This window comes from Anomalospiza imberbis, chromosome 3, assembly GCF_031753505.1.
Source record: "Anomalospiza imberbis isolate Cuckoo-Finch-1a 21T00152 chromosome 3, ASM3175350v1, whole genome shotgun sequence".
Classification (NCBI taxonomy): domain Eukaryota; kingdom Metazoa; phylum Chordata; class Aves; order Passeriformes; family Viduidae; genus Anomalospiza; species Anomalospiza imberbis.
Genome location: NC_089683.1, coordinates 111,950,171 through 112,017,828, shown reverse-complemented (window position 1 = coordinate 112,017,828; position 67,658 = coordinate 111,950,171). Strand labels below are relative to the sequence as shown.

General features: G+C 43.9%; 4 protein-coding genes, 3 long non-coding RNA genes and 3 other non-coding genes across 12 annotated transcripts; 6 read left to right on the top strand and 4 right to left on the bottom strand.

Annotated features, from left to right (window-relative positions):
* The first annotated feature begins 13,899 nt into the window (after positions 1-13,899).
* On the top strand, positions 13,900-20,859 carry SPDYA (speedy/RINGO cell cycle regulator family member A). Of its 2 annotated transcripts, XM_068186526.1 has the most exons (6): positions 13,900-14,532; positions 15,555-15,613; positions 15,868-15,953; positions 17,559-17,730; positions 18,622-18,913; positions 20,304-20,859. In XM_068186526.1, the coding sequence occupies exons 1-6, from the start codon at positions 14,304-14,306 to the stop codon at positions 20,390-20,392; spliced, it is 927 nt and encodes a 308-aa protein (XP_068042627.1). In that variant the 5' UTR covers positions 13,900-14,303; the 3' UTR covers positions 20,393-20,859. The 2 variants fall into 2 exon arrangements, with proteins under 2 accessions (XP_068042627.1, XP_068042626.1); XM_068186525.1 differs by lacking the exon at positions 13,900-14,532 and having other exon boundaries at positions 15,181-15,613.
* TRMT61B (tRNA methyltransferase 61B) lies at positions 20,582-26,904 on the bottom strand. 2 transcript variants are annotated; one of them, XM_068186524.1, is made up of 7 exons: positions 26,298-26,904; positions 26,107-26,209; positions 23,503-23,693; positions 22,212-22,303; positions 21,568-21,803; positions 20,879-20,959; positions 20,582-20,695 (listed from the first exon to the last, which is right to left on the bottom strand). In XM_068186524.1, the coding sequence occupies exons 1-7, from the start codon at positions 26,868-26,870 to the stop codon at positions 20,652-20,654; spliced, it is 1,320 nt and encodes a 439-aa protein (XP_068042625.1). In that variant the 5' UTR covers positions 26,871-26,904; the 3' UTR covers positions 20,582-20,651. The 2 variants fall into 2 exon arrangements, with proteins under 2 accessions (XP_068042625.1, XP_068042623.1); XM_068186522.1 differs by lacking the exons at positions 20,582-20,695; positions 20,879-20,959 and having other exon boundaries at positions 20,984-21,803.
* On the bottom strand, positions 22,693-23,496 carry LOC137471888 (uncharacterized). The gene is made up of 2 exons (XR_010997914.1): positions 22,907-23,496; positions 22,693-22,780 (listed from the first exon to the last, which is right to left on the bottom strand). It is a non-coding gene; the product is annotated as an uncharacterized lncRNA (long non-coding RNA).
* Positions 26,905-27,025: 121 nt separating the features above from the next.
* WDR43 (WD repeat domain 43) lies at positions 27,026-50,604 on the top strand. The gene is made up of 18 exons (XM_068186521.1): positions 27,026-27,260; positions 31,611-31,745; positions 34,124-34,245; positions 38,118-38,238; positions 39,386-39,525; positions 40,003-40,105; positions 41,160-41,224; positions 41,608-41,779; positions 42,281-42,367; positions 44,144-44,275; positions 44,732-44,869; positions 45,680-45,766; positions 47,002-47,033; positions 47,845-47,908; positions 48,799-48,912; positions 49,346-49,415; positions 50,022-50,077; positions 50,171-50,604. Exons 1-18 carry the CDS (start codon positions 27,066-27,068, stop codon positions 50,282-50,284), a joined length of 1,947 nt encoding a protein of 648 aa, XP_068042622.1. The 5' UTR covers positions 27,026-27,065; the 3' UTR covers positions 50,285-50,604.
* Positions 34,641-34,718, top strand: LOC137472036 (small nucleolar RNA SNORD53/SNORD92). Its single transcript, XR_010997991.1, has one exon. It is a non-coding gene; the product is annotated as a small nucleolar RNA SNORD53/SNORD92 (small nucleolar RNA).
* LOC137472037 (small nucleolar RNA SNORD53/SNORD92) lies at positions 39,627-39,710 on the top strand. The gene has a single exon (XR_010997992.1). It is a non-coding gene; the product is annotated as a small nucleolar RNA SNORD53/SNORD92 (small nucleolar RNA).
* On the top strand, positions 43,162-43,240 carry LOC137472035 (small nucleolar RNA SNORD53/SNORD92). The gene has a single exon (XR_010997990.1). It is a non-coding gene; the product is annotated as a small nucleolar RNA SNORD53/SNORD92 (small nucleolar RNA).
* A 9,697-nt stretch (positions 50,605-60,301) lies between the features above and the next one.
* On the bottom strand, positions 60,302-60,925 carry LOC137471883 (uncharacterized). Its single transcript, XR_010997912.1, has 2 exons — positions 60,701-60,925; positions 60,302-60,415 (listed from the first exon to the last, which is right to left on the bottom strand). It is a non-coding gene; the product is annotated as an uncharacterized lncRNA (long non-coding RNA).
* Positions 60,926-61,694: 769 nt separating this feature from the next.
* On the bottom strand, positions 61,695-63,764 carry LOC137471882 (serine/threonine-protein kinase pim-1-like). Its single transcript, XM_068186520.1, has 5 exons — positions 63,152-63,764; positions 63,016-63,066; positions 62,417-62,786; positions 62,031-62,207; positions 61,695-61,897 (listed from the first exon to the last, which is right to left on the bottom strand). The coding sequence occupies exons 1-5, from the start codon at positions 63,683-63,685 to the stop codon at positions 61,758-61,760; spliced, it is 1,272 nt and encodes a 423-aa protein (XP_068042621.1). The 5' UTR covers positions 63,686-63,764; the 3' UTR covers positions 61,695-61,757.
* Positions 63,765-63,917: 153 nt separating this feature from the next.
* On the top strand, positions 63,918-66,066 carry LOC137471884 (uncharacterized). Its single transcript, XR_010997913.1, has 2 exons — positions 63,918-64,119; positions 64,220-66,066. It is a non-coding gene; the product is annotated as an uncharacterized lncRNA (long non-coding RNA).
* The last annotated feature ends 1,592 nt before the right edge of the window (positions 66,067-67,658 follow it).

Sequence of the window (67,658 nt, the reverse complement as noted above, 5' to 3'; positions counted from 1 at the left end):
GCGGCGGGCTGGGGCCGTCGCGGGGAGCCGGGGGACAGCGGCCCCCGCCGTCGAGGGGAAAGTGTTACTCATCGCCAGGAGCTCCCGGGCGTGTTTGCCCCGTGACACACGGGCAGGGCAGCGGAGCCCGCGGCCCTCCCGGCTCGGGGCTTCCCGTGCCCGCCGCCGACCTTCGGAGCGCCGCCGCGGTCCCGAGGTCTCTGCCCTGGCCTGGTGGCCCCGGGCTCTTCCCTCGGGATAGGCAGGAGGTGTTTCCACTCCCCTCTCGGCGAGCTGCGAGCCAGCAGGGAATACTCGCGCTTTATAGTGAGCTTCGTTCGCATCCCGGGGTGCCGTGTGAGCTACTCCGTGCTTGACATAAATTCTGATAATTCCTCAGTTAATTAAAAAACAGAACGCTTATTTATATAGAGTGAACGCTTCCGTAAGGATCTTCACTGATTATGCGGTTTTATTTTCGGTTTTGCTTCCTTTCTAGAACACATAGCTGATGTCTCTACCTCAAGTTTGCTCTGAAGATTCGCTCCTGGTACTGCAGTATCCTCATTTCTTCGCTCAGGAAAAAGTAGTCCTGAGTGGAAAAAGCGTCTCTGAGCAGCGCAGCTTTGTGGGAACCCACAAAATGGGAGGTAGTGCCAGAGCCCTGCCATGCTGCCGAGGAGGAAATACGGGAAAGCCGGCTGCTGGCTTTAAAAGGGCTTTCCAAAGTGAAAAAGCAATGCCAAAATGGAAGACAAAAGATAGGTATGGTACATTGGAAATGCTTTATGAACCTTGAATTAAAAAACATGCATAGATCTTTCTAAAAGATACATCAGCACCCTAGAAAAACAAGTTATTTGAGTACAGGATAAAACCACAACGACACTCTGCCCAAAGCTTCCTCTTACCAGTTCACTGTACAAAAAAAAAAAAGTTTCTGCTTTTGCATGTGCAGACATCAGTAAGTGAAACTGTTTGAAAACTTTGTGTGATTGAAGTGAAACTGCCGGTGAGCTATCTTAGTGTTTTTGTCTCTGTGCGCTGCTGTGTTTGTGTTGTACCTGGTTTTGTATGTTGTTTTTGTCTCCAGTGCCCTGCTGCTGTCTCAGACAGGTCCAAGTTAAAGGAGTGCTCTTTGGATTTGCAACTGTTACAGCCCAAATCAGAGTTTTGCAGCATTTATCTTTATTATTTTTGTGGTTTTGTGTGGTTCCTGATTGATAAGTATATTCTTCTGATACACTTGTCAGAGACTCAAAAGGGAAGCTTGGCCTAGCAATATGAAAACTTGGGAAGACTAAAGTCTCAGATATGGACTTCTTGTCTAGCTTTCATCGTTATGGCATTTTCCAGAAAGATAAGTAGGATAATCTCAGAAATGCCTGCCTTACTATAAACCCCTTATTCCATGCTAAAGCACTGGGTTTTTTTTCAAGATGAGAAGCGCTCTCTTGTCATTATCAAAATGCCAAGCTGACCTACATAAGCCTTGATAATAAGAACCAATAAATTTTATTATAGTCCTTTGCCTTTATTTTATTTATTTATTTAGTACTTAAATGTTGAAGAACAGAACAGACTGGGTAGAGCTAGTCCTCTTTCTTCTCCTGATCCTTGTTCTTTGTAGGTAAACCTCTGTGCCTAGTTTTACAAATCCGAGCAGTCTTGAAATCTTGGCGTGACCACTACTGAAAGTTGTCCTGCTTCTTTCTACAAGCACTTTCAAATACCACATAGGCATCTTTATTGTTAGAAAATAGCTATGACCTTTAGTATCTGGGGGCTGAATGGTCTTAGGGTATTTGTGTGGACTAGAGCCTCTTACAGGGTGTTTGGGCACTGTTGTGTTGTGACATGTAGCAAAATGTGAGTTAGCACCTGTAGAAAGTACTACAATAACTCTGCTACAAACACAGGGGCATTGCGCAGCTCTTTGTAGTGCAGCATTTAATTTGGCTCCAGTTTGCAGGGGCTAATAAGGACCTTGCTACCTGTGGTCTCGCCAGATTCCCAAATGTGAAGAAATTATTGTTTAAACATTGCTCAGTATATTTGAAGGAGAGTTGCTCTACATGAGTTCATTCACCAGCAAGGCAATGGAAATGAGGGACCATTCCCCGCAGAGTTCATCTTACCCTCTTTCCACGTTATTTTGAGGGCAGCTTCTCCGTAGAATCAAAGCCACTGGAGCAGATGTGAGGCTAAACAGGTACAAGGGCCTGGGTGTTGAAGTTTATTACACAGCTCCTTGGTGTATGGGGGGCTGGGAGGCAGTGTAATTTTTGTACCTTTTGTGGTGCTTGTACCTCTTTGTGCTGAAATACGTGACCATATTCAATGGCTGTTCTCTATCAACTTTCCTCAGCACACAGCTGTAAAGGTAAGGCCTTGCATATTGGTTATAAACCAATAATTGTATCAACTGTTGGAGATGCCTCCTCTTATCAAATAGCCGACTGCTGATTATGCAGTGCAGTGTAGGCTCCTTGTGGTTTGCTCTTACTAAAGCATAATTACAGCTCAGACAAATTATAATTTAAATGCTACAAGCGCGTTACTGGCTCTTCTATATAGCAAAAAGAAAAAATGTTTTGGTCACTAAACTCTACATACCCAAAGTATGTAAACTTATATTAGGAAAACTCATGTGATCTGTGTTTTTCTACTTTTGCTCTGTAATTTACATCGGATCCCGATCTGTTTGGGGAATAAAGTATTTGTTCACTAAAATACTCAAGAGGCATTGACTCCAGGGGGAGATTTTCTGTTGACTGGAGTGAATTGTGAATCAGATCCAAGGAAATAAATCCAGCTCTTTCTGAAGCCAGTAAGAATTAGTGTGATACTGGGCTATGAGGTGAGGTCATTTCCAGGTCTTCACTAGAAATTAGGTAAGTGGGCTTCGTGAAACTCCCCAGGCACAGAAAAGCCACAGAATCTCCTTTCAGGGAAAGTCGAAAGGATGTGTGAGTCACTCGTGAAGTATCAGGAAACGATGCAAGGTGGGGCTGTGACATGCACTGTGATCAGCAGATCAGAGAAATGAGTGGAGAGAGCATGATCAATGCCACTGGGATGTTTGGCAATCTCGGTCTAACTGAGATTCTTCAGAGGCTGCACTGTGATCAGCAGATCAGAGAAATGAGTGGAGAGAGCATGATCAATGCCACTGGGGTGTTTGGCAATCTCGGTCTAACTGAGATTCTTCAGAGGCTGCAAACCTGATTGGTTTTGGGTGTACCCTCCTAAAGATAACCTGAGTCTCATCCCTAGAAAATAGGTCATGTATGACACCGAATTTGAAGCATAGTCTTGTTTAGTCTTTTTCTAACAAAATTAATGGCTTTTGGAAATTCATGACTTTTAACTGGTTAAGGCTGACAAAGATAGAAACAACCAGAAGCAGTGATGCTCAAAAGTGCCAACAGGTATTTTGGATGGCAGACATTGCTACATACATCATTATATTATAGACTTGCTCAGGAACTTTTTATTAGGACAAGCTTCAGAATGTTTGCATTCAACTTTTTCTTTTTTTTTTGTCAGACTTCATCTTCATAGACTGAAACCTTGAAAGAACTGTAAGAAAAGGACAATATTGAGAAATTATGTACAGTACCTTGTCCATTGTGTGTTTGTGAAGATTCCATGTTGTCACAAATCGACACATGCTGCTGCTCTAAGGACTGTAATAAAACTGGTGCTTCTATTGCTATTTTCTTTTTCCTGCCTGTTTGAAAACCACTAGTGAACAGGTAAGTCTTGTTACACTGATTTGAATAATGAGAACATTTGGAGTCCTGGAGAACTTAAATGTCTTGTCCATATGGAGGTGGTCAAGTATGGAGCCAATAAGAAAATAAATGAGCAGTCATGCCTTTCTGCTAGACTGTCTAACTACTTCCAAACACTGTAAAAAAACAAAAAAAAAAAAACAACCAGAAGAAAAGTTATTTTACACGTTTGGGTCTTTTTGGTCTGTTTCTGGATCATGACTGTTTTTAATAATATCACAGTGTTTGTGAATTTGATGAAACTGTCATGCACACTGAAGATGGAAAGTAGTTCAGAGGCAGTAGCAACCCTCACAAAGCTGTCCTCAGCTTCAGAAGCCCACAGCTTGGGTCTCTACCAGGCTGGAGACCTTTGAAAGTAAGAGTAGCTACTGAAAGGTACGGGGCTGTTGGTTCAGAGGTTCATAAAACTAGACAGGGTGTAGCCACAGGAGAGAAATGCTCATGCAATTAATGTATGTTCTATTTGTGTCTTTGAGGATTATAGAAACCAACCTGTCTGATGCGTTGTGGCATCCTCACCTCTCTGCCAGGGCTTAGATTTAACCCCATAGGGTGGGGCCAATAACAGGTTTGTCACCCTCCTCTTTACGTACCTGAAAATGCATCTCCATGGCTCTAGTACTGACAGCATTTTTAGAACACCTATTGTCAGCATTCAAAGCGACTTAAAATAAGCAGCATTAGATGTAAAAACTGGAATAACTCCTCATCCAGACTACTGCACAGCAGCGAGGCAAACCTTCTAATTTCATACTGTGCCCAATCCCTCAAGTTTGTAGTGTTTGGAAAGGGCTCAGGGGAAAACATGAGATCACAAGTTGTGGTAAAAAGTTCTATTTACATTAAATTTTTTTCAGTTTCAGCATCTACGTTACTTTATTTTTTCGCCCCCTTTTAGCCATTCTTTGTGAAAGAAGATACAGACAAAACTTTGTCAAACACTTGCTGAAAACTGTTTGAGAGAGTCCCAAGCAGTTTTTACCACGCTGTGTTGTGTGACAACGTTTGTGGGCTGTAGGCAGAACTGAAGTAGATGTTTACAGAGACAGTTGGCCTCTCCCTCAGTGTGGTGTTATCAGAAGGCACATTGACTACTTCTGTCATAAAATCTGCCATTGAATTTGCTTGTGCTGGACTTGTGCAGGTTGCCATGGGGCTAGTGAGGGTGTGGATTTACAGTTTGTAACCCCTAGTTTGTACAGGTAACCCCCAGACACGGCTGTACCTGGCAGTGAGCAGAAGCCATGTATTCCTCAGTGACAACAGGGTCACAGCATGCAGTTTCCAGGGAGCAGTTAACATGCTGTAAATCCCCACCCACTCTTGCCTCACTCTAATTTGTGTGCACAGTCATACCCCAAGCAAAGGCGAATAAATACACCCATGAGCTGGGCAGAAAATCTCATGCTGCAAACACCGACACAGCAGAATGCAGAGAGTGGGGTTCAAAGAGCTGGGCATGCCATTAGTGTTTTGCTTTTTTTTGTCCCTCGCTGAAATAAATTGCTTTTGTGTTGTGATTGCTTTCACAGATCATGAGTGTCCCCTATTTTTTCCAGTTAGCAAAAGCTGCTACCAAAGTTCATCTGTTTCTCTGTGCACTTTAATTTACAGCCCTTGTACTAGTCATTTTATTGCTTCAAGCTCGGAGTGAGAGAACTTTTACAACCTGTGATTACTGAACTTGGTGAAACAAGAAAGCTTTTTGACCTGTTGGGGAGTAATTACAGACCCCATTGGGAGGGGCATTCAATGTTTAACAAACTGTGGCAATTCTAATTTAACTGTGTGGAGCCTGGACCATTGGATGGGAGTTATAAGAAGCAGGTCCTGGACTTTTTCCAGGTCACATTTTACCTTGTCTGGTTTTAGTCTCTAAAGGGCTGTCCTTGAAGTTCTGCCTTCCCACTACTGAACTTGATGCTGCTCCTTTCCTAGCAGTACAGACCATAGGAGCCAAGTTGTTTTCATATGAAAACAATTTCCTCTTGCTTCAAAAACTGTAGATACGCTACTTTTGATTAATCCTTTCATGGGATGAGTCTTTTGAATGCCATGCCATGCAAATACGGCTCTTGACAACAGAAAAATGGTCCCGTCTTAATTACCACTATTGTTTCATATTATAGGGGCTGTGATTCATGGACAAAGATTCAATTGTGTTCAACAGTATAAAAACAGAGAATAAATAGATGCTGTGTTTGAAAGAGTTTGTGAGCTGTGTGACCAGTAAACTTTGAAACTGGAAAACAAGATGAGAAAGATTTCATGAAATTTACACATTTTGCCCAGTAATAGAATCATAAGCCAGCTAGCTAAAAGTTTGAAGGGTCCCACCTATTCTTTAGTCACTCAAACAGCTATTATTTAGGAAACTTGCCTTCAGGAAAAGAATTAGGATGCTATTTTGAAAGCACCAATGTTTTTCTACTTTTGATGTCCGTAGATAATAACATAAGCTATATTTCCTGGATAATAGGTTCCTTGGATGTTTTGTAGTTTAGTGTATTAATGTGTACATAAACATTACATCAGTGAGGCAAAGCATTTGTGTTCTTTGCTGGATAGAAGGAAACACTTTTTAGCTAACGCCATTTTATAAAAACGATTTCTTAAGTCAAATTCCTGAAACTTTCTCTGTTCAGCTACATTTTCACCTGGGAGATTTTCGAAGTCTGGTGTTTGTTAGTTGTTTCTGAGCGGAAAGAGGAGTAAGGGAGAAGGTGGAAAGTTCCCATTTTCCAGTGTGAACGTAGGCAATCCAGTCCCTCTGCGCATGCACAGCACACGGGCAGCGCCCTGGGCACAGTTGCACACACCTGCTCCTTGCTCCTGCACCTGTCTGCTGCTCTTGGCATCTGGAACAAATGGCTCCAGGGCCATGGAGGTAGAGAAGAGTCCTGCTTATTAAGGCTCTTTGCACAATTCAGCATGAAGAAACGGCATGGGCACAGCTGGGTAACAAATATAGCCATGGTTATTAAATACTTGCAAATCCAAAATGCAATCTTCAGTGGCTAAAAAAGACTTAGAATATGGTGGATGATGTCAGAAGATTCAGAAAACACTTAAAGGAAAACACTGCAGGTCATCTCCTTTCCCTTTAATGTAAAATATGCATGGCTAGTTTTGAGTTACTGACGTTGAGAGATCATTCATCTTTTGTGACATGATGGTGAAGGCCTAATGTAGTCTATTTCGTCTATTTAGCTTTACAGAGAAATGGGAACTCTTCAGATAAGACTACTTTGTTTCATTTACAACCAGCATACAGGTGCCAATCCTTAAAAATAAATCTTAAAGGCTTCCCCTGTCTGCTTTGACTTACTTAACTTCATACAGGATGTATCAGTCTATTTACAGTAGGAATGAACATGTTCAAACTTATGTCCCTGGAGATTTATGGAGATTTGTTGCTGCAGAGTGCTTGGCTGTTTTGAAATATGCAGGAGCAGCATGTTTAAACATGCACTGCGTTTGCTGGCAGCCTCCACTTTCCTTTACCACTTGCTCTATTAGCCTAGTCACTACATTTCTTGTTCACTGCATAATTTCCAAATCATTTTTTCCTTAGAGCTCCCGAATTTGTCAGTACCTGAGAATAACTACAGCTGTTTTGAGACTTAAATATTAGAAAACATTCCTCATGCTCAGATGTTCTTTTCAAGTAAATAAAGCTGGAAACAATTTTCCTGCCCATTCATCCTTCAGTGACATACACTTAAGTGGCACTGAACATTTTTAATTTTAATCATACTGCAATGTTTGTCAAAAGCAAGGATTTAACTGCAAGGCACCTTTCCAGTATCCTTGCTCACTAATCCAGTAGCAAACTGGTAAACTGTGTTCAGTCTGTTATGCTTAGTCCTAGTGCAGGCACCTTGATGTCCTAATTTGTTTCTCACAACTCATCTAAATCCTTTCTCTCTCTTCCCACATATAAAACAGGTTTCTGGTGACAGATGTGGGTTTAGGTGGTTCTTCTGTTCCTCTACTTTAATCCTGTGACTTGCTACACCCTTTACTCTGAAAGAATTAACCTCATGTCCAAAGTTTGCTTTTTAGATGTGTGTTTCAGTTTCACAACGGGTCTTTAGGAATGGAGCTCTCAGTCCATGAGCATTTCCCTTAGAATGTATTTGAACAAGAGGCCCAGCAGGATCATCAGTCATCTCTACAGGGAAGAGAGGTTTCTTTTCCTATTCACACTCTGCAGGCAGTAGGAAAAGTCTCTAACTGAAAAATACATATTTTATTGGGGATAACGATTTGTATTTACAAGAATCAATGGTAGTTTTTCATGACTTTGTTTGAAAAGAAATACCAGGTGTTCTACCTGTGGTACTTTATCTTTCTTAGTCAAAAAAAAAAAAAAAAAGTTCACTGGAAAGGATATCTGAGGTCAGAAGCATCTCAAAAATATCAAAATCTGAAAAAAAGGTATGTAAATATATCCTAAATGTAATTTAGAAAAATACTATCCCTGTGTCTTTCCTCAGTGATGCTTCCTAATCTATCTGTAAACAACTCGTTCACTGAAAAATTTTGGCCTTTTTTAATTTAAAGGAATCAAAATGCTCTGCAGCTGCTCTTTTGGACCAAATTCTGGATAGCTATATATCTCATATAATGGAGTTCCAGTGTATGTATGGACTTTTTTTTTCCCCGAGAAATAAGATTTTGTAAGAATCCCAGGTCTTTCAAGCCCAGGTCTTAATAATTTTATTAATATCAATCTTATATAAAACAATACAATAGACACATATATTTAGATTTAAATTATTTATAAATACATATATACACACAGCATATATAATACTATTTTACATTATATACAATTTATGTTATATATAAATTATATATAATATAAATAAATATCTATAATGTTTATTTATATTATATGCAATTTATATATTTTATATACATTATATATAATATAAATAAATATCTATAATGTTTATTTATATTATATATAATTTATATGTTATATATAAATTATATATAATAGAAATAACTATCTATAATATTTATATATTAAAAATGTAATTTCAAACTGTGATTGCATTTAGAGATGAAGAGTGGTTAAACTGATTTAATGACCACCTGCAGGAAGGGTCAGGAAAGAGGAACAGCATGAAAGCCCGTGTACTACGCTGGACAGACGCTGCACTGTCTCGGTTCACATCGCTGGTGGTGAAACAGCGCTCCCTGATGTCCAACAAGCCACTCGGAAGTCCAAAAGCTCCATTCCTGGAGCTTATGGACTTATTCCTGGATGATATTCCTGGATGAACTGTTCCACAACTGTGGCAGCACATTTCTCTCTCTCTCTCAGGGTTTTCCATAGAGGAGCACAGAGAGAAAGAAAGAGAAAACAATTTCTATTTCTGCTCCTTGTTTTTCCCATGTGGAATGTGTTTGGAGAATTGTTTACCTGGGCTGGTTGCTTGATTGGATTCTGGTGAGGATTGTTTGAGCTGATGGCCAATCCAACCCACCTGTGGCTGGACTCTCCAGAACAGGGTCACGAGTTGTTAGTAGTTAGATATGGTAGTGAGAAAAGCAGGTTTGTAGTTTTAGTATCTTCCTTTATATAGTATATTAATGTATTATAGCAGAGTTATAATAAAGAAATCATTCAGCCTGCTGAGCTGGAGTTGGACATCCTCATTTCTTCCCATTGGGTTCACCTGCATTTCACTACACACAACCTTCTGAAAATTGTAGTTAATAAGAAGCGAAGTTGGGAGCCAGTTAATTCCATTATCTCATGCAGAGGACTTAGAGTCAGGTGAAGTTCTGTTTCCTTATTCTCACTGGGTTCCGGGATCAGCCTTTCCATGTTGATGTTTTGATGTTTTTCCGTAACGCTTCCAAGCTGAATCCTTGAGTCATCCCCATCTCAGTCCTACCTCAGGCTGCAGAGTCCTGCAAGGAAAGAGAGGCAGAGTTCCAGACGTTCCCACAACTCCTTCTCATGAGCTCAGTTTCCTCAAGAGTCGGATCCAATGTTGTGCAACGGGTCTGAATCCGAGCAGAGACCCGAGTCCCGGCAGACTGGGGACAATACACCGATGGAAGAGTCACAATACCTGTTCAGTAACTTGATTGTGGCCGATTTTGAGTGAAAAAAAAAAAGTTTTTAAATATTTTGTTGCAGAACCACCAGGCCAAAAATTATTTCAGAGGTGCGAGACCTACAGGAAGCTCTGTGGGGTATAGATTGACATTGTAAGTCACTTTTTATTGGTGTAAAGAATAAGGAAGTACGCACATCACAGTTATCATTGCAGCTTATCATGTTCTGCAATAGGGAATAAAAGAGAAGATTTTTTTTCCCGGTCTTAAAGATTAGGATGGTTATGTGGAAGTTCCTGTAACCTGCCCTTCCTCTGTTTTTCACAGTTATCAAATGAACAGTAGCTAATTGATGAGTACTTTGAATTCCTTGATGAAAAGCAATATTAAAAAAAAAAAAAAAAAAGAAAGTAGGTGAATATGCATCCAAGAAGAGAGAATCTCAAAGAAGCAGACTTTTGCCCTGCTGATGTATTTGGTATTGCCTCCCCCCTGCTGCCAAGTTTCCTGATTTCAGCCTGTTCCATACAATGTTGTTAGTTGGTACATTTACAACTCCACATGTTTATTATCTCTCTCCCTGATCAGAAACTTGGCATGATCTTTCCCTGAGTGTGCTTGCTAACTCGGAGCATGTAAATAATTGAGCAAATTATTAATAGAAGATGAGGAAGGTGCCAAGAGGCCTCTCTTCTCATTACCATAGCAAATGAGGCCAGTTGCACTTTAACTGGCCGGCGCAGGGGGAAACAACGCAAATGGAAATATGTCTTGCCATCTTCCTGGGATAAAGCTTCAGCTCTTCTAAGAAAAGGCAACAGCGACATTTCACACGAAATCCTATTCAGCAATCTTATTAGCAAAGGGGTCTGTTTCATTCTTGTTGTTACATTTCAACAGACCGCCTTAGACCAATTGCATACTACAGCCTGCATGAATTGCCTCTCTAGAAAGGTAGCAGCAGGGTTCCCTGCACCTCGGTGTCTAACGATCTCAAGAGTCAGTATCCCTTCTCCTTCGTGTCCTACGGCTCCTGGGGAGACGTTTATCAAACTGGCGAGATGCTTTAATCCTAGAATCACAGAATGATTCGGCTTTGAAGGGACCTTAAAGACCACCCCGTTCCAACCCCCGAGCGTAGGCAGGGTGGGACACCTCCCACTGGGGCAGGTTACTCAGAACCCCATCCAGCCTGGCCTTGAACACTTCCAGGGATGGGGCAGGGGAAAGGAAAGGAAGTGTTATAAACGCCAATCACTTGTTTCAAAAATTTAGAAAGTTTAATAAAAATAAAATAGTTATAAAAACTAATACAAGTGTAGTAATAAAGGTCACACAATTAGAGTTAGGACAATTAATGAGACAATAGCAGCAAAGAGTTACAGCCCGGGCTGGGTACCCCTCTCTGGACAAAAGTGAGCCAGGAAAAGGACCCCGTTAAAAGAAATTTTACACCTTAAAAAGGGTAATCTGTTGCATATACAAAACACTTTATGAATATGCATATATTTTATTTAAAACAAGAAATCCATCTGGTACGTGTCAAAAATTTTCTATAATCCCCAGGTGCCTTCCAGTCTAAGTCCAGCTTGAAGAAGTTCGTTTCTGTTGATAAGGAAAACCATAAACTCCTCTCCTCTGGAAAATTTATGGGTTTCTGTAATTATTATCTCTGTGCAAAGAATTTTTTTATTATCTTCTCCTTTTCTTGAGCTAATTAAAAGAATACACACATAATTTCTATTTTAACTGCTAAAGCTTACAAAACGACATTTACTATATTATGAAAACGTTAATGCAACATAACTTTCCAACCTAGCGTAACACATATAGTAAATATCTGCGTAGAGCCATATAACATGCATTTCTCACAGAAGGAAAGGTTAGGTTAGGTTAGGTTAGGTTAGGTTAGGTTACGTTAGGTTAGGTTACGTTAGGTTACGTTAGGTTAGGTTACGTTAGGTTAGGTTAGGTTAGGTTGGTTAGGTTAGGTTAGGTTAGGTTAGGTTACGTTAGGTTAGGTTAGGTTACGTTACGTTAGGTTAGGTTAGGTTACGTTAGGTTAGGTTAGGTTGGTTAGGTTAGGTTAGGTTAGGTTAGGTTACGTTAGGTTAGGTTAGGTTACGTTACGTTAGGTTAGGTTGGTTAGGTTACGTTAGGTTAGGTTAGGTTAGGTTACGTTAGGTTAGGTTAGGTTACGTTAGGTTAGGTTAGGTTGGTTAGGTTAGGTTACGTTAGGTTAGGTTAGGTTAGGTTAGGCTACGTTAGGTTAGGTTAGGTTAGGTTAGGTTACGTTAGGTTAGGTTAGGTTGGTTAGGTTAGGTTACGTTAGGTTAGGTTAGGTTACGTTAGGTTAGGTTAGGTTAGGTTGGTTAGGTTACGTTAGGTTAGGTTACGTTAGGTTAGGTTAGGTTAGGTTACGTTAGGTTAGGTTAGGTTAGGTTACGTTACGTTACGTTAGGTTAGGTTACGTTAGGTTAGGTTGGTTAGGTTAGGTTAGGTTAGGTTAGGTTGGTTAGGTTAGGTTACGTTAGGTTAGGTTAGGTTACGTTAGGTTAGGTTACGTTAGGTTAGGTTAGGTTAGGTTACGTTAGGTTAGGTTACGTTAGGTTAGGTTACGTTAGGTTAGGTTAGGTTACGTTACGTTAGGTTAGGTTACGTTAGGTTAGGTTAGGTTACGTTAGGTTAGGTTAGGTTAGGTTACGTTAGGTTAGGTTACGTTAGGTTAGGTTAGGTTACGTTAGGTTAGGTTACGTTAGGTTAGGTTAGGTTAGGTTACGTTAGGTTAGGTTAGGTTAGGTTAGGTTACGTTAGGTTAGGTTACGTTAGGTTAGGTTACGTTAGGTTAGGTTAGGTTACGTTAGGTTAGGTTACGTTAGGTTAGGTTAGGTTAGGTTACGTTAGGTTAGGTTACGTTAGGTTAGGTTAGGTTAGGTTACGTTAGGTTACGTTAGGTTAGGTTAGGTTGGTTAGGTTAGGTTACGTTAGGTTAGGTTACGTTAGGTTAGGTTAGGTTACGTTACGTTAGGTTAGGTTAGGTTACGTTAGGTTAGGTTAGGTTACGTTAGGTTAGGTTGGTTAGGTTAGGTTAGGTTAGGTTAGGTTAGGTTAGGTTAGGTTGGTTAGGTTAGATTAGGTTAGGTTAGGTTACGTTACGTTAGGTTAGGTTAGGTTACGTTAGGTTAGGTTGGTTAGGTTAGGTTAGGTTGGTTAGGTTAGGTTAGGTTAGGTTAGGTTTGCTTTGCTTTGCTTTGCTTTGCTTTGCTTTGCTTTGCTTTGCTTTGCTTTGCTTTGCAGCCCTGCCGCGGGCCCTGGCGGCGAGGCGAGCAAGCGGCGGCCCCGCCGTGCCCCGCTCCCATTGGCTGCCGCGCCCCGGGCGCCAACGGGAGGGGCGGGAGGAGAGAGCGCCCCGCCGCCCGATTGGCTGGGGCGGTGCGCCGCGCACGCTGATTGGCTGCGAGAGGTGCCACTCACGGTGCGGAGGCGTGAGGGGAGGCGGCTGAGGGCGGCGGGCAGGGGCAGGGGCGGGCGCGGCTTCGAGCTTCGGGCTTTAGGCATCGGGCTTCGGGCTTCGGGCTTCGGGCTTTAGGCTTCGGGCTTCGGGCTTCGGGCTTTAGGCTTCGGGCTTCGGGCTCTAGGCTTTGGGCTTCGGGCTTTAGGCTTCGGGCTTTGGGCTTCGGCGCAGGAGCTGAAAGCGCAGCCTCCCCTCAGGGCCCCTCGGTGCTCATGCGGCAGCCACCCAAGCGCTGGGGAGCCGGGTAGGCTGCGGTGAGCCGGCCCCCAGCAGCCCCCTGCCGGGAGACCTCCTGAAGGCGTAAATACATTTAATCCCGCCAAAAAGTACCCTTCCTCCCACTCTCTGTTTGGTATCCCCTTCAATTTTTGCGGTGACAAACACCACAGGTATTTTTCCTTGGCCGTGCCTTCAGGGTATGTCCAGCTTGAGGGACAAGATTAATTCCCAATGGCAATTAGGAGCTCAAGGCTTGATTTTAATGTTACATGGCTCAATCACAGTTCTGCTGCGTTAGTCCTATCCATATTCTTTTAAAAAAAAGACACAATCACAAATTGGAGGGGAAGAACGCAGTTTTTTTGGTAGATCTAAGTAAGTGTGTGGAGCTACAAGGATCTGACAAACAGCAGCTTTTCCTGGAAAGGCTCTTTTCCCATTTTCCAAATTGGACTGGAAAAAGCAAAATTGAAGTCTCCTACTACTGGGAAAAAAGAAAGCTTTATAAAATTAGAACTAAATCAAAGAACTCTACATGGCTTAGGGCACAAGACTCAGATTATCAGTACTGATAAAATTAATTTTCCATCATCTGGCATACAAGTTCTACTGAAACGTATCATGTGAACAAAAGAAATGTACTAGTGCTGAAACTGACTAATTCTGTAGTTAATTTCTTCTTATTTTTTTACCAGGAACCTTTGCTTGACGAAATGAAACACAGTCTTGTGTGTCAGACACCTCCCACTGTCACAGTTCATGTAAAATCGAGTGCATCCAGATCACATCAGCAAAAAAAACTTACTAGACTAAAGCGACCTGCTTTTAAAGGCCACCAAGAAAATTGTGAAAAAGGGGGTCCTAGTCAGAAATATAAATGTCCAAAGGGACCATGTCTAGTTATTCAGCGTCAGGAAATGACAGCTTTCTTTAAATTATTTGGTAGGTTAATAATGTGAGATGTGAATGAGTTGACTGAACAGAATGTTTTCTAAGCTCAGTAATGTTGAGAGTGCTTTTTGTATCAAAACTAATGGCAATTCTTTCTCAAAACGATTTGTTGTTACATTTTGGTATATAAATATTTAATGCTTAAGTTGAAAATACAAGGGCTACCTAACTGATGAAAAGTATCTTTTTTAAATTGCAAATGAAACCAAGGTGGTTTGCTACTTTTTATTATAATTTTCATTACTATTTTCTCTTATATTTCAACAAATACATGTAAAACTATGTGCATCTTCTTTTACACAAGGCTTAAAAAAAGGGACTCCTTGTCTCTTAAATGTGTTCTGTACTGTGGGAATAAACTTCTGGGGGAAGAAGCGGAATGGGAAGTTGATCAAAGGAGTTGGAGCATCTCTTCTTTATTTGTGTCTCTTTCATATAAAGTTTTGTGTTTATTTAATTTAGCAAAGACATTAAGTAATAGTGGAAGATTACAGCTGGTTTTTATTTGACCCTTAAATACAGAAGTGAATGAGAGAGAGGTCGTGGTAATTAAATTACGGTACATGGTCATGGACAGTGAGGCAGTGACCAAAATTAAGCAAGTGTTGCCCTATAAAGGCTGCCAGGTAATCGGGTGCAGGAGCTCAGCAGTCGGTAGTTCCTCTGAAATAATGGTGTGCTATCACCTGGAAGCATGCAATGCAGGAAGAAATTATGCAAATAGAAAAAAATACTGGTTATTTTTCACTTTCACCTGCTGTGACTCAGAATGGATGAAATGCAGTCACCAGATTTTCCACCTTGCCTTTCTGGTAGAGTTTGTTTTCTTTTGTCATGTAAGCTTTTTTCACACCTGAACCTCTCCTGCTGCCCTCAGTTTCTTTGTTCCCTACTGGCTGGTCTAGCTTTTCTTTCGTTTGCTTTAATGAAAGACCATCTGTTATTTATTTATAAATACCTTCTGACAGAAACAGTTTTGGTGTTTGAAATGCTACAGCTTTCTCTTGTTACAGATGATGATCTAATCCAAGACTTCCTTTGGATGGACTGTTGCTGTGAAATTGCAGACAAGGTAAGTGTATTTCCTCCTTAGTTAACAGAACAAACACTGAGTGAGAAATCTGCCCTTAATTCCCTTATACTTTAATGCAAATACAGAACATCATCTTTTTCTAATGGTTTCACATGGAAGTTTCAAGAAACTTAATTCATGCTTTCCTCATTGTTAAAAATGATGAAAATATCTTGGTGCAAGATGTGGGAATCAATTTAGGAAATACTGTATCTAAGTAACACTTTGATACTTCATTTTACATTTTAAAACAGTATCTCTTGGCAATGACTTTCGTTTATTTCAAGAGAGCTAACTTCACACCAAGTGAGCATACCAGAATCAATTTCTTTGTGGCTCTGTAAGTACTTTAAAATTGTCGGGTTTTATTAGGATAAACTTTGCATTATTTCTTTATGGCACTGACAGAATATGTGATGAGACTTCCTTGAGGCAGTATATAAACAACCTGATCTAGGGGGTGGCCTCCCTAGGGGATGGCAGGGGGGCTGGAGCTGGGTGCCCTTTAAAGTCCCTTCCAACCCAAACCATTCTGTGGTTCCATGATAATCCACATTCTGTACGTAAACAGTGCAAAGTCACCATTCTTCCTGTGATGGAACAAGCTCGAGCAGCAGCCAGGGGTTGCTTGCATTGGTGTAGTGACACACACAGTGGCATTCTGCCTACCAAACTGAATCTGGGAGCTTTTTAAAGCATTACAAGAAATACATGCAGGACAATACACAGCAACATGTGCTTGTATAAACCATATTTCATATCTTTGCCAGCCTTTAAGGCATTTGTATCAAAACATTTCACCAAGACAGGCATCTCAGGAGTAACTTGTTATTAAAGTTTCTGTCAATGCGATTTAAATCAACTGTAAAAACATTGCTAGAGAATTTCTGAGAACTTTTTTGAACAGTTGTAAAATGTCTATCCTTTGAAACAGTGGTGGAATCAGTAATCCATATCTGCCAGGCCTACATAACCCTCTGTATTTGGCTACACCTGCAGAGGGTTCTGCTTTTTTTTTTCTTTTTTACAGTGTTATGGTCCTCAGGTCATCTTCTCCAATAACATCACTTCTCAGATGCTCTGATTTGCACACTAGTGCAAAGGTGGCTGTTCCTTCCACTGTCACTGGTACTGTGTGTGACATCCACAGAGCATGGACGAGGGAGCCCTCTGACTCCACTGAAGGGGGAAAAGCCAGGCCAGAACAATGGAAGGATTAGAAAGGGGACAAAGAGTCTGGTGAGACTAGGACTAGAGAGAATACTGGGGTCAGGAGCAAGTCAGAAGACTGGGGAGGAGACTAAAAGTCCTAGTTTTTTCAAGTGTGATTTACAGGAGTTTAGTACCAGGTGGATCCAGAGGAAGTAAACATTTTCCTGTTGTCTGAGAAGACAATCCAAAATTAAAACTAGATAGTGAACAAAGGGAAGAACAGAGACATTAAAAAAAGTAATTTAAGTTTTTCATTTATAACTTAAGGTAGACCTGTATTTAGTTGTTTGCTCCTAATTTAATATGAGCAACGTAATTTTCCAAGAATAGCTAAAATCCATAAAGTAAAAACCAAAAAGTTTAAGATTTCACACGATAGTTTTAAGCCTTATTTAAAGAATCAATCATAAACTGTTCATTTTATTCAAGGGTTTCTTGCCAGCTTGGAGAAAGATGTCAGGATGTGTTAATTCTTGCTTATCTATTAATTTAGGAAACTCTAGGGTAAAACAATTTTTATAAAAGCTTGGGTTTTTTACCCAAAGGATGCATATGGAACTAATTAAGAAAATATTGTATTTCAGAGAGAAGGCTGTATTTTGCTAGTGTCTTTTCCTCACAATACTAGAAAAAAGAACCACTGCAATGTCTCTTATTTTATGTTAGAAATCATCTAATATAGTGGTTTAAGATTTAATAATCTTTACAAACATAAACATATATATATTTGAAGGTATCTGGCAAACACAGTTGAAGAAGACAATGAAGAAGCAAAGTATGACATTTTCCCATGGGCTTTGGGCAAAGCCTGGAGAAAGCTCTTCCCCGATTTCTTAAAGTTAAGAGATCAGCTTTGGAGTAGAATTGACTACAGGGCTATTGTAAGCAGACGCTGCTGTGAAGAGGTAGGGAGGGAGATTTCATATTGTAGATGCTGAAATCACAAGTAACACCAGCTCTGTACAGTTTCTTCCTAAAGTAAACACACAATCCGTGGGAAAGAGAAGATGCTGCTAAAATGTAATGGTCCATTTATCCTCCATGGTATTTTTTTCCTTCTCTATTTAAAATACATTGTTTGATTTTAAGTAAACTAGAATATTATATATTGCACCGCTGTTAAAAGTGAAGCTTCTATTGGCTAGAATCTGCTTCACGCAAACATTTTTTATTTAAAATCTACCTTAATTAGTTTCACTTCATCCACTTTAGAAATAATTTTGTGTGCTTTACAATTTATAAAGAAAAAAATGTATTCCTCACTTTTCAGGTGGAGTGTGTATCTGGAAAAGCCCTTGTCATGTTCCAAGTACATGTTTACTTTCAGGTGGTGGAAAAGCAAATACCATTTACTCTAGAGGCCCATTTCTGGGGATGGGATTAGATGCTATGGGAAAAGCACAAGGAACAAGGCGAGTGCAGGATGCTTTTCCTTGCATACCCTCCCAGCTTGCCACTGTTGTTATTTCAGTGATGACGAACACTGTCAGCTGGTGTTTGGTAGCTGGCCAAAGAGACCCTCTTGTGTCCAACCTCCCGAGCACGAGCTGCTGGCTGTGATGACTCACGTGAACATACAGGGCTGGAAGCTGGGATGTTTCCACACCTGACTGGTATCAGGATTACTTACTCCTGCCTCAAGGAGCAAACTTTCCAGTGGGTCAGTGAGACAGATAAGAGGTGATGCCCATTTCAGCTACATTAATTCCCTGCCATACACTAAGCGCATCTCCTGCTTTCCGCCGTATGTTTCCCCATTATTTCCGCTCTTCCTGATGCCACGGCTGTTCCCACAGGTGATGGCTATCGCTCCAACACATTACATCTGGCAGCGAGAGCGCTCTGTGCAGCACAGCGGAGCTCTGAGGAGTTATGATGATCGAGTGCAGCTGCCCCGAGGACCCAGTGCTACTCCTACAGACTGCCTGCTCTGCGGGAAGAAAGGCAGGTTTGTACGACTCGGATTATCGTCTTCCTCCTCGTCTACCGACACGTTGGAGATGATGGACTTACACTCATCCCAGAAGCCAAAGGACACCTTTTCAACTGAAAAAATGCTCATCGACTCTCCTTCTTATAAAGCCCAAGGTATGGTTTTATATTGTGAATAATTTTTCATTAGTTTAGGCCACTGGGAACATACTTGCCCTTCAGAGCGCTGCAGGGACTGCCTTGTCCCTCCCTATTACACCTTGGCAGAACTGTGCTTTTACCCTCATGATTCATTTTCACATATTGTATCTTGACTTCCTGGAAGTACCAGTTGCTTTACATTGAGTGTCTTCATGTTACTTTCATCTACTATGGTAGATTTTGGGTGCATTCCAGTCTACTCAGGCATCTGTTACTATTCTTGCATTATAAATGAAATGGAGAGTCCTGTTTTAAACGCTTATGATTGGCTGGAACAATAAAAATACTGGTGTGTGTAAAGGGAGTTAAAGTGCTGCTGCTGAAAGCATGCTTTGAGAAGGGCAGGATGCTCAGCTTTGGCATGGGTTTGGACATAGGTTAAATCACAATTCCCATTTTCCTCTAAGTATCTAATTTGTTGACAATTTATACAACACTGTTTTAATCCTGGGGTATGAGTAGAAAACAAAAGCTTATTGCAAGAATTGTTTATGTTATTGAATCTCTGCCCACTGCTCTACTCACAATAGCACCCTCAGCCTTTGCATTAGGGGCCTCCATTACACAGAGCAGCTGTGGGGCAAACCCATTATTAAATTTATTATTAGAAGCTAAATGCACTTGAGATGTAAACTTCCTCAGGCATCTGGATAGGGCCTCAGCTCTGCAAAGATACTCTCCTGTAGTTAACCAGTGCAGAGTTCCTAGTATACTTGTCTAATACAAAGGTAGTTATTTATAGCTCCGTATGCTTTATTTGCATATGTTCTCATTAATACCTAAATTTTCACTCTTGCAGTAAGATTGTTACTGGTTTTGACAGCTTTAGTACAAGTGTGAGTCTCAACTTTGAAAAATTTGGCATTTGAATATTTCCTGACATATAAAGCAAGTCAGGTGTTTACAAAACATAACTTAATAATTTAATGTGTTAAACATCACCACTTACTCAGGGGACACCCAAAGTGACTTTAAGTCTGTTTTTATTTGAGAGATCTGGCTTCTCATCTCTGACAAGGGCCAGAAAAAACTGTGTTTCCTCCAACCATTTGAGAATATTTTATATGAAACAATGTTCACAAATAACCAGGCAACTTACAGCATGAGTGCTGGAAGGGAACCAAAGCTGTGCCTGTCAACAACTGTTTTGATGTTGAAGTAAGCACAGCTTTATCAAGTGAACACATTCAGTGAATTTCAGTACCTCTTAAAGTTATGCTTTGAGAACTTTGTTCTTAAAGAAACCTATAGTCACCAGTTGGAAGCCAGCAAAGTATTCATTTCAAAGGAGAGCCTTTGATCCCTTATTTTCTTACTAACATTTTTTTCTCCTTATTTCTAGTAGACTGTCAGAGGCTGTCCAGCAAAAGGCAACTATGTAGCACCCTGGATCAAGATAAGTCTATGGACTGGTTTACAAGCAATGGAGAATGAAATGCACCTGATCAGACAGAAACAGATACTGCGATTTGCAGAACAATCTGGGCTGCATCACAACAGCAGACATGATGATTCCCTTCAATGTTTCCCTTTACATAGTGGCATAACAGTTGGTGTTCCAAACTTGATGTGTGGTAGAAATCAGAGCAGTCACTGGTTAAAAGTTACACAACTTGCAAAATGTAGCATCTACTTTGTAATGTTTTATTTCATTCTGATACAATTCAAATAAGCAGCTAAGGAGGCAGCAGCATCAAGAAAGCAGTGGTCGAAACTTTCTCAGCTTGGTAAGGAACGCTAATTAAAAAATAAAAGTTACTACTTTAGTATTTCAATATACAATGATTTTTATTATTATCAGTTTTATGGTTTCATGAGATAGGAAAATACCAAATGCTAGTACAAAAAAAAAAAAAAAACGTTTATTTGAAATAAAAATACCGCTGAACATTTAAGATAAACTTTTTCCAAGTGTCTCACCTGAATGAGCTTCCTGGCAGTGGGATGGTCGGGCAATGTAAGGCACCGAAAGGTTTGTTTCAGCAGCATCACTGAGTGATTCTGTCAGAAGGACATTTTTTTAAATTTTGTTCCCACATGTTTAAGACCTACATGCAGACTAGCACAGACAATGTACATGTAATAATTTTCCCTGACATGTTTCGGTTTTTTGGTTGTCACCTATCAGTATATTCAGAACTCTTTGCATTTTGCAGATCTATACTGTATATATATATTTACATTTGTCATATAAATATAATATATATATACGGCAGCATTTCTGGATTTGCCAGAACAGCATAATTTTAAAACAAAGCTCACTGGCCACCGTTTCTCCTAAGGAATCCTTAAATCCATCAGGGTCCTCTAAAGCAGCTTTGGGGTGAATATAAAGAACTAAATTTTCTTAAAAATCTAAAATTTGAAAACAGTAGTAGAAGGGCAGTCATTCTTTATTGCAGACTGAAATTTATTTTTTATTTAGTCTAGGTTTTTAGTAGGATATTTTAACTTAAATAACAATTAATAGTCTTCTTTAAACCTGACAAGATCCAGGCTGTCCAAAACCTTGCCTATTCTCAGCATACCTAGGTAAAAACACAGCCTCTTCCTACACTGGATTATCCAAGTGCAATAACAGGGGATGTCGCCAGCAGTAAAGTCCTTACCATTGTATTTGCTCTCCTTAAGAACTGCTTGATGCTGAATATGGATTTCTTTGTATTCATGTTGAGGTGGTTCTTCAATATTTTCTTGAGTTTCCAGCATTTGACTTGATTTGTAATGCTTGAGTTTAGCAGGGAGCACCGACCAGCTCCTGTGAGTTACCTCAATTATCCTTTCACACAAAAAAGGAAGCTTGCAGCTCCGTATTCTGTCTAAAAGGTCAATAACCTGTGTGATGCTTTTGAAGAAATGCAAAGGATAAAGTAGTATTTTGAAAACTCAAATCACAAAATTTCAGTTCTACTGACTTTGGTACATTCTTTACCTTTGAGGTTACACAAGTCCTTCAGTTTTAGGGTAAAGGAGCAACCTGATTACTGCACTGGAGAACAGTGCAGTTACTTTGAGGATGCCGTAAAGGCTAAACTTCACTGACCAGAATGAGAACATTCCCCAGGCAGATGCCAAAGGATTTGGCCAACGGTGATTTATACCGAGTACAAATCCCAAAGAAAATTACATGGGGGGAAAAAACCCAACTTTGTTAACCAGTTCATTAATGCTGCATTATGTATTTCAGAAGATGCTTGGTTTTGTAGTGAGGCCAGGTAATGCCTGAACAAAGGTGCCAAAAATAAATACTTACTTTGCTAAGTACACAGCACACACCCCACCTTGTTTCAGGCTTGGGTGTACAACAGGCAAAGCACACTGAGGGTTCAGCATATCCAGAACTACCTGCAAGGAAAGACATTTTAATGTTTACTGGGAGAACATACGTACATCTGCCAATGTAACAAACAACAATGCTGGGGAGAAAAAAAGGTTACGGAAAAGAGATGCATACAACAGCAGTATGTAATCATCAACCAGTTTTGTTACTGCCTCTCAAAACCTGAGGTGCACACTTACACAAAAGGAAGTCCTCTCTACTTCTAAATTAATTTCTATTAAAGCAGCAAGTAGCATTTGACCAACTAAGTAGGTCTGTAGGAAGTTAAGCCTCCTAGTAATTAAATCCCATAGTCCTGACAGTAATAAAAACTTTTAGAAGACTATGTTTACTAACACATTTGAATACCTATTTCTCAAATGTGAAAAAAAAAAAGCTTGTTCAAATGCATAAAAAGAATACATTATGGTCATAATGCCTAACTTGCTGTCAGTTTCAAGATTAAAAATACTTCTTGTCTTTGGCAATTTATCCATCATCTACTAGGAAGCTATTCAGATTGTAGAACAATGGGATATGCAGTATCTGATCCTTCCTGCAGGACTGTTACTTAAAACAGTTTTTGAAAAGGTATTTTTATGCTATGTATTATATTTCTTTGTTTGCACCATTTAACAAATTGCTATTTGTTTAAAGAATTTAGTAAGTAGTTGTAGGTAGTTTGTCACCTTTACAGGGAAGAGTGATTAACGTCAAGCTGTTTTCCCCAACATGACTCCTTTTAGAAAATCTGGATACAAATAAGTAGGACAGGAGAGAAAGCCATAGCCTTCTCTGAATTATGGCTTAGTTACATTGTGCATTCTAGATAGCTGATAGCAAAGTGGTCCCATAGTTACATATTTAATAAGGTGATGTATTTTTCTGAAATTCAATGCTTGAAATAGTTAGCTCATAAAAATACCAATTTCTCAAAAATACAAGAAAGCGAGTTGGTCTTTGTTTATAAGACAGCAGTAATTAATTGTAATATTTCTATAGTACAGCTTTATCACCCTTTCATTTGACAACCTGTAACTGAAACCTTGAAAACATTTGTATCTGACAAAAGAATTACAATGTTTCTTTCACTGATGAGGACCTGGATTGTTATTTCTCATGTTACACTAGATATGGGAGTCCCATTGTGAGTGTGAGCACAAGAGGTTTTCATTAAGGGAGAAAAGACACGCGTCAAATGGGGGAGCTGTTTGCATTCACTCACTGCATCGAGTGTTACAGATTTCATATCTGCAGCAGCTGTTGAAATGTCTTTAAGAATGAACTCCACGTTATCTGGCCACTCGTCCACGTGTCCTATTGCCCATGCAGAACGCCAGCGCCTGTAATTCTTCTTAGCTAAATGATGATGGTCCTCTCTGATTTCGTAACTTAGAACACGTCCTTTGGGCCCAACTGAAAACGAACACAAGACACTCCACTCACCACTTTACACTCCTGTAATAAAGACTGGGGGAAAAAAAACAAAACAAAAGCAAAAACCACAGTCTATAACATAAGTACACCTTTCCATCTCCACTTTAGGAAATCACATATGAAACAATCAAATGACAATCTGTGTTTTCTTTACATTTAAAACAAAAATGCAGAAAAAGTGCTGTGTTAGTTCTTTCAGACAGAAATCCATCAATGCACAGATGAAACAAAGTGTAGTTATCGTAGTACAGCCTGCTCCAAGATGTTCTCCTGAAGTCACTCCTGCAGCAAAAGACAAGAAGAGCATCTGTGGCCCCTGCCAGATCCTTTCTGCTAGAGCAACCAGAGGTACCAGCTGAGAATGCTGCACCATGCTCACAGGCTAAGGAAACCTGCTCACTGGTCTCAGCCCCACAGAAAAGTTTTCCAGTGTCCTCTTTGATCTATTCAGGTTTGTGTAATTTTCCTGTTACTGCCTGCAACAGCAATAAATTATTAAGTCTAAATTTACTATTCTGAAATTTACCAGGAGTCCAATGTACACCGTCTCTCATAAAAGGAAGCATTCCCAGGCTGTGCAGGCAGACTGCAGGCTGTGCACTGCTGTATTATTCTATATTTGTATTACTCCAACGCCTCAAGCCTATCCCACCTCTCACTTCTCTCTCCTTGCTGCTTTGGAAGGGGGGCAGCTTTCAGGAAGGAGCACCTCCCCAGGTCAGTTCTGTGCCTTCCTAAGCCATTTCACCAGGTTCCTTCCCTCACCTATGTGATCCCACCGTGAATCCATTGATCACCCGAAGCAGTTGTAGAGTCACAGTGCCAACTCCTTGTTACTTTAGATTATCAGTTTAGAAACATCAGAAAAATAAAATTCTTCACACTGGAAGGGTCAGTTTTACCCCCACCCATTCAAAGTAATTCCTACTTTTGGAAACTGCTTTTTTAAAAATAAGAACAAGGTGAAGTAGCTAGGCAAAACTTCATTACTGTGAAGCTACGGTATGTCAATTTGCATACATCATATTTTCCAGTTCTCAAAGACCCTAAAGTCATGGCAAATACCACTCTCCTAACTTTATCCTCTTCCATGTCAGTAGCTTCTGGGAATGATTTAAGAAAGAATGGAAGAGAAAACACAAAAGGAATAACAATTAAGAGATGAATGAAATCTGTTAAATCAACAAGAATTTTGGAAATTAAATAAATCCATGGACATTGGTAAGGTGGACACTAGATTTGAATTCCAGCATTCACCCACGCAGCAGCTGTTTTCCTTGATGGGTATCACTGGTGTGTATTTAATGGTGGCAAAAGCAGCCACCATTAGGAAACAGCACAGCAAATCAAATCTATTTCTGAGTCAGCACAACAGTGTGTTCAGCTACGACTAAAACTGGCTGTATTTGGTGCTGATTTAAATTCAATACATTTGAAAACAGCAATGCAATTTCATATCTTTTTCCCACTCCTCAAAATAGAGTTGATCTGGCACACAACAACTGCAGTCTTTCCCTGGATAGGGTTAACAGCCTGGTAATGCCAATGATTTTGCCAGCTTGGCCCATTTACAGCTAAACTAAAGTGATTAGAAAAAAACCTGCTGGACAAGACTGAAAAATGAGAGGAATAACTGGCAAGTTCGGGTGTGCTTGTATGAAATGGCCACAGTATGCTGAATACCCACGGCAGAAAAATCAGTTGCTGTGTTTAACAAGAGATAGCTTTTGCCTTAGCCAGTAGCAAGTATTCCATCTCTTTGGGTTCTGGGTCTGCCCATAGGGCAAGGCAGGGAAAGCTAAGGACTTCTACTTCCCCTCTCTCTAAATGGAAAAAGAAGCTCTGATGTTTATCTTGTTTATCTTCTGTTTCATCAGCATCTAGCTCCTACAGCAACAATGTCTGCTTTGAGGATAATCCCATGGTAATTTCAAAATGCCAATGGAACTGAAAACCCCCAAACACTAGATTATTCCAGAAAGACGATCAGAGGAAACCAAGCAATAGCAGTAGGAGGCAGAAAGAGAGAGAGGGAGCAGAGGTGCAACTGCTGACCTTGAAATTTGGGCCCAACATATCAAGACCAGCTGCAGTTGAGTGATCTTGAGGCATGGCTGAAACTCAGCTTTCTGCAAGGCCTTCTGTAACCAGTTACATCACGGCCCTCTAAGCACAGCCAGAATGGTTTGCAGTCCCGCTGCTGATGTAACTTTCCTTCAAGTTAAACTATACACGAACTGCAGCAGAGCTTTCATGAGCTGCATAGTAAGGACCGTGAGAACCATAAGTAAAAGTTATGGGCAAAATCATAACCAAAGCAAAAGTCTGGGCAAAAAAAACCCAAGTTGTGACAAGGAATTAAATACTGCGTTGTCTGAAGCCAGGTTCTCACCTGCTCTTGACAGAAACAAGCTCATAGCACCAGACCCGCTGCCAGTTTCCAACACGGTGTCTCCCGGGTGGATATCCATCATCATTAATAAAGCACTTACATCCTGCCAGCGAGAAAAACACGGCACGTTACTATTCGCGGGAAGTCAAAGGTGAGATTCGGCCAGCGACCTCCCAGCCACCAGCCGGTACCTTGGGGTAGGCGATGGTGGGTCCCCGCGGCATGAGCAGCACGTACTCGTCCAGCGAGGGCCGCCGCAGCAGCAGCCGCTTCCCGTCCGGCGTGCGCAGCACCTGCCCGGGCAGCTGCCCGATGATGTCGCGGTGGGGCAGCCCGCCGCCGGGGCTGCTCAGCACCGCCTCCGCCGCCAGCCGGCACAGCAGCTTCAGCGTCGCGTTGTGCTTCCTCCGCACCTCCGCCAGCGCCAGCTCCCCGGCGCGGAACGGGCCGGAACGCGGAGCCGCCGCCTCACCCAGCGCTTGACGGGGGGCAACCACCGCCGCCTCCTCCTCCTCCTCCTCCTCAGGGGGAGCCTGAGGCGGCTGCGGCGGCGCCGCCGCGCACCGCGCCACCGCCGCCGCTTCCTCGGGCGGCAGCAGCCGCCTCACCCGCTCCAGCGGCGACAGCGAAGCCTCCCATGCCCGCCGCCGAGGCTTCCCTTCGGCAGGAAAGGAGGAGGAAGAAGAAGAAGAAGAAAAAGAAGAAGAAGAAGAAGACGACGAGGCGGAGGCGGCCGCCCGCCGCAGCGCGCGCCAGGCCCTCATGGAGCGGCGGCCGGCGGGGGAAGGGGGCGCGGCTCCGCCTGCGCAACCGCCGCCCCGCGCGCCTGCGCCTGCGCCTGCGCCGCCCGGGCGGGCGTCATCGGGGCGTGCGGCGCAGGCGCGCGGGGCGAGCACGCGGGCGGTGCATGCGCCGCGCGGGGCGGGCCGGGCCGGGCAGCGGCGAGGGGAGCGCGCGCCATGGCGGCCTCTCCGTGCGCCTTCTCCCCGTGCGGGAGCCGCTTGTTCGCCTCGGCCGGGCCCGATGGGCGGCTGCGCGTGTGGGACACGGCCGGCAGCCGCCTGCAGCACGAGTTCGTGCCCTCCGCCCACCTCAGCGCCGCCTGTACGTGCCTGGCCTGGGCCCCGGCGGGGGCGCGGCAGCCCCCCAGCAAGGTGCGTGAGGGGAGGGAGCGGGGAGGCGGAGGTGGCGGGGGAGGGGGCACGCGTGAGGAGCGAGGTGGGGATGGCGGCCACCCGAGCGGCCCTGACGCGTGGCCGCGGCCCGCTCGGCTTCACCCCGCCCTCCCGGCGCCATGTGGCCGGGCGGGCCGGGGAGCGGGGGCGCGGCGAGCGGGGTGAGGGTCCCGTGGGCCCCGCGGGGTTCGGGCCCCGTCCCGTCCCGTCGCCCCCGTGGCCCCGGGGTTCAGGGGAAGTCCACGTGTGTCAAGCCTTGGGATGGGGGGGCGCGGGGGGAGCCGCTCCCCCTCCCAGCGTTGGGCTGCTGAAGGTGAATTTCACGTGTCGGTGGGGGAGGCGGCGCTGGAGGCTTTGGTTTGTGGTTTTTTTCTTAAACAAAAATTCGGCAGAAGCACTGACTGTTGAAAACCATTTGTCTCTCGTGTTATCGGCGTGGAAGAAGCCTTCCTTGAAGGAGTGAGGTATGTTAATTGATGGCACGTCTTGCCGTAATTGAGGCGGTGATGCTGCAGAGCAGGTCAGCTGCTGTGCACCCGCTTAGTTCGGTAAGGGCAGTATCTCTCCACGCTTCCTTACCCTTGGAAGTACTCCCGTGCAAGCTGCTACACTGTCTATGATTCATCTTCCCGAGTCCAGGAATCCTGCAAGAAGGTGTTCAGTAGTTTTTATTCACAGCGTGCATCAGGAGTGCTTGGATGTTCTCCACCTTGGATCGAGTTTTAGTTAACGTCACCTCAGGTGAACACTGAACCTGGAAATATCTGGAGTATATACTGGGGTACCTTTGTGTTTTCTTTATGTTGAAGTAATTCTTTAGCTGGAATATACCATTTCCCGAGGAAAAAAGAGTGCAAAACCTGCATAAAGTATGTGAAATCCACCCCCTTTATCATAAGAAGTAAGGAGTGCTTTTTAAAGTGTGTTTCGGTATATCAGCCATTCAGTGTATTTGAAACGCTGTTCAGGCTGTTTCAGAATGCTTAAAACGCAGATTATCGACCCAGAGGAGGGCAGTATTGTTTTGCTCAGCTGAGCAGCTTAGTCCCTGAACTTTGAAAACTCCCAGGATGTCCAAAGAGTGAAGTAGAAAGAGTCATTTTTAGGTGGTCTGAGCCTGTTCCTGTGTCATGCAACTTTGAAGTAGAAAGGATCCCTTCGTTAGCTGCAAAGCTGTATAGGCTCTTTGCTCTTAAGCTCACTGAAACTGGCATGTGAAAATGGGGTTAATCTCTCCTGTAAGAAATAAAACTAAAGCACACACACTGCACTGCTGTGGTGCCATAAGTCAAGCCCAGAAAGTTTCTGGGGGGCTTTTAAAACTTTTTGTAAAAAAAGCTTTTCTAGAGACACGCTCCTAAGCCCCACAGGTCTTTGAATTTAATCTGGCCTACGGTTATATGAAAGTAACCTTAGCCACCTCTCAGTGCTTTCTAGTTATTCCAGTAGTTTGAATCCTGTCCCCTGCTTGAAAGCTGTCCATTTTAAAGTGGAGCTGGGAAACATACTGTTTCTTACAATAATTGTGCCATAAAACCTTTAAAAGTCATTGTTTTTTTTCCTTAGACTGAGTTGTGGAACTAAAACCGGGATAGTTATGCCAAAAACATTTTATTAAATGTGGTTTTTTTCTGGCATTATTTAGTCTTTTGTTCCTGGAGAGTTGACGTCTGTCTAGGCAGTTCTAGTATCAGGTGGTCAGGGATAGAGCTCTGCCAGTAGGGAGCTATAAATGGTGTTTGGCCAAATTACACTTAAAGTCAGTATATTTTGGACTGCTGCCATGTTAACAGAGGCCATGTGTTACAGGGGAATATTAGAAATCACGTTTTGAACTGCAGCCTCTGGAATTGCTGATGATGGCTGGCTTTACTGGGATTGCTCCCTGCTCCACGTGCTTCCTGTGTGCAGTGTTCATCACCTCCTGCTCCGTGGGGTGTCTTGTGCAAGGGTGGACCTCCAACATTCAAAACACCTTCTTCCACTTTCTTCCTAACAAGCTGCAACTGCTCTGTCACCGTCAAGTGTCAAGAGCTTTAGATTTCTCCCCATTTCAGTGTTCTGAGTGCTTTATTTCACGTGAGCAGCAGATTTCTGTTAAGAAAGTCTCAGTGGGTAATCAAGTCAAGGAAGAACACTATGGAAAAATGTGTGCCCAGTTCCTTTTCAAGTAACTTCATCATCTCTACTAATGAAAACATTGTGCTTTTTCAGGCAATGTTGAAGGATTTCTAAATAAGCTTGGGTTTCCATAAATCTGAAAAAGAAATCAAATGACAAGGAAGCTGATGCTATCCTGTCCTGTCCATGACAACAGGGTGCTCTTCTATTTAAGACCTTGATCCACAAGTGAATGGATGTTAAGTGTAGGTGTCATTTGCCCTGTGTGCTAATTTAATGTAGAGTAGGGAAGTTTGATTTGATTTTTTTTTTAAGTTCTTAAGGTGTTTTTTCCAAATCATCTCAAACATTAACAGGTGTCTGAGCTTTCCACTGGCATTTATTCCTGTAGAACTTTCTGACAAAGTGTTCCCCTCATGTTGCTGATAAGGGGTGGTCAGTAAAGAAGTGCATGTGGAAAAAACCCTGGAGAAACCTTCACTGCCCCTTGCTTTCTCTTGACCCTGGAAATAACTCTGTACTTGTGGGAATTCTGTTGTGCCTTTGAGTTGTTCCAAGGAAATTTGCTATAGCAAACTGAAATGGAGGTTGAAAAGAAATTAGTTGAAAGATTTATTCAGTGGAAGAGAATAAAGTCCGCTATTAAGTTTGGTTTTGCTTTGCAGCAGGGATGTGTGGGGTAATTGGTAAAACTACTTAAAAAGATTGAAAAGTACCAGAAAACACAGGAGTTGTACTTGCATCTCCACTCTGTGGCCTTTGTCTTTGCATGTCAGACTGCAGTTTCAGTTAATTGCCATTAGTTTCTCAGCATCTGTTTTTTAATATTTTATAAAGTTTTCTTTCTCAGCAAAGATAAAGCCTAAACTACTATTTGCAAAAAAAACCCTAATTGTAATCTCTTTTCTCAGTAGTCTGCTTTTGATGTAAAAGTTCTCTTTACAGCAATTTTGTATTTCTCAGTCTAAACCAAAACACTTTTATTTGCAGAAAGGTGTAGCTGTTAAATACAGATCGAATAGAAAATCCTGCTTCAAAGAACTAAAGTATTTATCCTTTACTATCAAACCCTCAAACTTCAGATCTTAGTTGTGGTGAAAACTACCACATCCTGATTGTCATATTTCTGAACCTGAGTAGAAATTATTTGTGTTCACTGTGTCATGTCTGTTGTAAAAGAGATTAGCTGCAGCACATGGCACTTGAACAGAGCTGGTTGCTCACATTTTATCACTTTCCCTGGGCTTCTTCAGGCTGCTTGTCAATGAAAATAGATCTGTTGTGTAGAGGAAGCATTAGCATGTGTGTAATTTTTAAATTGGAGAGAATGCTTTGCTGTGGTGTAACAAATGTAAGGAGACTTACCAAGGTCCAATTTAAAAACTAATCAGTGGCATTAGTGATTTTTTTTTCTTTTTGTGTCCTTGAACATTTTTTTTATTTTCTTTTTTTTATGTGTGTGCAATTAACCCAGTGACAATGAATATGATAGCTTCTTCTGCCCTCTTTATTGTAGTTTCACATGTTTAAGAACCAGTTTTATTCCTTCTTCCCTACCCAGTGATCTGCATTCTCAAACTTTTGGTTAAAGGAGACAAAGTGAAATCCCTCTTTCGGGTGACTGATAGCACTTGCAGAGCAAGAGTGTGAAGACTTAGGAATTGCCTGATCATGAGGACCTCTGGTGCAGACAACAGGGCTTGGGCAGAGCACTTCCCTTTGAATCCCAGCCACTTCCCACTGGAATGGGGTAGCACGTTCTTTTTAACAAGCATTAGGAAAGCTTCAGATTTACAAGACTTTTTTGATTACCTTTTGAGAAAAAATAAATTGATTGTGATCAAGCGTTTCCATTTTGTGGATGAAGTCTTCTGAATGTGTTAATCTTTACTTCTGCTTCTGGGGCAGGAAATTTGTAAAAAACTTAAATGTGTTTTTTCCCACATGCATGTGGTTGGGATGGTAGCAAAATGGCCTACACCAGGTGTTTCCAAGTGACTCATAGCAAGTTTGTTACCATGTACATGAAGGTACATGATTAATTTCTAGTACTGTGTACACTTCAGTGTTCATTTTGTGCCTTTGCAGTGTTTGTGCTGGCTGTCTGGGTCTCAAATCTCTCTTAAGGCTGTTCTTCCCTCTGCTTTAACACTGAGATTAGCCAGTCAGAGTGATTTATTTCACAGTTTCTCTCTTTTGATTTTCCAGGATGGCCCCCAGAGGAAAAAACGGAAGTCTGAAGGTGGAGAAGTGGACAAGCAGTTAGATATCCTGGCTATTGGTACAGCAGTTGGTAGCATTTTGTTATACAACACAGTAAAAGGAGAATTACAGAGCAAGCTAGTAAGTAGTGCACTCTTCATCACATGCTGCCAAACACTGATGGTTTCAGTCCGTTTAGGCCAAAAAGTCTTGGTTTCTCAGTTAGAGCAATGTCTTAACACTGTCCATGGATTTGCTACTTTACAATAAAAATAACACTAATGCTGAAATTCCTCACTGGAGAGTTAAATCCTCGGTGGGACTCTCATACCCACAGTTCCTGCATGGCATTGTGGGAGAGAAGGGCAGAGAACTCATCAACACTTGAGAAGGTGTCACACTGATGGACTCTTCTGTAAATTTACCTCCCTTATGGAAGCTCTTGAGCTCTCTCAGCACATGATCTTTTTTGAATGATACACAGTGACCTTAATTTTGCCTTTCCAAACTCCCAAGCACCTCCAATTGAGTTGTGGGTTACATAACAAGCAAAATAAATCCATATGAATGGCCATGCAATATTTTTTGAGATACTTGGGTATAGTTTTGCTTTTAAACTCAAAATTGTAGGTCGGGTGATATTCATGAATTTAGAGAAAGCAGTAATTTCTGAGAAATATGATGCATGCAAGTGACAGTAACTAACAAACATCAACCCCATTATAAGGAAAAACTGTTTGAAAAGTGTAGTTATAGTTTGTTTGAAAACACTCTTTTTCCATAGAAGACTGCAGATTTTATGAGTACTTTTCTTTTTACATATAGGTTGAATTAAAAGATTATTCCTGTTAAAATAAGAGATGTTACTTTTAGCTATCTTTACTGAACAGAATATCGTGCTGCAATATAGTTTGTCTTGGTCAAAGCTCATTTGCATCAATACCTTTGGGAGTAATCTGAGCAGGTTGTTACAATCCAAATAGTGAAATAGACTCCATTAAATATTTTCCTAAATCATTCAAGGTTATCCTTGGAGCTGCAGAGATTTTGGTGGTTAAGAGAAGTGATACTGCTTAAAGGGTCTTCTGGTCTGATGATAGTCTGCTCCTGAATGCTAACACAAAGGGAAGGCTGCTCCCCTCTGAGTGCCCTTGAGGAAGGAGGCACTTAGATGACTTCAGCAAGACACCTGTGGCTATTCTTTCCTTTGAGCAGATTTCATATGATTGGCCTTGTTTGGCTGTGTGCATAGAAACAGCAGGCAAGACAATTTTTTGGTTTTTTGGAAGGGATCAACAAAATTGATCTCCTTTCCAGTAGCATCCCACCCTGAAACTGAAGGGAGCATGCGGGTGTGTAGGTGCTTGTGGTCAAAAAGGAATGACAAAAGGCACAGGCTCCACAAAATCTACAAAGTTTTATCAGTAAATTATACACTTGGCATGGAAATCGGTGTCTTCTATATAAAAGCACAGCAGTGGATTTTGAATAAGGGTTAGGGCAAAAGAGAAGAAAGAAAGCAATGCACAAAGAAAAGTCACCAGTCCTTGCTCCAGCATCAAACCAGCTGATGGGGTGTCCAGTGTCCTGGGGCATCCATTGCTCAAGCTTTGTGGAAGCATTTTTTTACAGACAAGTTCTGCCCACCCTGGAGCCTAGTTTCTCCCTTTTTATGCAAATTAGTTACCATGTGCAGTTTGTTCTCGCCCTTTCTGGAAATGGGCTGGAGAGCTTTGGAGTGGTCTTTGGTGGTCTTGCTCCCTCCCTGCTGGAGGTTCCTTTTGTCAGTAGACCAGGCCCACTGCATGACTCTTTCCTGTACTTGTGCTGTGCTGATCACCAGGAGCCAGAACAAGGATGGACCAGGAAAGTGCTGTTTTACCTTCACATGACCTCCTCCTCCAGCCACGTGCTGTTCTTTCCCACAGTGTGTTCTTACCAACAGTCCTTGGTTGGTTCCCTGGCTGTATGGCTATCAGTGTTTGAGACATACACATTGGACTATCTTCTGGGCTTCTACATGGCCCTGCACAGGACAGCCCTGGGCGCCACACTGTGCACCCGAGGGCATGCTCCAAATGCTTCTTGAACTCTGGCAGCCTTGGGGCTGTGACCACTTCCTTGGGGAGCTTGTGCCCTGTGGGTGAAGAACTTTTTCATAATATCCACCCTAACTCCCCCCCTTTCAACACAGCTTCTTGCCATTCCCTTTGGTTCTGTCATTTTCCACCAGAGAGAAGAGATCACTGCCTGCCCCTCTGCTTCCCTGTGGAAGGAAACTGTAGACAACATCTTCTCTAGGCTGTATAAGCCAAAATAGTTGGGTGTATGTACCAAAATGTGAGATATCTTTAATTAATATAACTGTCATGGGTGTTCTGTAAAACCACACACACTCTTTAAGATGCCAGTGATTGGAATTTAGATCTCAAAAGTGCACCTTGTTCACATTGTTGATGTGGGGATGACTCAGTCATCAAGGCTACTCCAGTGAGTTGACCCTCTGTTATCTTTTGTAGGATGGTGGTCATGACAGTAGAGTAAACTGTGTGAGATGGCATCAAGACAGCTGCTGCTTGTATAGCTGTTCAGATGACAAACACATTGTGGAATGGAGCACACAGACCTGCAAAGTAAAGTGGTGAGTAGTGCTGCTTTTTGCTTGAATTTTTTTACACTTGCTTTTGTGTGTTTTCTCCCTTGCAGGTTTTGGAAATGCTGCACTCTGCTTTCTAGGCTTCATGCCCACAAAGTGACTGTTGGCCATTATTTTTCTGAGATCAGAAGTGGTTTTATTAAGGGATGAAAGCATAATTGTCATAGTTGAGTATCTTCCTCTGTGTATTGGAAAGGCTAGATGAAACTGTTCTGAGAGGGGTTTGGATCCCTCCATGCTAACTTTTTGTTAGACTGAAAGACTAAAAGTTGCACTGAAAGCAGAAAAATCTAAAATCTAGAAAAACTTCCTTGAGTAGATACTGGAAGATCTCATTCCAGTAAAACCTGCTGCATGCACCCAGCTTTGCTCTAAGGGCCTTGCTGTGATGATAACCCACTTGGTTTCGCTTGCTGCTGATGTGCAGTGGGGACGCTTCCACTTGGCTGTCTGAGCAGGCTGCTGCTGTTAAAAGTACTGTTGAGCAAAATTGAGCTCAGTGCAGATTAACAAAATGTCTGGTGTAGGCATTTATTTTCTTCTGTATTAAAGTCAATATTTTTAGACTTCAAAGAATTAGCCAAGAGTTCTATTAACAGTCCTGGTTACCTTTCTTCAATAAAAGCCTACCGTGTAATGGCCCATTGATCCTTCTCTTGATGTTGTTTGTTTTTTTATGATGTTTTCCACTGCTGGTTATTACTGCAGCGCTCTTGGTTTTATTTAGGTTGGCATGGGCACTGCAGGCAGCCCATCATCAGTAGTATCAGTGGTATCCCTAGGAAAGAGATGCATCCTCAGGTTGTAATATGTTGAGACCCTATGTAAAGTAGCAGAAGATGGCTATAAAATCTCCCTCTAGCCTTCTTTATCAGAGTTGAGCACATCCAGTTCCCTCACCTTTCCCTCTTCCATTATGTGCTCTAGTGCCTGAGGTGCCTCTGCTGGATTTACCCCACCATGTCAGTGACTTTGCTGTCCTGTCCCACTGAACGCAGTGCAGTGAGTCAGGTGCAGTTTCAAGAGCTGCACAGAGCAGAGGAGTCCCATTCCTTGACCTGCTGACAGCGCTGGCTAATGCAGATCATACAGATCATACACAGCTGAGCTCATTGCCACAAAGACTCCCTGCTTGCTCGTGCTCAGCTTTACTGTGAGGACTGCAAGTCTCTTTTCTGCAAACCTACCTTCTAGCTATTTGTCCCCAATGTTTTCCTCTTCAATTTTGAGATTCTGACAGCCTGTTTTTTCTCAGGCCTGTTGAGATTCCCCCTGAGTAGCAGCCCTGTCCTCCAGGATATCAACTGCTCTCCCTAATTTGGGATTGAGCGTGAAGTTGTTACATGTGCATTCTGTCCTGTTTTGAGATCATTAATTGAGACTGGGGCAGTTATGGAGGATATTAAGCAGTATTGGGATGTCCTTAGAGGGAGTAACACCACTGACTGGCCACCAGCTGGACTTCATACCAGTGATCACAACTGTTTGAACTCAGTGGTGCAGCCTGATCCTGCTCTCCTTAGAGACCATCCATCCATGCTATATATCTCCAATTTGGCTGCAAGGATATGTGAGACCTGGACTTCAGCAATGCTTATGACAGCTTAAGAGTGTCTCCCCTCATCAGCCAAGGTGATTGTCTCATTAAGGCAATCAGGTGGGTTAGACACGATTTGCCAATAAGGAGTTGCTCCTATGCTGGATGTGCCCAGAACCCTTTTTTGGCCTTTCAGTGCCTGGAAATAGTTTCCAGATGGATTTGTTGTGTAACCTTCCCTCTTGTTTCCAGGATTATTCTGTGCATATAGGTTCTTTCCCTGTTTCAAAAGAATGTTCCATACATCGTGCTGCACTTTTCTGTGGAGAAACCCCTCTTCTTTGCCTTCCTAAAGGTCTTGCTAAGCATCCCACTGTTGTTCTGTGAATCCAGTGAGATCAAAGCTCTGAAGCTGCCCATGGACATCTCATTCACCCTGTTTGTATCCCACAGTGTGTGTGTTCACGTACGAGTTCTGGAGATGGGTCCCAGCCATGCTGCTTTCTCGGAAAAAGAGAGTTTTTGCTGTCATACCTCTTGGATGTTTCCCTCTGCCCTGTCCCATACCAGGGACCATGGAGTGGGGAGGCTGTGGTTTTGAAATGTATTTTGAAGCACTGTGTTCTTTAAAGATGGCAACAGAAAATCATTCCAGAGTATATAGATAGAAAGTACATGAGCAGTGTAACATCATGGTTTTTACCTGAACATTTTCTGTGTTAATGTTACCTAAGGTAACTCAATTTGGAAAGAGTAGAAGAAATCAGTTCTCTGAAAGTTTTATCTACCAGAAGGAGCAAATTGTCCGAAAGTTTTACCTACCAGAAGGATCAATTGTTCACACCCAATGTACATGTGAGAGTGCCTGCATTCATTAACACCTGTCAGGACCTGGAAGTTAATGTTTGTGTAACCCGCAGAGAAATCAGGATGGTTGCTCCTGGGGTAGAGAAGTGGTATTATATTTTTTAAATTTGATTTGGAGGCTTCTAGACATGTTCCTGTGGAGGTAGGGACTGCTGAAAAGGGAATTGAAACCATGTGGCTTTAGGTTTGACTTTCTTAACTACTGTATGAGTCCACGTGGAGCCACTTCAGGAGGTGTGTGCAGCACACATGAAACCTCTGGCAGAGGGACAGGCTGTTGGGGACGAGAGAGTCTCTGAAGAGGCAAGGCAAGATGTTGTAGAGAAGTAGACTGAAACATTCTGGATGACTTCTTGTCACTCTTTTTCATGTCTTAAATGCTCTTGACTACTTAGAAGCATTCTGGATATGTCCTATGAGATCCTGTTTAAAACTCTTTTCCTGTAAAAATTATATAAAGAGTATGCAAAGTGAAAACCATGGTATTTTTGCTGCACTTTGCATTGTGCAGTTTACACTCGTCTTTTTAGTACATCTAAAATATCTTCTTGGTTTATGTTAATAAATGGTTTAAATTCTTAGTCATGACCTTGTCTTCAGAGGAGAATACAAAGTCTTGTCATACTCTCTGTAAGGTGCAATGTTGTCCACGTTTGTAGCTGTAAAATTTTCAGCTTCTATCAAAAGCAATACAGTAAATGATCCCTGATTTAGAAAACAGAAGAGGTATTGCTTGGGCATGTGAAAGTTACTTAGAAGTATTTCCAGAAAGGCAGTTTGCAATCAAAACATGGTGGGTTGCAGGCTACTTCCAATCTGTAAAGGATTTGTGTTACTGCTTTCCTTGCAGTTTTGTCCTGTGAGAAACACATAGTACCAATATTTCTCTAAAGAACATTCAGGCTTTTCAGGACAGCATCTTTAATTTTTTCCTTTTTTTTTTTTTTTTTTTTTTTTAATTTTTTTAAAGTAGTGCTTTGAACCATAGACCATTAAGGTGAAGTTTATTATTGTCAATGACTTCAGAAACTTGGGAGGAGGGCCAGTAACTGAATAGGCTTTGAAACTTTGAATTTTAGTGTTCAGAAGGCTTTTTTGAAAGGGTTGGTGAATAGAGAAGTCTTGAAAATGGTATGACTCTTCTTGCCCTAATTTTCGAAGTAGAAAACTTTGTGAGGAATTCAGAACAGAAAAAGCAAGTATTAAGAAAGAAGTCAACAGTTCAGTATTGAATAACTTCATATTTTTTGAGTTGTGATTTTTTTTTTGTAAATTAATTTGAAGGCGAAGTGCAGAAGCAAAATAGCTTTGTCCACTTGACTACTTAAATCACTGGTTTTTAAATTTTACCTTAAATTTTCCATCATGGTGGTTTTGAGATTATCCTAATGATACTGTTTTTTGTATTTCTCCATCTTTCTCCTTTTGTACAAAAACTCCATCCAAATTCTAGTAAGTGGAAAGGCGACAATAGCAGTGTCACCTGTCTATGCATCAGTCCAGATGGAAAAATGCTGCTGTCAGCTGGTAGAACTATAAAACTGTGGGACTTGGAGACCAAAGAAGTCTACAGAGTAAGTACCTCTGTTAAACTAGATGAAAAAAAATGCCCTTCTTGATTGGTGACACTACCTATCTTGTATTCCTTGATCAGACATCTAAAACATTTCACTGTGTGTGAGGATACAATTAGCAGTGTTGGGATTGCTGAAATTTTTGCTGTGATGGTACCCTAAACTGTGGTTTCCACTTGCTGAGAATTGAATGAGGACATTAAATTTTTGGTTCTGAGCATGCTGCCAGCATCTTCTCTCAAGGCTGTAGGAGAAAGATGGATGCTGTTCTTTTTAACTGGGTCCCTGTCTGACACCCTTCTGTCAGGAGAACTCAGTAGTTCACCACCGTATCAGTTGCTGCTGGCATGGGTTTTAACATGAGTCCCTCCACAAAGCCTTCGAGTTTCCTTGCTAAACTTCATGTAACTGATGGCATTATCAGTTTTGCTGTTGAAACAGTTGGAAGGCATAGGAGCAACTCCTTATTGTTCCCTGAGCAGGGCTCAGACATTGAGCAAATGGCCATGCTTTAGCTGATCGTGAATGCTGCCGTGTTCTCTTGCCTGCTAGCAGACAGGACAGGGATAGTCTCTGAATCTCCTGTCAGGTGAGTGTAACATGTGCTGTTACTGTGGGCTTGCTGGCACATGGCAGCTACCATGTATGTCTGCATTCTATAATGACCAAAACCACTCTTTGCAAAAGTAGATTGAAGAACCAATTTTTGGGGGGCCCTTGGGGGTGATGTGTTGCCCAAATTCAGTGTCAGCGCACGTGTGTCCATTGTTAAAGTTGAGAATGCAATTGAATCTAGTTCCATTGGAAAGGTTGAAATGTAAAGATGGTGGGGGGGCAGAGGGGAGTGCTTTGTGACAGTAACAGCACTACAGGTGGATGTGATTTCTTTTGCATGGATTTAGTCCCACTGAATTTGCCTTTGATTCCCCTTTTAAGTTTTAAAATGTTGATAAATATCTGGCAGGTCAGAAAAAGCTTCCTTGATGTACAAAAATGCAAGGAAACTGATCACTCGTTAAAAACCACTGAGCTGTCCTTGTTGACTTAGTAATGCTTGATTCTTTCCTAATGTTTGTTAACTAATGTTTTGATTTTTGCCATATGACTGCTTAGGACAATCATGGAAAGATCCTGTTTTTTCTCTTAGCATTTCACAGGCCATGCTACATCAGTGTCATCATTAATGTTTACCACAGTGAAACCTACAAATGAAAGTAAACCCTTTGATGGAATTACAGGACTTTATTTCTTGTCTGGAGCTATACACGACCGATTATTGAGTGTGTGGTATGTAAGCTTTTCATAATTTGTGACTGATCGCTTTTCAGCATAGAGTCATCAAGTGATTGTGATTAAACAAGGTAAAGCAGAAGGGGCACTCTGGAAAAATGCAGTGATGATCTCTTTATTGGTGGTTTCGACTCACTGATTGCTGAGTGAAGACGAGATTTTCCTTGGCTGTGTCTGAGCATGCTTCCAGTTGCCATTTGTATCACTAGTGTGTGCCAGAACATACTGTGTAATAAACTTCCTTGTTCTTTGCACTTCTTGTAAGGTTTATGCAAAGTTTCCTTGCTCAGTTTCTCTTGGGAGTTACTTTGCTCTTAGAAATTAGGACCACTGAACACTGAAATGTCAGCGTGGTGCTTTTGCATAGAGTAGATACCACCACATTTAGTGATTTATAGGCTTTATAATGCTTGTCTGGTGCAGAGGATGCTGGTTGTGCTGTGGTAAATAATGTGTACATTTTGTGTCTTCCAGGCAGATCAGATCAGATAGGAAAGAAAAGAATGCTGTGATGTCTTTTGCAGTAACAGATGAACCAACTTTTGTGGACCTGACTGTATCAGAAGTCAAAGAAGAGGTAGGAGCAATAGTTTATAAACAAATACTTTCAACAGTTCACTTATCACATCAGTTTCCTTTTAAGGGTGTAAAGAAAGAGGCTTGGTTTGTATCTGGGTTCTGTTATGCAGAGATGAGGTCCAAATGCCAATTCGTGGGTGTAAGGATATTTATTACAGGTGCATTTATAAAGCTGATAGTTTGAAATGCTCCTTTTCAAAGCTACTAAGTGCAAATTCTGTGGGTTTTTTCAGAAATTTTGTAATGATGGTGGAAGTGTCAGTTGTTTCCTATTTAGAATAAATTAGTAACTAAAATGGTTGTTAGAACTCGGCAGCAAAGAAAAATGCAAAAGAAATTATGTCTAAAAATCTGATTTGGGTCTGTTTTTTTCCCGATTTCAAGTGTTTTTGACAGTGTAACTGCATTTGGCATTAACTAGCCTTGAATGAGTTAAAGTAGCAGTGTACATTTGCCAGGTTTACATTTGCCAGTTTTAACAGCACAAGTCTTTCAAAGTGATTGCCTTTTGAAAAATGTGTGAATGTGAAAGATGTTCACAAACTGTTCCCATAATTATTTAAAGTGTTTTTCTCCTTCTGCCTTTAAATTCCATTTCTCAGAGCAGTATTTCATGCTGTATTTTTCTAATATTTCCAGTTCCTTCCTCCTGCATGTATTGGAGAGTATTCTGTAATGTACCCCTGTCATTTAGTTTCTCTGGAGTCATCTCAGTTTCTTTCCTCTAAGCATATTCTCAGTGCCAGTGCCTTTGCAGAGCTGTGCCTCTAGACATGTGTCTGCTACTGTGCAAACTGTTTAACTCTGGGTATGTTACTAGTGATAAAGAACAGTTGTCAGTTACCTTATTAATCTTCTGACACTTGTACTGAATGTTCCTGAGTGATTACATCTTTGATCTTCTTTTCAGATTTATTGTAATGTTCTTAAATACTGAAAAAGTTCAAATTGTAGCCATACAGCTGTCTCTTGATGTCCTGAACTTCCAGAAGGGTTTTTTTTTTTTTTTTTTTTTTTATCTAATGAAACTCTCTTACTGTGCCTTCTTTCAGCCTGTGAAGTTAGCAGTTGTGTGCAGAGATGGGCAGCTGCATTTATTTGAACATATCTTGAATGGGTAAGTTAGGATTCATCTGGAGAGTGTCTTTGGGAAAGGTCTGGGGTTACTGCAAGGCAAAGCTCAGTTTTGTTATGCTGCTACCTTTAAGCTCTTGTATATACTTGTGAACCAGGTTCCAGCTGCTTCTTTGTCTTGGGTTACTGGACACGTTTTTGAAGAACTCACTTGTTGGGGACTGTGTTGCACTTTGGTATTATGTGTGGTTTTAAGCCAGATTTTTGTGTCTATGCCTCATCTTAGCCATCTGTAAAAGGTGTAAAATGGCTGAGTTTGCTGAGGATCTGCTAATGAAAGATACTTAGATGTGCAAGATATTGAAGTGTTCAAGCTAAATATCTTGGAATTTTTTAATTTCTTTTTTTTTTTTTTTTTTTCTCCAGTTATTGCAAAAAACCCTTAACATCAAACTGTACTATTCAGATAGCAACACCTGGGAACGATGGGGACTCCACACCGAAACCAGTCCCTATTCTAGCAGCTGCATTTTGCACAGACAAACAGTCTCTGCTGCTGGTGTATGGAAATGCCTTACAGCCCATCATAGAGAAAGTGGTATGTAAAACTTAACTGAGAGGGTTTGGATTCTGTAATATGGACTGCATGCTGCTTCCAGTTGGAGAAATTTTGGGTTTGTTATTTTTATTTTTACTGTTTTGAAATGATATAGCAATGCAAAATATATTCCTTGCCTTTGTTTTGGGAGCTGTGACTATTGGCCCCGAGCTGTTTGGAAAGGCAATTTGTATTCTTCCATTTTTTCAGCTGCAGTACAGGTTGGTGCCGTTGCTGACTGTTTCTTGCCATTTAGGCTCTTGCTGAGTTGGGCCATTGAAACTGGTTTTAATACACTTCCAGTTTACCTGTGTAAACCTCCTTGGAGAGTATAGAGATATGGTAACAAAAGGCAGATATGTAAAGGAGCTGCTATTCTAGAGTGAAAAAAATGTTCATTCTAATTTATACCAGTGGAATTTGTTCTCATTTGTCAGTAGCATGATGAATCACAGGTGTGAGTGTCAGATACATTAACTGGTTTTCTTCCTGTCCTCCTAGTCTTTGAACACCAGTGAATCCCACATATGTTTGGTACGGGACATCCAGAAAGTGTTGTCACTTAGAACAGATGCTGCTGTAACAAAGGTGAGCTTTGCATGAAATGTGGTGTTGTTGCTTCTCTTGTTTTACTTCAGAAACGAAGTATGTAGTATTCACTGGTCTCTTCAAATGAGTTTGGGTTTCTGGATGGACCCGTTCAGAGCTGCAGAGGTAGCAGTAGATTTCTGGATGGACCTGTTCAGAGCTGCAGAGGTAGCACTCAGGCAGGTGTGGGCAAAGAGACCTTCATGGTCCGTGTGTGTCCTGGCATGTGCGAGTGAACACGGTGGCCCTCTTGTAACTCAGCAGATCTGCTTGAGAGACAGGACTGATTGGTGGGGTTTTTCTGCCTAAGATCAGTTCTTCCCTTGGAGTCTGTTGTACAGCTTCTTTGACCCTGATGGTGTGGGGTGAAGGTGGGATGACTTTGTTTTAGAGTCTAAATAAAATGTAGTGGAATCTTAACGGGCAAGCCCTTTTTGCTCTTTCTTGGTGTGGCCTTCATGTATTCCTGCTCACGGGGACCTGGGAATGTGAGCTTGGCACTTGCATGGCAGCAGTGTCCCCTGAGGCCACTTGGCACTGTGTTCTCCAGGATCCCCTGGGTGTTTAGAGATAGGCTGTACAGCTCTTAATCATTGTGCATATTCAAGGCCTTGAAGATCTGAACTGCTTGGAATATCAGTGAAGTGAGCAGACAGCGCTGGTTTTCTGACCCTTCAGTTATCTACTGGATCTGGTGCTCCATCAGCCAGGCAGGGTTTTGTGCTGATTGCTCAGTCCTGGAGCTGCTGGGTGGCAGGGCTGAACTGCAGGGACAGGTGCAGGGTCTGAGTGGCATGCAGTGATGATACCCATCTTGGTTTCGCTTTTTGCTGAATTCCAGTGAAGACGCATTTCTCTTGGCTGTCTGAGCATGCCGTGTGGGGAGAAGGTCAGTGATGAGTGTGGTGAGCTAAGGGGATAGTACTTTATCACCACTGGTGTTCTGTGATAAAATTCTTGATGCAGAAAATCAACTTTTTGGAAATTGGAAGTTGCTTTGCTCAGTGTAATAGATTATACTTTTATCACTTCAGAGGTACTTTAAAAAAAAAAGGCCTGGATAGAAGTGCTATGGTTTAATGAAGTGTTCTGGAAGTAGCAGAAAATGCATTTTTGATATTCTGGAAGTGGCATACTGCCTTACATTCTCTGTGAGTCAGGGGAGCATTTGGTCGTTAAATACAAAATTCCATCTCCTTTGTGTTCATTGAAGATGACACCTTAGCTTGTTTGGGATAAACTAAGGTGTCTCTTTTTGTCACCGTGGCACAGCCTAATTCAGACAACTGAGTTCTGTGTTTGAGCAATCCCTAGCAGAAAAGAGTTGGGATTAAAGGGAATAGTGACTACCTTTTGCTGTTACATTGTGTTGCTTTTCTTGGTCAGTTACTGCATTCCAGTGGCTGCTGAATTAATCTGCATGTGGAGCTGAGTGTTAGCACAGGTGGTATCTATTGCCAGCAAAACATCCAAGTATTTGTTGTTTGATACAAACAGATCTGTGAATATTACAGGAAAATCTTGTAAGAAAAGTGGTTCACAGGTGATTCCAAAGAGACCATTGCTTTAGTTAATTATGAAAACTAGCTGTCTGTTTCTTGAGGTTATTCATTCTCTTAAATGTCGGATTTGCCTAATATTTATGTCAAGAAAATGGCTTGTGTCAGGCTGTTTTACCGTACGTGTGAGAGTCTCAGAATAAAATCCGTATTTTGAATGGGAAGAAAGCTCAAGATAGGAGCAATTCATGCAAATGTGGTTCTCTCTGTGTCCTAGGTAAAGACACCTGTTGTGAACTCGGACGCCAAAGTTCTAGTACCTGGCATTCCAGGACATAGCACAGCTGTCAAAACTCCAGCCGTGGGAAAGGAGAAAAAGAAAAACAAGAGGAAACCAGGAGAGACAGAGGTAAAGGGCTTCTTATTTCAAACTCAGCAAGACTGAAGAAACTAGAAACATAAATTATTGCTAGACCTTCTTTAGGTGAACTTGAATTTGCTTTGTTTGCTGTGGTAGAAAGGTTAATGATGCCATCTTTCTGTATGAAAGAGACTTCCCCCTGCTTGAATCATTTCCTTCATTCAAGCCCACTGTGCCTTGTCTGTGGTTTTGCCAGGTTGTTGCAGAGCTTTGTCACACACTTGTTGCTGCCTATGCCAAGACAGATTAGTGCTTTTTAGCCAAAACTTCATCTGCCTTTGTTTTCTCATGCTGTCTTCTGTCAGTGCATTTAAAAGAATACACAAAATTTGTGTTCCTTTCCAGCAGAATTAGCGGGAATGCTCTAAGTTAGGAGCTTTGCTTTCAGCTGCTGTTTGTGAGCAACCACACTGACACAGCACTGCCCTTATTTCCCCTCTGCAGGAGAGCATCGAGGAGCGCCTTGGGGCATTGGATATTGATGTAAGCAAAGTCAAAACTCCTGGTGGCCTCCCCCAAACAGACAGCTTTGCTGTGCTGCTGGTTCAGGGCTTGGAAAGCAACGATGCGCAAATCTTAAATGTAAGTCTCGCAAGCTCGGTGTGTGCTGTTGAATCTGTTCACTGGGACTGGTGGGGAGCCTTCCTGAAAGCCAGGAAGGCTGAACAGTTCAGAACCTGTTGTTTCTCCCAGCTGCTTTTTGCTGATTTGCTGCTCAAGCCAGTGCTGTTATGAATTACAGTAGTGGTGTTACTTTTCTGTTGTTACCTGCCCTGCTTTCTGAGTCAGTCCCTGATCTTTGAGGCACTTTGTTTATGATAAATTTGTTATGTCACAGTTCAGATGTTTTACAAGTGATACTACCAATGCAGCCATTTTCCCTTTAGCTTGGACTGGAGCATAATCTGTGCTTTGTCTCCTGAGGGTACGTTTTTCAAGCAGGTGCTGTTTGAAAAATGAATTAATGACAAGTTTCACTTGAAAAGCTTATCTTTGCATTTGGACTAGGAGGACATAATAGTACTGGGGTGGGAGACTGTTAAGAATTTGATGCTGAATAGAAATTTCTTGTCACAGATGCTGGTGAAAGGCATTTATTTATGGAAGTCAGAAAATATTGAGGAAGATTTTTATATGCCTGTAATGCGTAATTTTTCACAATGCTAGATTGTTTTAGAAGGGTTTATTGAGTGCCTTTACTTTGTCAGTTGTACCTGACTTGGAAAATGAAACTCCTTTTCATAGCAAATCTTGTGCTCATTATCCTCAGCATACAAATGTAGTAGAGTAGGAAGAGAGAGATACAAGCAGGAATTTTTGATTTTGCTGATTGTTGCTCATACACATGTTAAAGCTGAACTATTCTCTGATGATATTTTTTCATTTTAACAGAAAGTGCTTAACACAAGGAAAGAAAATATAGTAAAGAACACAGTAGCCAGAATGCCTATGCATGCTGTCATTCCACTGCTGCATGAGGTAAGAGAGCATGCACTTCCCGTACTGTTACACAAGCCACATGTGATTTGCCTTCTAGCTACTAAAATCCAGGATATGTCTCTTTATTTTTGAAATTGGTTTGGTGCCATAAGAGGACTGAAATGTTTCTTAATTTATCCCTGATACACTTTTTATCTTTCCTGGCTGAAGCTTAATCAAAGGACGGAGTGTCAACTGTCAAAGCTAGGAAGAGCATTAGATCATGTATTACTATTGTAAATGATTATGTGGGAAAAGGAAGGGAAGAGATTAAGCAAAAGCTTGTTTAATCGTGTTTAGTCCATGGCAAGCAATCACCATTACATCTTCTTTTCAACTACTAACATGGATGATAATTTGAAGCATCAGAAGGTCCATTTGCTGTACTTTGAACATCACTTAGTAGTAATTTTAAAATGGGTTTGGCTTCTGAACTGCTTATTCAGTGATATTAAATAAACTCTTTATTTGGACAGAAATACTTTAATGATTAGCCTTGACTGGACGTTACTTTTTAAACCAAACATTGGTTAGTAGCTCTTGTTATGTGAATGATGTTCTATTACATAAGTTAATTGTTCAATTTCTTTTGTATTTTAATGTGCTGATCACAAATAAGATAATTTATTTTTATGGTACTGATCTTAACTGAATTAGGCAGATGACCTGGTGCTGAATATTTGGTCTTACAGCACCTCCTTAGGCTTATGTTAGTGAGATGCTCTGTTTCTTCCCTGGGACCTTTGTCAGGGAATCTAAGTGCAAGATTAGCTCTATATGTTTAGCTCTGTAATCTCAGTGGATGGTCAGACCTTTGTGTAACTGTCTTCTTCCAAGCTTGAGATTTGTTGTGTGAAATGGCCTTTACCTGATACTTTCTTCACCTGTTTCCCCAACTTGTCCTCCGTGTAACAGCTGCTCTACTAAGCAGATGAACAGAGTTGAAAAGTTTCCTCCTGCTTATTCCTGCCAGGTTTAAGCTTCAGTGGATATTTTGCATGTTAAGAGTTCCAGCTTTCTTGTAATACTGAAACCCAGCAAGTTACTAGCCTGTGTAGAGGGTGGTAGAGCCAGCAGTGTAATTTTCTGGAGCCTGGCAGTGGTTAATCTTAGCATACTTCAAATGCCTGGAAAACTTTCTGCCCCAGTATTGGGACTGTCAAATGATTTCATGTTGGGGTTTTAAACTCATCATGTTTGTTAATTACTGCTGACTGTTTTTTTTATCCTTTTAGCTTACAAAGAGATTGCAAGGCAACCCATACAGGTAAGAGACAGCTCAGCTACAGTTCAATTCACCTAAAACTTCTCACATGTGTGTGTTATGGTCCCTCCTACTATGTATGTGATAGATTTTCATAGTAACTCCAATTAAACTGCAGCATCTGGGGGTAAAAACTCACCTCACTGAAGGTGAAAAGAGGAACTTAAATACTTAAAGCAGTGCTTGGTCAGGGTGGCTGAAGTGAAATTAAAAAGGGAAAACTATGCCTGAAATAAGCGTGTAACCCTGAGAAGGTAACTGAAGGCCCCAGATGTTTACATTATGGACCAGATCACTAAATAAAATAACGCTCAGGTGTAGAGCTTGTTTACTTATCAGATGTATTTAGACATCTCTTCATGTGGTGTTTAATAACAGAACCAGCTTCCCCCCCTCTGTCTTGTTATGTTGCTATAAGGACGGCTTTGTTGAGATGGGCCATGCCAAGTTGTGGTTTGGGTTTGAGTTTATTTTTTTCTAAATATTAATTCCCTCATTTTAGGTGGAGAAGAAAGTAGCATGCTTTGATCTTTTATTCATTGAGACCATCCATAAAAGATTTCAGAAGCACAGACCCCTGAGCTTGCCTAATTTAGTCCCTCACTGAAATGTCTGTTCCTTTCCTAACAAATAACTTGCATACCTCATGAGGATAACCAAACTTTACATTTCCATCTGCAGAGAGCATTTATCTTGCTCTCTAATTAAAGAGGAACTTTATATAGGACTATTTAGCATCTAGGATGTGAAATGGGTGTCTCTTAGGCAGTATCTCTTGGATATAATTTTTGGATATAATGTTTCTCTATTCCAGTGCCTCACTAATGGTTCGATGGCTGAAGTCTGTTCTTACCCTACATGCATCCTACCTTTCCACAGTAAGTATTTTTCATTCATGCCAATGCACTTAAGTAAAACTACATTTAAATGCTTCCATGAAGGTATTTTCTTTCTTCAGGAATCTGTCTCCTGCTCTCTGCATGTGGCAGTGCCCAAATCAATGTATAGAGAGCTATGCTTACACCACTTTTGCTGAACCTACAGCACATTGCTGATAAATTGTCTGTCTCAGTCATTCCTGACATAATTATAGCCATCCCAAAGTCAAACTAAGATAAGTTATGTCACACCTGTGAGAGGGAAAAAAATTACTGCCAAAGAATAATCTAGCCTGTGCCACTAGATCTCAGAGAACTAAGTTTTCTTTGTTCTTGTAATGCTCATATGGAGGCTGTATTGGGCATGGCCAGATTTATAAGATAAGGGTGTGCCAAAGCTGGCAGGGTAGGAAGTAATGCTGTAGTTTGTGAAGTCCAGCCTTGCCTTACAAGTGGTGGATACAGCACTCTTGCTGGGTTAAGAAAAAGACATTTGGGCAGTGTCAGTCCTTTCTGCCATTTGTTAAAGCATTGCTGAGCAGCAGAACCTGCACACGTTGCTGAGGCTGCATTGGGACACCGATGTATGTTCACTTACACAGCTTTCTGAACAGTGCTACACCCCTGCCTGTGGCAGAGACTGGAAAGGAAAAGGAATCTAAGAACTGCTATGCTTTAAAAGTAGATGATACTTACTTCTAAACATGGCTAAGTATTAATAAATCAGGCTGCAGGTGGTTCCTGTGAGCCCTCAACTCTCCCTTCTGTCTAGAATAATGTAAGCAAGTGTTGCTTGCTCCAAACATACAAAAGTAGATGAAAAAACCAAAAACACTGGGGATGTGCTTGTTAACAGCTTCATTTTTTTTTCATCCATCTCTTCTCCCAAGTTGCCAGACCTTATTCCTCAGCTGGGAATGTTATACCAGTTGATGGAGAGCAGAGTAAAAACTTTGCAAAAGCTTTCCCGTCTGCATGGAAGACTCTTCATTCTCGTCACCCAGGTGAGCTTCAGCTACATAACATGGGATGTGCAGGGGTGTTGTTTGACTTCCTGTTGGGGTTGCATCTGATGTGATTTGTCCTGGGCACTTTAATGCAGCTGCTGTTCAGGGATGCTGATAATGCTCAGAGCAGACCATTAATTGACTGTCCTGTCAGTCTCTGCTCACTGGGACAACTTCATCCTGCCAAATGTGTCTGCTCACCCATAGGGTTTTAAAGAGGAGTAAATAGGAGGCACTGGGCCACTGTGGGGCAGATGCCTCTCTGATTTTACTTTGTCATTTGTACTTTTTTGGCTGTCAAACCATACTGTAAGTGAATTAATGTGTGCTACCCTTAATGTAGATTTCATTTACATTGTTAGGAGTTTTGTTGTCTTTTTAAGTCAAAATACATGATTTAATCTTAGGCTAATCTGCAAATTCCATTCAGGTTGCAGCATCACAAACAGTTCAGGATGTACCCGAGGTTAATCAGACTGCAAAGCTGGTCTATGAGGATGGTAAGTGTTACATGCTAAGTGTAGCTCAGCTCCTGAATTCACATGACAGCCTTCACCTGATGACTGTTCTGTGCTTATCTACCAGTGTACAGTCGGCAGATAAAGGGGTTTTGTGAGATGTCCATGGCAGGCAAATCAGTAGCTAATGATGTAGACATCTTGTAGTTAGTTACTCCTGCCTTGCCTTACCTTTTATCTCCTTTAATTCCATCCCAGCCTGGCTTCACAAATGAAGAAATCAGTGAATTGGAAGTTCAGTGTGCTGCTTTCACTTACCTGGCAACCTAAAATTTCTGGTGTTACCTGCCCTTGTGCTAAGGTAGATAGAGTGAAGGCACTGCTGTGTTTGAGTCAGCAGGACATCAGTGTAGGTAGGGGATGTCCGTGTGTGTGAGTGCATATTTCCAGTTTGGCATTTTTCCTACTGCATCTTCACCCTGTGTACTGGTAACGGAAGTGACCTGGTCTTAACTGATGTTGGTTACCTCATCTCCAGCTGGAGTCAGTTTTGGTATGGAAATAGCACAGTTTGGGCAGCACGTGGGACTGGACTTTGTACATTTCAAAGCCTGGCCACCAGACCGAGAGATTGTTTTCTCTTTGCAGACTCCTCAGAGGAGGAAGGCTCAGATGATGAGATGATTGCAGATAAAGACTCTGACGTAAGTGGAGTTGGACCAGATCTCCCATTTGCTTGTAGCAGAAATGGTGTGACTGACAAAGGTTCAAACATTTCTGTTTTATTTTTCCCCCAGGAAAACTGGGATGAAGATGAAGAGGAGCAATCTGATGAACAAGACATGACTGTTGAAAAGGAAGTCAATGGTGATTCTGATTTGGAACCAGAAAATGAAAGTGAAGAAGAGTAACAGCACGAAAGAGTAATTTTAAGCAGTTTGAACAAGTGGGCCACCAAGCTCTTTGATTCTGGATCCTGTTGCTGAAAGATGCTGTATTTGCATATCAGGAGTGCAGAGCATTGCACAGCCTGTGTGCAGAGGCACCTGTGGGGCACTGCATTTCTGAATCCAGAATGTTTAACCGTGCCAGCCTTCTCTCGCCCTCCTTCCCTGCGCTTACTTAGAGAAACATTTCCTCCACCTCCTGGTCAGATTATGCCTGTCATGTGGACATGCATTTGTATCTCAAGTGAAATAAATCTGCCACCGCTGTTTGTGTGGGAAACTTGGTTCAGCTTTACATTGAATTTGTTTCAAATATTCAAGGATCAAAGACAACTGGTCTATACCTTCTTTCCATGCTTCAGTTAGCAATAGCAAGTGGGCATCCTTCTGATTGTTTTTTAAAAAAAGGAAACTGAAAAAAGAAAAAAAAAAGATATTTTTGTAATATTTAAGTTCTGTACTGAAATTCTTTTCTTCCCCCCTTTCATTGGCTTAGCCATACTTTGGCAATATGTAAATGCCAACCTGACTTAAAAGTGAATTTTTCCTTTTTTTTAAACAAATTTGAACTCAAGACTTTTATATGTATAAATCAATGACTTTTCTTGTGCTTTAAAAGGACATTAGAACTATCACTGGCTCCTAATTTTATTTTAATGGAGGCTGTATATAAGTTTAATGCTAACCCAGAGGCCGGACCATGTTGAGTTGGGTGGGGAGAGGGGAGTGACACAGGGAAAGGAGAAGGTGAATGCTTGTGAATACATAGCACAGAGTTATACCTTTCTTACAGATTTTTAATCTCTCAGTGGCAGAACAAGGACAGCTATTTGCTCAGCTAACGGAAGCTGAAGTGGTGCAAACACGTTTTTAAGAGCAAAACAAGGTAAAGGTTTGAGCCATTCACCACTATAATGTACAATAATATATTTGTCTATAAATGGAGCTGTTGCAACTAAATACCACCCTCTTTGTAAAGTGAATAAATATACATCTCTTTTACCAAATACCTGTCCTGTGGTGTTTGTTGAGAGAGACCTTAGGTAGCTTCAGGTGGTGGTTAAAGACGAAATGCTGCTTGTACAAAGCAGATTTCTAGTGGAGGAGGAAGGCAGCCTAAAGGTTTATGATGTTCTGCAAATCATCTGTTGTTACAGACTTCTTGTCTCTCTCCCTTTTAGTCATATCTGTTGATTTGTCCACAGCTTGGCTTGCACTGGGGTCGCAGCGCTGTCTGGAGTGCAGGGCATTGTGTCATCGACAAAAGCTGGAAGAGATGTTCTTGGGTTTGGAGAGCTGGAGGTAGAAGGGCAGCAGGTGGAGGCTGTTAGAGTCTTCAGAGGGTTTTAACTGACAGTAAATCACAGTCTTACTACTGTACAAAGCTGGGCTTTATTTGTTTTCAGTTCTGAGATGCTGTGCACGTTGTCTGTACTCAAGCCACCGAATGAGGCTGAACTGATGAGTCAGTTTTTAAGGCAATCCTGCTGTCACTGTGTGCAGGCAGGCTTTGGGTCGGGCAGAAGAGGGGTGTGAAAGGAGGGTGTTCTCTTCGGATGAGTGCTGGTCTGCTGGGCTTTTGACGTGTGGAGTAATGTAAGGAGCCAGCTCTGTTTCAGTCCTGCAAGGTCCTCCCTGTGTCTGCATCCCAGCCCTTCCAGAAGTTGAAGCAGAAGCCCTGGACTGGGGTGAGAGAGCAGGCAGAGTATCCTGTTTGCACTGTTTGGGTGTGGGGAATGGTGGCATTGGGAACTTGTCACCACTGCCCCTTGTTACCTGTAAGGTTGGCATAGCCTGTGTCCACGATGCCTATGCACCAGAAACTGTTCCAGGAGTGGGGCTGGGGGAGAACCTGGCAGCAGAGAGAGCAGGGGGCTCTTAAGAGCATTTAAGTTCATTCTTGGTTCTCACAGACATTCAGATTCTGTGAATCTGTTTCAGTGACAGCCAGCTGGTGCCAGAGGGTGAGTTCTGGTCTCCTGCTTTGGGGTTAGGACAGCCAGTTCACCCTGTCCTCAGCCCACAAGCAACTGCTCTGTGTGGCACTGTGGCTGTGGCAGCTGCAAACAATTGGGCTCCTTGGTCAAAAACTGCCCTCACCTGAGAGCTGCTAACTGACAATGCTGTGCACTTTCTAATCCTTAAAACTTTATCTGCAAAGCCAAGGTCTCAGCCAGTCGAGGACTAAACTGTGTGTCCTCCTTTGTCTAGAGAGGCTGGACATGGGATAGGTCCTCCCTTCTAATCTAATCCTGGTAGTTTGGGAGCAATGAAGAGAATGTGGAGGACGGACCAGCTGCTCATTTGGAGCAATGGAGGTTGGATGAGAATTTGTGAGAAGTCCAGTGCAAACCTCTGCAGTTAAGCAGCCAAGAAATCAATAGGATGGAAACCCTCAGGTGTAACTTTTGGTTTTATTTGCCCAGCTATTACCGTGTCTCATTTATAGGTGTGTGTTTAATGTCTGTCCAGGCACCACTGCAGGCCCTCTGGGATTTTTGTTTGCTGTGTTTCATGCAGTGGCCTTCCCAGTTACAGAAGAAGATAAACTGACTGTGCTAAGGAGCAATACCAGAGGTGGCCAGCGGGTGCCAGACCAGCTCCACAAAAATTCCTTGCATCACCGGGCAGCAGGAGCAACCTGTGACTCGCCTGAGAGGATGGCGTAAGCGTATCTAAAATGCACCCTGCTGTAAGGGTGGTACTAAATGCACCCTGCTGTAAGGCGGGGTGGTTCACGTTCATGCCTCTTGTTATGCTCCTGCTTCCAAAGGGACTTAGTACCCCACCAGCACATGGGGTGAGAAGTGTTTGTTGCCTCTCTTCCTAAGTATTTCAATGTTCTGTCTGATTCTTGGAAGTTTCATAGGGGAATAAGAGCTGTCTCTGTGGGATGTGCACCTGTGTCTGTTAAACGCTGTGCAGTGCCAGAGTTATGGATGTTTTGCTTTTAGCCTCCCTCTGTGCTGTGGGAATTATTTATTTGTTTTAGAAAAACCCCCAACAAAACAAACACATTTTTGTGTTCATGACTTTTGCTAATGGCTTCTCTGTCCCAAAACAAGTATCCCAATGACCTTGGTTAAGTATAAACAAAAAAAAAAGTAAAACGTGCTGTTGGAGAGGAGGAGGATGACATGGAAAGGGAGAAAATAAGGAAAGGTTTAGGATGCACAACTAGTTCTTAGAGAATTCCTGATTCCTGGCAGTGGGCACAGTGAGAGACTTGCCTCTGCTGCCATGGCCATCCAGCTGTGGGGAGAGCAGCTGCTGGGGCTTCCCTGATTCTGCCAAGAAGCAATCTGCCTCCAACATGTGGATTGTGTGGCCACGATTTTGCCAGAATGTGGAAAATGTATCATTTGAATGTACTTTGATGGTGTCTGACATAACCTGACTGGAGCAGTTTGGTAGGCAGGACGCCCTGTGGGCAGGGCCGTGGCAGGGATCGGTGGCTGGCACTGTCACTGGCAGTGTTATTTTTCCAGACAGGCTCCTGGTACAGCTGTGGGGAAGGGCACCGGCAGCTGTATCAGCCCAGGGAACAGCAGCACATGGAGGAGACCCTCATCTGCAAAGAGCCCGTCACCCCCTTTGCTGCCCCCATGGCAGCACAGGATGATTCTGCCGCAGGTGAAGGGCTGCAGCATGACTGGAGACTCCTTCAGCCAGGACTCGTTGCTGCAGCTGTGCCTGGAGGACGTTGCCCTGCAGCGGCGCTGCCGATGCCCAGGAATGCTGCTGGGCCCAGAGAGGCAGAGTGTGTACAAAAGCTGTGACTGCAGGGATGAGCTGCAGTCTGCCAGGCTCCCAGGCTGTTTGCTGCCAGCAGGATAGTCCCTATGAGACAAAGTAAAAATTTAACAAGATAAAAATCCATTTAGATTTAAGTAAAATGTGCCTCTTGAAGCTTACAAACATAAGTAAAATATGCTGTTTAGTGTAGTGACTACAACACTAGCAAAACTGCCCCAGCTAAAGAGAAAGAATGCAAATTTCCAAGCTAAAGAGATAAGAAAGACTCCTCAAACCTTAAAACAAACAGCACAGAGTGACCCAGAAGTTCTCTGTACTTTCTAACAATAACTAAGTACAAGTGTAACTAACTGTAAGTGTAATGCAAAATCAGAAAAATAAATATGCATAACCTATTGAAGAATTCTATAAATATGTAAATTAGCTAGAGTAATAAAAAAAGATCGAGAGTTTTCAGAAGCACACATGTCCTTTAAAAGAAAAAGATTTTTCTCATACCTTGTAAATTTTTTTCCTTACCAAAAAATTCGATTAAGGCAATTGGTTATCAAGAGAGTGCATCTGCCAACAATTTGCTTCGGTATTTGCATACTTTTTTCCCCAGTTTGCATTTGGAAGGCTTTTTTATCAACCATCTAGACTGGAAATTGCAAGAGAAAGCTTAGGCATTGCAAAGTATGCAAACACATCCATTTGATGACAAATAGATTTCACCTCAGCATCTTCGAAGTACAGCCAGTGTGTACCTCTGAACGAGTAAAGGTTCGTGATGCTTGGAAAGAATCCATAAACGACTCCCTTCCCAACAGTAGGCTAAAATGTATGTGCACTCAGTGCCTGCTGTCTAGAACCTTTGAAGTCAGTGGAAACAGAGGCGCTGTCAGGTGGGAAGGGTCAGGTATGGCTTTTTCCCTGGTAGCTGTTCCATGGGGATTGAGCCGGGCCCAGCAGGGCTGGGTTGTTGCGGCTTGGCTCGGTGCCATCATGAGGCAGCTGCAGGTCTTTCCTCAGGGAGTTGCAGAGTGCCCCTGTGCTCAGGGCTGGGGGAAATCAGGGCGCTGAGACAAGAGAGGCAGCTGAGGGGTTCCCTCCTGGGGTAGCCAGTCCTGCTGTTGGCACTGTCTGGCAGGGAGCAGGAGCTCTGCGGCCGCAGGAACCTGCCGCTGGCTGCGGCACCTGTGGCACTTGGGAGCTGGCGCCGTGGGGGCAGTTGTCAGGTTTAACCTGGAGCTGTGCCCAGCTGGGGGAGGCTGGGAGAAAGCAAGGAGCCCCAGGAGCCAGACAGCAGGGAATTGTCTGACCCAGTGCCAGTGTGTGCCACACGGAACCCTGGCTGGGAGATGGGGCTGCAGGCCGCTCCATGGCGGCGTGCCTTGCCCGGGGCCGCAGCGCCCATGGCCGACCCTCTCCTCACAGTGACCTCGCAGACGGCCGCTGGTGCCGAGCGCCGAGAGGAGCCGCTCCGTGGGAAGGGGCAGAAGGACACAGCCTCTTCAGACCCACAGCAGTCCCTGCTGGAGGCACTCTCCTTGCTCGGCAGCAAGGACTGGTAAGAAAGGCCCCGTTCACTCTGTGTCCCTCTTAGCGTTAAGGCAGGTTAGAAGCGTGTCTTGCTAGTGCCTCTGAGCCCCGAGAGCCCAGAGGGCCAAAGGGCACTGGTGAAAGCACTGCAGAGCAGTGAGAGGATAAAGGTTGGAGAGCAGCCTTTTCTCGGCCTTGCTCTGCAGCAGTACTCCAGCTGCAGCAGGTCCGTGCTGTTTCCTCGCTTTGCCTGCTGCTCCATGGAGCTGCAAAGGAAATCTTGAGGGAAGAGAGAAAGCTCTGGAATGAGATGATTTGCTGGCTGAAGGGCAGAAGCAGGATGGCAGCAGTTTTGAGTGCAGAGATTTGGGAGCCTTGGGCTGACAGCAATGGCAGGCGACAGGGTCCCCCCGGGACCTCCTGCAGGGAAGTCCCAGCAGCAGCTCCAGGGAGTTCCTCTTTCTGAGAAATGGACTGAGTTGTGCTTTCGAGTCCCTCAGGCTGTCGTTACTCCTGAAGGGCCCAAGGCAGAAGAGAAGGAAAAAGAAAGAAAATCCTCTAGGAATCTTGCATTCTTGGAATTCAGCTTTTTCCTTCTCACTGCTTCATATGGGCCTGAGATGTTTTGTCAATACTCACCATGTGTCCCAAAATTCTACACAGACAGGAGGCCCAGAGGTGATATAACTCTACAGATGTCAGGTGATACTCGTTGTCTTTTTTGATGTCTGGGTTAGCATCCACTCCCTGGTGGATGCTTCGTTCACACAGGGGTAAGGACTCCTTTCACACTGGGATAAGCAAGAAAAATCTGCCACGATGCATGTCCTTGTGCAGTCACTTCTACTCTGCCCTTTCTCTTCTGCTTTCTCTTCCCCATTTCTCTTTGGTGTCCTGTGAGGTGCAGAGAGCTTCTGCAGGTGTGGGGGGTCAGGATGACACCCAGGGGTGCCTGTGGGATCGGTCACCAGCCCTGTGCTGCAGCCCTGATGCCTCACAGACCTTCCTCTACCTGAGGGCCTGCACAACGCCAGTGCTGGGGGATGGAGTTGTTTGCAACTTTTAAATAACATGTTGCTGTAGTGGGGGTTGTTTTAGGTAGGAGTGTTTTGGGAAAAGCCAGAGTTTCGACAGTTTTTGCCCAGGGGTGGGATATTCTGGGACATCCTGCTGCATTTTTGGGGAATGTGTGAGGTGCAGTGGAGTGGGTGCCACTCAGGCCTAGATTGAAGAGTGGAAACTCAGCTCCAGAGGGCCAGTGCAGACTGTCACTGCTGACCTGCCTGCTGGGGCTGACAAAAAGGAAAATGCCCCAGTAACAGCCCAGTGGGACTGTGTCTCAGGGACAGGCAGGTGACAAGAAACAGCAGCATGGCCCGCTCTCACAGCTTCTAGGAAGCAATGGCAGAGGGACTTCATGTGCCAGAGATTTCAGAAAGGCCACAGATGAAGACTCTAAAACCCCTCTATTTGCCTCTTGGATTTGTGTATGCGATTGACAGCCACAGCATCCTGTGGCAACGCATTCTATGATTTCATTAAATACTCCTTGAAAAGCACCTCCTGTGGTTTGACTGAGCTGCCAGCCTGGTCATTTCAGAGGGTGCTGCCTGGTTCTTAGGTCGAGAGAAAAATCAAGCTTTTTGGTACTTGCCTTTCAGGGAGCTGAAGGAGAAGGGATTCTTCATCATCAAACACCTGGCTGAGCCCCATTCAGATGTCCTGCTTTGTCGACTTTGTGAGATTTGCTTGGCAGTTACCAGCAAGGTGAGAACATTGCTCGGAATTGTCCCCCACACTTCATACACGGTGTGTGGAGTAGGCATGTGCTTCTTCATCTCCATGTGTGCTCAGGGACTGCCTTCATTTCTGGTTTTAGACCTTCTAATGTCTGTGAGCTGTCTGTAGGATCTGTGTGTACATGCAGCTGTATTTACTGGTAGGTCAGGTATCTGACACTTGTCTTTGAGCGTGGTACCGTTATAATGCAGTGCAGAAACTGAGACACTAATAACGTTATATGCCAGAGTCCCAATCTCTGCCCAAGCTGTAATTCAACACTGCAAATTAGTCTGTAGACCTGAGCCTGTGTTTTCTGTTTCCTGTCTGAGTGCTTCAACTTCAGGTGTTGCTTTTTTGAACAGGAGCACCTGAATCTTTTATCTTTATGACTTGTGCCTTTATGGTTTGAAAGCAGCCCTTGCTTTAATTGCATGTTTTGTTTGTGTTCTTTGTGCTGCTCTTTGTTATTTGGCATTACAATGGGGCCACCTGTTCATATGTCTGGGGGACAGTGGACCCAAAAGATCCTGTATAGTCAAAAGATTTCTACCTGGATGTATTCTGTGCTCACCAAAGGCCTGAGCAAAGAAACCAAGAGAAGTGTGCCCAAATCCCAAAGCTTTGCTCCTCTGCAACCTCACACAGATCTGGCTCATGAGTGCTTTCAATCACAATTTCAGAGGTAAGAAGAGGACGTGGGAAAAGATGCACTGCTTTGGAAAGATCATCTGTATGTATATTTACCCAGGACAGCAGTCCAGCTGTGTTGTTTGCAACTTGTTTGCAGAAGGATGAGTGGACTGTGAGGCCAATAACAAGTGACAAGGGTTCCTCAAATCTATTTACACTTTAGCCTCGGTGCCATTCAGCCCAGAGCTATGGGATAATACTGTGGTGCATCCCATACACATTCTGCCTCCAAGAAAAAGCTTGGCTTGGCTTATTAGAGTGAAATAAATAGAAGAGTAGAAAAATGGACAGTTAAGCTCATCACTTTGGAATGACTCTCCTGCTTTCCAGTGTCAACCCCGCACCTCATGCTCCCAAGGCTTGTTACAAACAAGTGTCTGAGATTGCTTAAAAATTCTTTGGCTAGGTTCAGTAAAAGCCAGATTGAATATTGAGCAACAGCTCAACAAAATTCAATGGCAGCATTCACACTATTACTTACTAGTCGATTAAGGCACAACAAGGAAAAAAAAGCAACAAATAAAATGCAGTCAATCAAGCAAGAAATGTACTGAGAACTACACGTGTATATGTGTGTGTGTGTGTTTGTGTTTGCATGCATTTGAGAAGGGGACAGAAAGGACAAGGATCCAAAGGAATGGTGCCTAAAAGCTTAACAGCAGTCAAGCTTAACAGTAGTTAAACTGGATCCTCCAGGAGTGGGGCTAACGGCCCAGGATGCATTGTTGATGGGTCATCCTGCCAGTGCAGCAAACCTGAGAGCTAGCTGCTGGCTCTGAGAGCCCCCACTCAGAGGGAGGCTGCTGCTGGCAGCTGCTGTGGTCCAGGAGAGCTCCAAGGGCCTCCTTTTGGAGCGCTGTTTATGGGCCACAAGAGAGTGGGCCTCAGTCGTAAAATGCTCCATCACGGCCGCACCCTGGGTCAGCAGCCTGTCTTTGAAAGTGGGAGAAGAAGGATGTCATGCCACTCGGACAATAAAAAAGTGGTTTCCAGGGCTGTTCACCGAAACCCCCGGAGCTCGTTAGACAGCACGAGTTCCTGGGAGCGCTCAGTGTTTCCGAAAAGCTCAAGAGGAGCTGGGTCCAGGGACTGTTCAGCAAGGCCGAGGCCTGGCAAGCGTTTCTCAGATCACTGTGTGGCCTGACAATGCCGGGGGGATTCACCACCACAATCTGAAGCATTGAGTTTTGATGTAGGGTAAAAAGCCATGGCCCAGTGGAAGTGGGTCATGTCCTCAGGCCTGTGGGAGAATCACAAGGCAGATCCTTGTGCTACTGATTCCATCTCTCCCCACTTTTCTAAGTTCTTGGTGGCAAGGTCACTTAGGTTAGACACACAGCTCTCAAGAAGTGCTCCTAAAGTTTTCTGCACAATTAATTAAATGAGAATCGTGTCACATCCAAAAATCGTGTTCTGTTATAGTTTAATGACTGTTTTGAAAAATTTCTGGAGCAGCAAACTTGCTTCCTCAAATATTTACTGTGCGTGGCATGGAGCACAGAGGAAAGATTTAATGGTAAAAGCATTGCCCAGGCAATGCTCTTTTGATAAGTGCTGCCCTGAGCTTTCCTTAGGAAGATCTGAAAGGTTCAACGTCACTAGCACAAGCTGCTGCAATGGCTGCTGGCCAGCAGAGGAAGGTTTTCAGCTGTTAAACAAGTGTTGCCACAAGCAGCAGCTTACCCAGGGCAGTAAATCAAGAGCTGGGAAGGTGCTGATCTGAAGGTCAAACCTCCTTAGCTCCTTCTAAAAGAGCTGGAAGAGTTCCTCATTCCAATGAGGTGGATGCTGGACACCACAGCTCTATGTGAGGACTGGACACAAGTCTGCTCCCACTGAGTGCTGTGATGGTTTCTGCAGGAACTCTGGGCTCCTGTGCATGCTGGACACAATGAGGAGACGGACTCAAGTGCACTGCTAAAATTCCAGATGGCGCAGGATGTCTCCCAGACCCAACCTGCCACCACCTACAACTTAGGCTGCCCTGGCAGTGCCAAATGCCTCCTGAAAACTGACATCAGGAAACTGGGGGGGTGAGTTTTGTTTCCCATGGGAAAGGGCTGGTGTTCATGTCCAGGGGCCTGCAACTGGAGCTGTTGCTGATTTTTTCATGTTGCTGTACCCCCCCCACCAAATGCTATCTATGGCTGAGAAGGGACACAAAAGGATTACCCTGGAGGAAGGGAAGCCAAAAGCTCAGAAAAGGATGAAAGAAACGCTCCAATGATGACAATGACAACAACAAAATGATTTATTTTTGACAGCAAATGAGCACCTGCCGCCCTCCAGCCCTCCCAGACTGGCAGGCCAAGCAGTGCTGTTTCCATGGCATGAGGTGCTGGCAGCCTGCAGAGAGAAACCAGAGAGCCACGGTCAGTCACAGAAGGCTCCTGTCCCCCTGTCCCACCATGGCCTGGGCCCGGGCCAGGCTGCTGGCTGTGCTCAGAGCCCAAACCTCCCGAGCCATTCTCTGTTTGGAGAGAAGGGCAGCGTGGCAGGCCACGTTCCACCTCCTCCGCTTAAGCACAGCACAGCAGCCTCCTCAGCAGCTGCAAGGGCGGGATGCCCGTGTGCCCGCTGCCCTCTGCCTGAAGCCCTTCTGCCGGCCCAGCTATGGAGCCAGGTGCCCACCTCTGGAGACCTGCTGCCAGGAGAGGAGCCGATCCCACACGAGGTCCTCGTCCTTCTTGAAGGGGATGTCCCCCTGCAGGGGCAGCGCTGGCACTGGACACGCTCCACAGACAGTGTAGGTGCTTCCCTGTCTGGTCCGGGCACCAGCTGTAATCTTCCTGGAAAAAACAAAGAACAATTGTGTGAAAGTCAATTCAAAAGAATACATGGAAAGAGGAAAATGTGTCAAAGGCCTAGGGAGGGTCTGACCACTCCATGTGAGAATTAAACTTCTCCACGGGTGGGGAAAAACCCCACCTTTCCCGCCCGTAAACGCACCCCTTCCTCGAGGGCCGGCAAAGCAGACCAGCTGGGGCACGGCTTCGGAACCCGTCCCCCTCTGCTGCCCCCATCCACATGGATGGATGCTTTGTCAGGCTGGCTGCCCCCGCCCCAGCCCGTGCCAGGCTGGCTGGCAGAAGCTGTCAGCAAGGCCAGGAGCCGGCTCCCCTTCCACAACACCCGTCCCCTGTCCCACCAAAAAGCAGCTTGGCGGCCGGGGGAGAAATTAATATTCCCCAGTGCCGCCGAGTGGGGAACCTGCGGCGCGTGGCCAGCCCGAGCCCTGCCATGCCTGGAAGCACGAGCATCCCCCCGCCCCTGCGCCGGCTGGGGACTCATCTTGATTTCATCGGGGCGCAGAGCGTGTCCTCCAGGAAGGGGCCGCAGCCAAAGCCACTCGGCTTTGCCCCGCCAGCGGCCAGCTCGAGGATGGTGTTCCCAGCTCCACGTGGTGCTCCAGAAGAACATGCCAGCTGTGCCTCGGCTTGCAGGGACATCTCAATGCCATTGAGCTGCAGGGGGATGTTTCCCCCGTTCCAGTCCGTGGCACCTTCACTGCACTGCCACCACAGGACGGGGAGCACTGAGACGCTCCCTCCACAACTCGCCAGGGACCAGCGGAAGCATCTCCTCGGCTGTGCTCTCCTCCGTGCCGCGGCCGCAGGGAAACACTCTCAGAGTTTTTCTTTGAGCTCCACAAGATGCATGCAGCTGGTTCTTGCTGGGCTCCTGGATCCTACTGAGCAGAGGGATGGATCTCTGCTGTCTCCTTGGCCAGGTGAGGCTCCTGCAGCCAAGAATGCTCAAAAAGGTCTTCCAAGGATGGCCTGTCTGTGGGCTCCATAGATAAACACCACATGATGAGGTGCTGGCACTCTGCAGAGACAAACCAGAAACCGCTGGTCAGCATGACAAGGCTCCTGTCCACGCTCTTCCAGATTAAATGGGGCCCAGGCCACACTAGGAGTGCTCGGAGCCTTCCTCCCATGCCTTGAAGGAGCAATCCCACCTTGAGACACCCGGGCTGGGAAGAAGAGCTGGCCCCGGACGATGTCCTCATTGGTCTTGAAAGGAAGGTGCCCACAAATTAGGTCATAGAGCAGGATGCCCAGGGACCAGATGGTGGCTGGCTGGCCACGGTAGCAGCCGAAGAGGATCCACTCCGGTGGGCTGTACTCTGGCGTTCCTATGGGACACAGAGGAAGCTCATCAGGCCCATGCTGCTCCCTCCCTCCCAGCCAGCTCCCGTTCCACAACAGGCAGCCCCTGCCCCGCCGAAAAGCAACTTGGCTGCAGCCGGCTGAGGAAAGATTCCCCTTCTTTCCCTCCCTCTTCCCCCTCTGCCAGCAAAGGGGGGAACCTCCGCTGCCCGGCTGGGCCCGGCTTTGGGCTCACCTGACATCCGGGTGTAGAACGTGTCCTGGAGGATCGTGCCGCAGCCGAAGTCGATGAGCTTGGCCTCGCCCGTGGCCAGGTCGACGAGGACGTTCTCGGCCTTGATGTCGCGGTGCAGGACGCCGCGGCTGGTGCAGTGCCGCACGGCCTCCAGCACCTGGCGGAACAGCCCCCGCGCCACAGGCTCCGTCAGGAACCCCCGCTCGGCCAGGAAGTCCCAGAGGTCCTGACAGCGCTGCGGACGCTCCATGACCAGCGCGAAGCCGTCGGGCAGCTCGAAGCAGTCCAGGAGCCGCACGATGCCGCGGAAGCCAGGGCACGACACCATCCACAGCAGCGCCAGCTCCATGGGCACAAGGGCGCCGTTGTGCTGCGGGGGGACCGCGATGCCCTCAGCGGGGCCGATGCTGCGCCACGCCTTGGGCACCCCCTGCCCGGCCCCGGCGCCGCTGGCCATTGCCCGGCCCGGGACGCTGCGCGGTCCCCGCTCACTCCCCGCTCGCTGCCCTCGCAGCGTTCCGGCTGCCACCCTGCCGGGCCTCGCCTCAGCCCCGCCCGGCACGCCCCGCCGGCTTCTCCCGCTGGCCCCGCTCACTCACCAGCCGCGCCCACTCCGAGATGCGATCCCGGCGCACTCGCTTGATGGCCACCTGCAAGCCAAGGCGAGCGCCGGGCTGAGCTCCCCGCCCGCCGCTCGCCGCCCACCACCCTCTCCGCTCCGGCCCCGTCTCTTACCGGGGCGCCGTCGGCGAGCCGGGTCCCGGAGTAAACGCTGCCGCAGCCGCCGCTCCCCAGCAGCGGGCCCTCCCGGTAGAGCTGCTCCAGGGCAGGCTTCTCCGCCCGGGCGGGCGGCACCGCGCTCTCGCCATTCTGCCCGGGGCACCCAAACGCCCCGGGCGCTGCTGATTGCCGAGCCGCCCCGGGCTGCGGCGGCTCGGGACCGGCGGCTGAGCTGACGAGCGGCGGAGCTCGGAGCGGGGAAGCTCCTGGGGGAGCTCCGGGGGACGGGGCGGGAGCCGGGCGGCAGCGGGGCGGCTCCAGGCGGAGCCGCGGGAGGGGCTTGGTTCGGGGCCGGGCCAGAGCCCGCGCCAGGCGGAGCCACAGGACGGTGCTGCCCCACCAGAGCCAGAGTGAGGAACTCTTCCAGAGACTCGTGCAGAGGCGCCACAGCCAGTGCGGAGGGAGCCTGGCAGAGGCGAGACCGCGGCGGGCCGGGCATGGCCGGGCGGGGGGCCGACCCACCCATGGGCGCCTTGCGGGACGCGGCATGAGCCGGGCTGGGAAAGGCGGAACACGGACGGGACGGGAGTGGAGGGAGTGTTAGACGGAGAAGGGGACGGAGAGCGAGCGGAAAGTCGAGCGGAAAACCGATCGAGAGAAGGGCTGCTGCTGCTGCTGCCGCTGCTGCTGCTGCCGCTGCGGAGCCGCCGGAGCTCGCGAACGTTCCTCCGTTGCCTCCGCGAACCCAACGGACGAGCCGCGCCCCGCGGAACGGAAGAGGGAAACGAGCAAATAAAAATTCCTGTTAGAGAAATAACCAGAGATCCTGACAGCGGTGTTCCAGCACCTCACCACCCTCACAGTGAAGAGGTTTTTTTTCTGAATATCTAGTTTAAACCTGCTGTTTTGGTCCATTTTAAAGGCAGTGCTACTGCATATGCAGGTTTCCTTTCTTCAGCTGAGGGCGAGAACGGAACTGAAGGGTACATGAGCTCCCTGTACCATCGTCTTCTTACCATCCTTCATGCAGAGAGCAGGCAGAGAAACAAGTGGTTGTAGTGAAAAAACATGCTTTTCCAACAGCAATGTGAGCTGTTCGTTATGCAGAACTAAGAGCGTGCATTGCAGCTTGTAAATACCCTGCTCCACCAAGCGTCTGCAATTGGATCTGCAATACTGGGAAGGACACGAAGAGGTTTTGCTGTAATCCCCTCTGCCTGTGACTGCAAACGGATCGTGTCTTTCCTATCCCTGTTCAGACGGCAGGGGAACAAACTGCCTCAAGGTACAAAAGGAAAATTACGTGAAACATTTGGCTACAGCGCTGGATGGTGTTCTCAGGATAAAGATGGCATATATTGGCATAATGGGAATATGACACCTACATACACCCCTTAAAAAACGCAACTGGAACACCAATCAAGCTTGGCAATTTCAGCTTTTTCTTCTAAATCTTTCCTCAGTTCCATGATGGGGCACAAAATATTTTTTTCGTGATATTCCATAACGTTGTGATTGCTTACTTTTTATATACGAAAAGGTAGAACAGCTGTGGCAAAATAAGTCTCCTCAAAAAAAATCTCTGATTAAGATTTTCTGAAATATTAGAAAGTAAAAGCACTATCATAGTATTTTCTTCTAATATTGAGGATCTTCCCCAGCAGAGAACAGTTATGTACAGGCAGTGCAATGTGTTCTCCATCCACACACTGGGCAGATTTTACACCCACTCCCCAAAACAGCTTTCACGCCACAAGAGACAGGAACTATGTCTCTGATAAGGTTTTCTTGAGCTATGGTAAAAAGTAATTTAAGCAAACATTTTTATTGCATGTGGTAAGTACCTTTCTGTAAGCAAAATTATTACTACTGTTGCTTTAGTCATGTATCACATTTTCACTAGAGTCTTGCTCACATTAAGTCAAATTAACAACATTCATTTCCTGTGCATTACCCCATAGGCTGTATCCCGTGATAACATTAAATTGGTGTTTTGTATGGACTTCTAATAGAAGCTTTTTGGGAAAATGCAATAGAATATAGGCAAATCTAGTGTTAACTAATGTATTTTTACAGTTAGCATTGCTTTTATTTTTGGAGCCCCAGCATGGAGGAACAAAAAGAGCTAATGCATCTACCTCACCCACCTTGCTGGACAGCTGAGCAAAGCAGCTGCCATAAGGCAGAGCTGATTCAAAGAACAAACATGATCCACCCTCAGGCTGAGTGTGGATCTGTCTTTTGCACAAAGACACAAAGGGAGAAATGAAGAGGTCTCCTTTCCTCAAAATTCTCAGGAAGGCTAAGAGAAGTACCATAAACAGGCTTCTAACATTCAACTCACAAACACAGATGCAAAAGGAACTTCTGCAAACTTGTACCTGTACTTAAGAGGATAAATCAATGTAATTTTTTATCAGACACTACCATTAATTGGGAAAAAAACTCTTAACCACTATATAATTTTAAGCAAAATCTTTATTTTAGTTTATAGGCTTATTTGTATCAAAAGCAGTTACTTCAAAATCAAATTCACATAAAATTCAGCATGAAGTTGTCACTGGTTAAGATCCATTGCTGAAAGATAAGGGTTCTGAATGACATTTTAACAGCTTTGTGGGGGAACAAATAAAACTGCGGGGTATGCGATCACATTTTGTGTCTTTTAGTTTTCATGGGATTTAATTGCCTTAAGGTTATCTTGAGCATGGCATTACACTCATCCTAGACCATAATGGTAAACTTATAAATATAACAAAATTGCACATAATGAGAGAGTTTTTTTCTGTCTAATGGGACCACACACAAGGCAAATCCAGATAAAATGTTGCTTGTAACTGAAATGTACCACATGAGCTCAAAGAGCTCAGTGCTGAACTGTTGATGTTTTGCAGTAGGAGTATTTCAAGTGAAGACACATTTCTCCTAAATGGTGGAATCTGTTTTCCTTCATGAGCTGGGTTTAAGGAAATAATTTTATTATCTCATTCTGGACCTCAAAGCCTATGTCTAGATGAGTCCTATACAGGAAATTCACGACAGACAAAAGCATGTGCATGGATGATGAAGTATGCGGGGGTTTTTTTGCTATGATGCAATATTTATTTTTTACAGGAATGGTAAGAAATATTATTTCCTATTAATAACAATATATGTAGCTTGATTTCTTACTTAAAAGGTGTGATTTGCCTTGGTGTCAAGGATAATGAAACTTACTTTAATGTCAAGCTTTTCTAATATGCAACAAATATTTGCTGTCTCTATCACTGTTCAGAAGCTGTTATTTTCGTATGTTTTGAGAAGGACTGGAGGTTATTTGTCCTTCCGCTCGCAGATAAAATTGTTGTGTTGCATGTGTTGATCCAAGAAGCACCTCTAGCTCTGGAAAGGCTGGCATAGAATCACAGTGGGGTTTAGACGAGAAGGGACTGCTGGAGGTCTTTCATCCTGTCATCTGCTGGGGGTGAGGCTAACTCCAAAGCTCTATCAAGTTGCTCAGGGCCTTGTCCAGTCAATTTTGAGCACCTGGAGGGATGTAGGACTTTTATCTTGCCCTTTCACATGCTGGTTACGCTCTGGCCAGTAAAGCCTGGCATGTGACTGGCTTTCATCATCACAAGGGTGCAGTGCAGCACCATTGTCAAGAGAACTGACAGTTCCCAGGATGCAGAAACTCCTGGGAAATATATCAGAGACCCTGGCTCTGGCAAATGCCAAGTGATTTGGTCTGGAAACTGATCCCTGGGGGGAGAAAAAGGGGACGAAGAGGAATTAACCTGGGGGTCCTTGGCATTTGTCTGTGTGTATCTGAACACCTGTGCTAAGTGACGTGCTCTGAAGATTAGCTCTTCTTTTGCATTTTGCTTGCAAAATGTCCTAACTATTCAGAAGCAGCAATTAATTTGCAACCATGTAGCCCACTGTTAGGAGAGTTGTACTCTCATAGCACTAATAACAGGGAACCTGCAAGCTAAACCAGGCTCTCATGCATTTTTCAATTCCCAGTCTACACTGGGTTTATAGTGCTGTTTGTGAGGATAAGGACAGGAGCCTGAACCTGACTGCATAACCCATGGAAGAGCTGGCCGGCAGTTTTGCAAGGTGAGCAGGGGCATAGCTGCTGCTCGTTTCTCAGGTTGTCAATGTAAAGACCTGCCTTTATTCTGCAGCATTGCCATTGCCTTCAGAAAGCTTTGGCTCTGTGACTTTGAATGTTCTGTTGGGAAGAAACTGAAGATCAAAAAAGACATACAGCTCCTACTGGATATTGTCCAGGAAATGGAGAATGAAGTGTCACCTTTCACATGCTTGGGGTTTGGTGTAAATGTCATGATGTTTTGTGATATTCATCAGCTTCATGTTTGCTTTATTCCAAAGATTCTCTGCTTCTGTGGTCTGATCCTATGCAGGCTGGGGAAGTCTGAATCCTTTACTTGTCCCATGGAGGTTGTTGTGGCTTGTCTTGCAAGCTGTGAAAGCGGCAGTGCAAGCTAACAAGGAGTTTGTTGCATGGGCCACACTC

Excerpts from the sequence above, each read along its gene's own strand:
- LOC137471882 (XM_068186520.1), bottom strand. The coding sequence starts at position 63,685 with ATGCCGCGTCCCGCAAGGCGCCCATGGGTGGGTCGGCCCCCCGCCCGG. Across the intron at positions 62,787-63,015 it reads TCTCGGAGTGGGCGCGGCTG|CACAACGGCGCCCTTGTGCC; the intron begins GTGAGTGAGCGG and ends GTCCCCCCGCAG. Across the intron at positions 62,208-62,416 it reads GTTCTACACCCGGATGTCAG|GAACGCCAGAGTACAGCCCA; the intron begins GTGAGCCCAAAG and ends TGTGTCCCATAG.
- SPDYA (XM_068186525.1), top strand. The coding sequence starts at position 15,311 with ATGGATGAAATGCAGTCACCAGATTTTCCACCTTGCCTTTCTGGTAGA. Across the intron at positions 15,614-15,867 it reads GCTGTGAAATTGCAGACAAG|TATCTCTTGGCAATGACTTT; the intron begins GTAAGTGTATTT and ends ATTTTAAAACAG. Across the intron at positions 18,914-20,303 it reads TCCTTCTTATAAAGCCCAAG|ACTGTCAGAGGCTGTCCAGC; the intron begins GTATGGTTTTAT and ends TATTTCTAGTAG.
- WDR43 (XM_068186521.1), top strand. The coding sequence starts at position 27,066 with ATGGCGGCCTCTCCGTGCGCCTTCTCCCCGTGCGGGAGCCGCTTGTTC. Across the intron at positions 38,239-39,385 it reads AGACCAAAGAAGTCTACAGA|CATTTCACAGGCCATGCTAC; the intron begins GTAAGTACCTCT and ends TTTTTCTCTTAG. Across the intron at positions 47,034-47,844 it reads TTGCAAGGCAACCCATACAG|TGCCTCACTAATGGTTCGAT; the intron begins GTAAGAGACAGC and ends TCTCTATTCCAG.
- TRMT61B (XM_068186522.1), bottom strand. The coding sequence starts at position 26,870 with ATGAGGGCCTGGCGCGCGCTGCGGCGGGCGGCCGCCTCCGCCTCGTCG. Across the intron at positions 23,694-26,106 it reads CTTGTTTCTGTCAAGAGCAG|TTGGGCCCAAAGGACGTGTT; the intron begins GTGAGAACCTGG and ends GTTCGTTTTCAG. Across the intron at positions 21,804-22,211 it reads TGTGCTGTGTACTTAGCAAA|CATCACACAGGTTATTGACC; the intron begins GTAAGTATTTAT and ends TTTCTTCAAAAG.